The sequence below is a fragment of the Euleptes europaea genome, chromosome 1, assembly GCF_029931775.1.
Source record: "Euleptes europaea isolate rEulEur1 chromosome 1, rEulEur1.hap1, whole genome shotgun sequence".
Lineage (NCBI taxonomy): Eukaryota > Metazoa > Chordata > Lepidosauria > Squamata > Sphaerodactylidae > Euleptes > Euleptes europaea.
The window spans coordinates 2,229,963-2,302,051 of NC_079312.1; the positions used below are offsets into that span (position 1 = coordinate 2,229,963).

At 45.5% G+C, this 72,089-nt stretch overlaps 2 protein-coding genes across 2 annotated transcripts; both read left to right on the plus strand.

The window, feature by feature from the left end:
* Window positions 1–9,243: 9,243 nt before the first annotated feature.
* LOC130492692 (oocyte zinc finger protein XlCOF22-like) lies at window positions 9,244–28,061 on the plus strand (the record flags this gene model as incomplete). Its single annotated transcript, XM_056866458.1, has 6 exons — window positions 9,244–9,666; window positions 9,963–10,077; window positions 17,763–17,833; window positions 24,517–24,643; window positions 26,515–27,109; window positions 27,362–28,061. Coding segments are annotated over exons 1-6 (2,031 nt in total), but the record flags the coding sequence as incomplete, so codon positions are not given.
* Window positions 28,062–29,236: 1,175 nt separating this feature from the next.
* Window positions 29,237–46,880, plus strand: LOC130493357 (oocyte zinc finger protein XlCOF7.1-like; the record flags this gene model as incomplete). Its single annotated transcript, XM_056867072.1, has 3 exons — window positions 29,237–29,291; window positions 29,375–30,949; window positions 46,849–46,880. Coding segments are annotated over 3 exons (1,662 nt in total), but the record flags the coding sequence as incomplete, so codon positions are not given.
* Between the last annotated feature and the right edge of the window lie 25,209 nt (window positions 46,881–72,089).

Here is a 72,089-nt window from a genome sequence, read left to right on the forward strand (position 1 = left end):
GGTCCTTAGCAGGGCTGGTGTTTTACTCGTCCCCCATTTCCCTGCATTCTCAGCTATCTGAGGTGCAATGTCCAGTATTTTTCCCTTATTGAAACATGACCAGGATTTCAATACAGTAGGTCAGAATCTTCCCTCTCGGATCCATGGGGTTGACAGCTTTCCTGTGCTTCAACCTGTCGCTTGCAAATCACAACAGCATTTACTTTCCATCTGTAAAACAGGCAGCTGGGGAAAATTTTGCAGGTCACAAGGGAGAGGAGTAGATTTTTCACACAACAGTTCTTTCAATAATTTTTTCAAAGTCCATAACTTCTTTAACACCCATTAGGGCAATAACAACATGTCCATTTAAAAAAAAGAGAAGAAAAAAATATGATTTCATGAGGATCCATTTAAATGCATCTAGATCCGAATTTTACCCAATCCCCTTTTGCACCCAACTTCAACTGAGGTATGGCATTTCTATAATCTTTTTGGTCCAATTCCTCTTTGAAGGGCACCCAAATACGGGGTGTGTGTGTGTGGGGGGCTTACTAGGTATGCAGAAGACTTTGGGAATTGAAAGAAAAGGATCACCCCGACCTCACACCAGACCTCCCCAGCAGAGGGGCCTGAGCATGCTTTTCACCACCCAGGAGCCATGGAAGATGGAAATTCATTGAACATTATTTCAGGGGGAGAGAAAGGACAAAGTAGGAGGGCGCGTGGAGACAGTGGGAACCCCCTGACACCAACCCCCCAAGCCAGGATGTTATGAGCTTTCCAGAGCTCTGCTCCTTGGTCTCCAAATCAGCTGCACAGATGGATTTTATAGCATCTACTCCTAAAGAGACTGATTCCTCCCTCCACAAACACACAATAAATGCTTTGTGGCAAAAGGGGGGTGTCTCAGAAATTGGGTACTTTATAGAAGGGGGGGAAAAGCATAATTTCCCCAGAGTACTTGGAGGGCCTGAAGCTGCAGGTAGCTTACCTCAGAAGGATCTCAGCTTTTAAAATTTATTTTTATTCATTTATTTGATCTGATTTCTGTTATAAAACTATACGTTAATATTCTAGGTATGAAAATTTCTTATTACTGGAAGGGGGAGTGTGTTAGTTATTAATTGGCTATTAGTCTGTATTGTAAATATTGTCGAAGGCTTTCACGGTCAGAGTTCATTGGTTCTTGTAGGTTATCCGGGCTGTGTAACTGTGGTCTTGGAATTTTCTTTCCTGACGTTTCGCCAGCAACTGTGGCAGGCATCTTCAGAGTAGTAACACTGAAGGACAGTGTCTCTCAGTGTCAAGTGTGTAGGAAGAGTAATATATAGTCAGAAAGGGGTTGGGTTTGACTAACAAAGACAACATTCAACAATAGCCATGCAGATTAGCTTTGGATTACACACATTAACAGATCACTTCAGGATATAATGGTTCCAAATTAACATACCATACCCTCATTAGCACATTATCTTGATACTTACAGGACAATGATTAGCACATTACTTTTGCAGGACAGTACTCAGCTCAAACCCAACCCCTTTCTGACTATATATTACTCTTCCTACACACTTGACACTGAGAGACAGTGTCCTTAAGTGTTACTACTCTGAAGATGCCTGCCACAGTTGCTGGCGAAACGTCAGGAAAGAAAATTCCAAGACCACGGTTACACAGCCCGGATAACCTACAAGAACCAATCTGTATTGTGATGGTGGTTATAAATGTTTGCAATGGATGTCCTTTGAATCTTCCCAGAGCGATTGTAGGGCCTGATGCTGACGGTCGCCCCCCTCGGAAGGACTCCAGCCTTTTTATAAAGCTGCACAGTAATATTCGAGGGCTACAAGAAACTCCTTGGACAGACAACACACCAAGATAGAGCAGAGCTGCAAGTCTATGCATCTTTATGGGACGAGCAACACAGAAATCCAAAAACAGGCCTGAACTGGTACATGTTCATTATTCTTTTACATACTTAACTGCTGTTCTGTGTCTTATAAGAAAGAAGAAATTTGAAATTTGCTTACCTATAGTTTCAAAAATGTCAGCGTCACATGATGGGATCACACTGTCAAATATTTACCGCACAGTATTCAGTGGTCTGTGTTGCTGTTATTGCATCCTGTTATTTTGCTAAATTCCTGACCCCAAGTGGCAATCGGCACTATCCTGGGTATTCAAGAAAGGGCCACTAGAGCAGAAAAGTGATACAACTGTTCCTGCCCTCCCTCTCATGATCTTCCTATGGTCATAGAATTAGCATTGCTGACAAATGGCCATCTTGCCATTGCTTAAAAACCTCCAGGGAAGGAGAGCCCACCACCTCTCGAGGCATCCTGTTCCACTGAGAAACCACTGTAACTGTAAGACCTTCAGGGAACAGAAAACAACACAGCACCATCCTCTATATGACAGTGCTTCACGTTCTTGAAGATGGTTACCATATCCCCTCTCAGTCTTCTCCTCTTCAGGCTAAACATACCCAGCTCCTTCAACCTTTCTTCATAGGACTTCGTCTCTAGACCCCTCACCATCCTTGTTGCCTTCCTCTGGACACATTCCAGCTTCTCTACATCCTTCTTTAATTGCTGTGCCCCAAACTGAACACAATACCCTAGGTGAGGGCTAACCAGAGCAAAGTGATAGCATCACTTTGCATGACCTGGACACTATACTTCTGTTGATACAGCCCAAGATCGCATTTGCCTTTTTAGCTACCACATCACACTGCTTACTCAAGTTCAGTGTATGGTCTACTATGACCCTTAGATCCTTTTGGCACACTACTGCTAAGGAAAGTCTCCCTCATCCTAATAACCTTCCCAGCTCACTTTGTGCAAGTGACTCATCACAGAAGGACAAATTCTCCCTTCTGTGCTGGGGTTTGGGTGGGAGGAGCAGCATCCATTTGCCAGGTAAGAGGTGTTCAGACTCCCAGGCAGAACAACAGAGAAATGCCAGGGCGCAGTCACAGGAGGCATGGGTTCTGGTCCAACTAAGGATTTTGGCTGATGCTCTCCCTTGTCTACCATCTCCCTGATGCAGGTAGAGCCTGTAGATGACCTGGAATGACAATGGGTTAGTTCACATTTAGAAAGGGGCTCCTTTGGGTGGTGGACTCCTTGCCATTATCTTTTTTTTAAAAAAATTTTATTTTCTCATACAATTCCATACATTTAATTAATATTGTCATTTAATCCCTTCTAAACCTTTATTCTACAATATATAATATTACTGCAAAAAAAAAATTCTGACTTCCCCTCTTGCCTCTTCTATGACTAACTTATCTCAGTAATCCTCTTTGCAATTATCTTCCAATTCATTAAAAATATTCTACAGTTATTATAAAATATTAGTTTCCTCTTTCATGTAATTCTAGAACTATTATTACCAATTGAATTAGACTAAATCATAACCTTTAACATTTTTCATAATAAGTTCATTATTGCAATATAAAATCCAAGCCTCCCACTCCTTCACAAATTCATCATTTTCTTTTTTAATTTACTAACGCAGTCAATTTCGCCATTTCTGCTAGTTCGAATATTTTATTTATCCAGTCTGTTTTGTCCGGTGTCTCAGACATTTTCCATTTAGCTGCATAGACCATTCTTGCAGCTGTGGTGGCATAGAGTAAAAATGTTCTTTGTGTTTAAATATATTCTGGTATAATACTTAACAACATCATCTCCGAAGTTTTAGGGATATTTTGTTGTAAAATTAATCTTAGTTCATTGTAGATCATATCCCAAATTTTTTTTGCTTTGTCACAAAGCCACCAAACATGATGGAAAGAGCCGACTTTTTCCTGGCATTTCCAACAATTTGGTGACATTGTACTATACATTTTTGATTTATTTATTTTTTTTGGTGTCAAATACCATCTGTAGATCATCTTGTAAATGTTCTCCTTCATTGACTGGGATAACACCTTTTTCATGTCTCTTGACCAAAGTCTTTCCCAACAGTCCAATGGGATATTATGACCAACTGTCTGTGCCCAAGTTATCATTGTGGGTTTAATTCTTTCTTGTTCTGTATATATTAACAACAGTTTATACATCTTTGAAATTAAATAATCAGTATTATCCAACAATACCTGTTGTAAAATTGATTTTTCTTTAAGAAATCCCATTTTCATATCTTGTACATATACAGACTTTATTTGATGCTATTGAAACCAGTTTAGATAGTCTTTAACATCTTCATGATCTTTTAGGGCACATTTATTCTCTTCCCATTTTAAAAGGCCTTGATATGTTATAAATTGTGATGGTCTTAATGGTCATAAAGTTAACATTTCTTGTGAGGATATCCATAGCGGTGTCTTAGTCTCTAACAGATGTTTATATCTTAGCCAGGTTTTTATCAAAGATGATTTAATATGATGTTGAAAAGCCATATGTATTTTAAGTTTGTCATACCATAAATATCCATGCCACCCAAATCTGTTATCAAAGCCTTCCAAGTCTAATAAACGTGTATTCTTCAATATTATCCAGTCCTTTAGCCATGCCAAAGCTGAAGCTTCCACATAAAGTTTAAAAGTTGGGAGGACAAAACCTCCTCTCTCTTTTGAGTCAACTAAATATTTATATGCAATTCTTGTTTTTTTTCCTTGCCAAATAAAATTCAACAAGTCCTTCTTCCATGTGTCAAAGTATTTTGTTTGCGTGATTATTGGTAAATTCTGAAACAAAAACAACAACCTTGGTAAAACATTCATTTGTAGTATTGAAATACGACCCAGTAAAGAAATGTTTTTATTTGACCACAATACCATATCTTTTTTAACTACTTCCCAAAGTTTAATATAATTGTTTATCAATAAGTCTTTACTTTTATTTGTAATCCAAACTCCCAGATACTGTACTTTTATTTGTTTTCCCCCAGTTTGAAATACTCATAAAATCCTTTAGTGAGATTCTTAAATAGTATCTGAGTCTTGTCTTGATTAATCTTGAATCCTGAAACTTCACTATATTGTTTCAATATAAGCATCACATTATTTATAGATTGATTTGGGTCATCCAAAGTAAACAACAAGTCATCTGCCAAGGCTCTTAATTTATACTCATGTTAGTTTACTTTGAAACCGCGAATTGCCTCCATATCACGTATTTTACTGCAGAGAGTTTCCAAGGTCAAAATGAATAGCAAAGGAGGAAGTGGGCAACCTTGTCTAGTTCCTTTTTGTATCTCACAATTAGCTGATATCATTTACTAATATTTTAGTTTTTTGAACATTGTAAATGGCATCAATCCCTGTTCGAAATTTAGTTCCAAAGTTCATCTTTTCCAAAATCTTTTTCATGAACTCCCATGATACCATATCAAAAGCTTTTTCAGCATCCAAAAAAATGAGAGCCACTTTACGTTGTATATTTTGCTCATAATATTCTATCGCATCTAATAATGTCCTCAAGTTATCCTTTATCTGCCTTCCAGGTATAAAACCCGCTTGGTCTTCATGTATCAAGGTTGTTATAAGTTGCTTTAGTCGATTTGATAATATTGAGGCATATATTTTATAATCTGCGTTTAACAAAGATATTGGCCTATAATTAGTTACTCTCTCTGGATCTTTCCCAGCTTTATGAATAAGTGATATGTAAGCATGCGACCATGTCTCAGGAGCTTGACCCATTTGTAATATTGAGTTGCATACCTTCAAAAAAGGATTCTTCAAGTCTTCTTTAAATAATTTAAAAAACATGGCAGTAATACCATCTGGGCCTGGTGTTTTATCTGTCTTTTGTCTAGATATTGCCTCTTCTAGTTCTGTTGTTGTAATTAAGGCATCAATCGTGTCTCATTGTTCAGAGGTTAACTTGTTGATGTTTACCGTACTTAAAAACTTTTCCATTTTCTTCCCAGAGATCAAATCTTTTTGGTACAGTTTAGTATAGTATAGTTCAAATTCTTTCTGTATATCTGTTGTAGTATGAACCGATCCTTTTGCTGTCTGTATTTTGTCTTATCTTCTTTTGCCTGGAATCCCTCAGTTGACTGGCAAGAAGTTTACCTGGACGATTTGCATGTTCAAAATGTCTCTGATTCGCATATTTCAAATTTTTATTCATTTCTTCCATAACTACTAAATTAAGTTAGTGTTTTACAATCTTTGTTTTCTGAATTATATCAAATCTTTTATCATCATTTTGTTCTGAGACAAGTTGCTGTTCTAGGTTTTGCAATTCCCAAAGTATTTCATTTGTTTGTTGTATCTGTTTTTTCTTCCATGCAGTATTTTTCTATATCATAAATCCTCTCAAAACAGCTTTAAAGGCGTCCCAAACTATATCCAAACTGGTCTCTTCTTTCATATTAATCTCAAAGTAGTCCTTTAGTAGCCTGTGTATTTCTTTTTTAGTATTGTCTCGCAAAAGTCTATCATTTAATCTCCACCGAAATGCTTGTCTATTATTCCATTCAAAGAAAACCGGGTTATGATCAGAAAATGTCCTAGGAAGTATTTGTACCTTATGAAGTTGTGTAAATATTGATTTGCTTGCCCATATCATATCAATCCTAGAGTGGGAATTACGTCTTGCGGAATAAAATGTGTATTCTTTTGCTGTTGTATTAATTGTTCTCCAAATGTCTTGTATTTTAAATTCCTCTGCTAGTTGGAAAAAAGTTTTAAGCAAAGAGCCTTCTTTATCATCTTTGGCCTTCGATTTTTTATCTATCGCACAACCTATAACTCCATTAAGATCACCCATAGGCAATATTTGTTCTTGCGCATGTTGTTGTAAAATTTCATGCAATTGTTGGTAGAATTGTGCTTTACCTTCATTTGGAGCGTAGATCCCTACCACCAATGTTTTTTGGCCTAGGACTTTGAGTCTTATCATCAAAATTCTGCCCTTCCTTGCCATTATCTCATGCCCTCCCCAGGCTCCACCCCTAAACATCTGGTAAATTCCAGACCTGAAGTTGGCATCCTTGTACGTTTGGCAGGGTTCATTGCCTCCCCTAGCTCCTGTTCATCCAAGCAGCCCTTGGGCCCTGACCTGGAGAGTCTTCAGGAAGTCAACTCAGCCCTGTTCCATGCACAAACCACACCCCTGACACAATCCCACTGTGTGCCAATGTAAGATTTCCACTTGCCCTACCCAAGCAGGAGACCACTATGGCTTTGGGTGGGCTTCTCTCCTGACAGGCTTAGTGGCTATCCGAAGCCCCTAGAACAGCCTGAACAGTAATCAGACGCAAGCTTGTAGCATCTTTACAGAGCCGGAGACAGTTAACTTTCCCAAAGAACCCAACAGGCATATCTAAAAAGGCTTGATATATACTATGTGTGTGTGTTAAGTGCTGTCAAGTCACTTCCAACTCATGGCAACCCTATGAATCAATGTCCTCCAAATTGTCCTGTCCTCAACAGCCTTGCATTTTGAGGGCCATGGCTTCCTTTATAGAGTCAATCCATCTCTTGTTGGGTTTTCCTCTTTTCCTTCTGCCTTCAACTTTTCCTAGCGTGATTGTCTTTTCCAGTTACTCTTCTCTTCTCATGATATGACTAAAGTACAACAGCTTCAGTTTAGTCATTTGAACTTCTAGGGCCAGTTCAGGCTTGATTTGATCTATAACCCACTGGTTTGTTTCTTGGCAGTCCACGGTATCCGTAACACTCTCCTCCAACACCACATTTTAAAGGAATCTACTTGCTTTCTATCAGCTTTCTTCATTGTCCAGCTTTCACACCCATACATAGTAATAGAGAATACGATGGCATGAATTAACTTGATCTTGGTTGCCAGTGATGCATCCTTACACTTAATAATCTTTTCTAGCTTCTTCATGGCTGGCCTTCCCAGTCTCAATCTCCTTCTGATTTCTTGGCTGCAGTCTCCCTTTTGGTTGATGATGGAGCCAAGGAATAGAAAGTCTTGAACAATTTCAATTTCCTCTTTGTCAGCCTTAAAGTTGTGTAATTCTCCTGTAGTCATTACTTTTGTCTTGTTCCGCTGCAGTCCTGCTTTGGCACTTTCTCTTTTAACTTTCAGCAGTAGTCGTTTCAAGTCTTCGCTATTCTCTGCCAGTAATGTGGTATCATCGGCATATCTCAAATTGGTAATGTTCCTCCCCCCAATTTTCATTCCACCTTCATCTAAATCTAATCCAGTTTTCCTAATTATACGTTCTGCATACAGACTGAAAAGATAGGGAGATAAAATACATCCTTTAATACCTTTGCCATTTGGAAACCATTCTGTTTCTCCATATTCTATCCTAACTGAAGACCTTTGTCCAGAGTACTGGTTGTGCCTCAAAACGATCAGATGTTGTGGCACACCCATTTGGTTTAAAAACAGCCATTAGCTTTTTGTGATCCACACACTCAAAAGCTTTGCTGTAATCTATGAAACACAAGCTGATATTCTTCTGAAATTCTCCCGTATGCTCCAATCACCAATGTAAGTTTGCAATATGATCTCTACCGCCTCTCCCTTTTTTGAATCTAGCTTGAGCATCAGGTTTTTCTCGTTCCATATATGATAGTCTTTGTTGTAAGATATTGAGCATCACTTTACTTGTCTGAGAAAATAATGCGATGGTCCGATAGTGTCAAATAGGCTCTCCGCCGGCCCCGGATAGAAACAAGATGGTTTCCCCCACGGACAAAATGGGGACCTTTTGCACTCCGTCCCTCTCCGTTTGCACCTGGTCTCCTGCCTAAGATCTGCAGCTCAATGGAGGCCCGCCCCGGTAATGGCTGATCTGATACCAGGTCCCGCAAAACAATACTGGGAGCCCGGGAAGATCATCCACTTAACGCACGCATTTTACTCTGAATACCTTTTGCTCAAGTCTTTACCGGTAGTTTGCTTCGGCATTGTGTCTTTGTTTCCAATAATCCAATCAACCCCATTGTATCCACCCTATATATGTTTCAGTATTCCCTATACCGGTATGCTAGCCTTAAGTCTTTGACCTGCTGAAATCACTGTTCTTTTGAAATAAACTTCTAACTCGCTGCTTCGTCTGGAGGAAAGTTATTGCCTGGAACGCATCGACTTGCTGAGGCCTGACAGATAGTTGCTGTACTCTAGCAAAATGTACTATAGCAAAATAATATTAAAAGCCACAAGTGGCACTTTGTTTCTGATCCACCATGTATCTCCCTTCTCTTGTTTACCTTCAAGCACATTGCTATCTTTCTCCCCCCCCCCTCCGCAGAGAGAAGCCTCTCTTTGTAGCCAAGTGAGTAAAGGCATCTTTTCACAGTCAGAGGTGACCCAAGAGAAGGAGATGGAAGAGCAAGACCCAGAAGGACCTGGATCTGGAAAGAGTGCAAAGAAAGCCCCCCAGCCCATCCAAGCTGGGAGTGGCATTGAATCCTGGGAAACAGCTGTGCCAGAAATCTGGGATCAGGAGCCGCTGAACTCAGAAGTACATTGCCGACGCTTCAGGCAGTTCCGCTACTGTGAGGCTGACGGGCCTCGAGAGGTTTGCAGCCAGCTCCATGGATTTTGCAACCACTGGCTGAAGCCAGAGAGACACACCAAGAAGCAGATCCTGGACCTGGTGATCCTGGAGCAGTTTCTGACCCTCTTGCCCCAGGAAATGCAGCACTGGGTCAGAGGATGCGGGCCGGAGACCAGTTCCCAAGCAGTGGCCCTGGCCGAAGGCTTCCTCCTGAGTCAGGCAGAGGAGAAGAGGCAGGCAGAACAGGTGAGCGCTTTTCATTCCAGGTATTCAAATTCAAATAATGATATCCAACCTTCTACAAAACTCCCCTGTCTGATATTTGCTCAAGTGTTAATTATCCCAATGGGAGGTTTAACGACCTGTTTCAGCAGCCACTTCTTCTAGGGAATATTTTTATCCCTCCAGATAATTGCCCAGGGTTGAAGGAAAACCCTACTAGGTCTGCTGATAGAAAGGTGGGGAGTCTCAGAGTGGGGAACGATCCATTCCTTGGTGTCCTCTGTTCCTTCTCTTACCCGTCTCCCTCGCTGCTGTTTCAGAGTTGGGGTCCATCCATGAAGATGGAAGCTGAGTTCTGTGAGACGGAAAGAGTTTTGTTGGAGGAAGGGCAGCGGGCCCAGGCCCAGGAGCATGCCCAAGATGCCCTCTCATGCGGTAAGGACTATGACAACTGACCCCCAGTTGTGTACCAGTAGAGTAACTGAAATCACTGGGTTAGGTCAGTATACTCAAAAACGATAAAGCCCCTAAAAAGCTTTATTAATAGAGAAGTTCAAAAAAGAGATTAAAATCCAGGTTATATAGTCAGTTAGGCCAAAGGCATATAAAACAATAAATCTAGCTGGCTACATTACACTTACTAAGGTGTTATATAGTTTCTGATCTTAAAAGTTATAAAGATGTTGTTTCGGGCGACAGAGTGACATGCTGAAATTGACACATGGAAGAAGAGTGACCACCATAAGGCATAGCCAAACTTATGGAAAAGTGGACTCAGGTCAGATGACCCACAACTCCCAATCAAGGTGGACTCTTGGGAGAACTGGGTCATCGCTTGATGAAGATGTCAACCCAGTGTGCAGCTGCTATGAAAAAGGCAAATTTCATGCTGGCCATAATTAGACAAGGAATAGAGAATAAAACTGCTGAAATCATACGTCCTTTATACAAATATATGGTGAGAGCACACTTGGAATGTTGTGTACAGTTCTGGTCACCACACTTAAGAAAGGATATTGCAGAGCTTGAGAAGGTGCAGAAAAGAGCAACCAAAATCATCAGGAGACTAGAGCAACTGCCCTATGAGGAGCGGTTAAAACACTTGAGGAGTTTTAGCTTGGAAAGAAGGCGGCGACCGAGGGGAGACATGATAGAGGTCTATAAAATTATGCATGGTTTGGAGAGAGTGGACAGGGAGAAGCTTTTCTCCCTCTCATAATACTAGAACGGGAGGTCATCTGCTGAAGCTGGAGGGTGAGAGTTTAAACTAATAAAAGGAAGTATTTCTTCACACAACGCATAGTTAAATTGTGGAACTCCCTGCCCCAGGATGTGGTGATGGCTGCCACCTTGGAATACTATAAGAGGGGAGTGGACATGTTCGTGGAAGAGAGGAGTATTCATGGTTACTAGTTAAAATGGATACTGGTCATGATGCATGCCTATTCTCTCCAGGATCAGATGAGCATACCTATTATATTAGGTGCATTGGATTACAGGCAGCATGCTGCTGCTGCAGTTGTCTTGTCTGGGGGCTTCCTAGAGGCACCTGGTTGGCCACTGTGTGAACAGACTGCTGGACTTGATGGGCCTTGGTCTGATGGTATGAGCTAGTGACCTTGATGGTTAGCGTAACAAGTTACAGGTGCTGTTTGTGAGAACAGATTGAACTTGGCCTGTGAGAAATTACTGTGTGCTGAATCTTAGACACACAAAATGGAGTATAGTGATGTAGCAAATAACAAAATGGTTATTCAGTCTTCACAAGGACTCATTGTGCCTGGATGGGTTTGGGGCTCCCAGTGAATTTGATGGGTAGAGAGTTCTGGCCGGGGGAGAAAGAAATGCTTCTCCATGCAACTTTTGGCACTCAAAGTGATGCCTATAACGGGATTATATAAATTCATGGAGGAAGTCCCTCACGTTGCTTACAATATTCATATCCCACATTTTTTGCATTCGAGGGGCACAACGTGGCTCAAAGGAAAGACAGACAAATCTGGGCTGAGTTCTTTGGTCTTGCGAATAAATGGAGCCTGCATGTTCTGGGCAGTATAGCTCTGTCAACCAGATGCTAGGGGCCAGCAATAGTGGGAGAGCGTGTTTTGTGCTCATGCTTAGTGGGGCATCTGTCATGACACTACACTACAGGAAATAGGATGACGGACTAGGAAGACCAGGCTTTGGAGTGGCACGGCCTGCAGCTGTGGGGAGGGGCTTTGGGAGGATGTGATATCACATATATTCATATATATTGTTAAGTTTGCACGGGGAGGACACACGAGGTCAAGACAGAGTTCCAACACGTGTTTATTGAAGTATAGAACAGAACTGAGAACTGTGAAAACCGGCCCTGCTTATATTTCCCCGGGCCGCTTGAAGCCACTCCCCCCCTGATCCGTGATGGGGGGGAAGAACCCCAATAGTGCGACCCGGCTTAGGGCCAATGGGGCGCGTTGGCTCCGGCCAATCGTGCGAGCAGGGCTTAGGAGCCTTCGCCTGAGACTCAAGCTCCTAGGTTTCCCCCTGCTTACTATCCTAACTATGTACATACATAACACCCTCCCCCCTAAGTCCGAACATAACTAGCACACAAAGTCTTTGAGGTGGCTAGGTCGTGTTCGTACCCGCTGCGACCTGCGCGCCGGTGGAACTGGCAACAGCTGCTGGCGTGGCGGTCGGCTCGGGCGTGCTCGTGGCGGGAAAGGCGGTGTCTGGCAGTTCCTCTGAGGGGCTGGCCTGCAGACGCTCATCGTTCCGTGAGATCTCTGCAAGCTCTCCTTGCTCCGGAACTCTGGAGAGCGCAGGTGCTTCTGAGGCAGTCGCGAGATCGGGTGCATCAGCCGGGCGGTGGCGCAGCTGGTCGATGTGCCGCTTTAAGACTTGTCCCTCGGGGGTAGCGACCCAGTAGGAGACCGGGCCAGTGGCCTCTTGCATGGTGGCCGGAATCCAGGCCGGCCCTGCCCCGTAGTTATAGGTGTAGACCGGGCTGTCCTGCTCGACAACCCGTGGGATGGCTGTTGAGTCCCTGTGGATTGGCAGTTCTGGAGCCAAGTCTGGGTGCAGCCGGTCGAGTGCGGTCTTGGGCCAGCGGTCCATGAGGAGCTCGGCGGGGCTCTTGCCGGTAGCGGAGTTGGGGGTGGTATGTTGATCCAGGAGGAAGTTTGCCAACTTCCCGTCCCAGTCACCCCGATGATGCGGCCCAATGCGTCCTTGGTCGTCCGCACCATGCACTCTGCCTGGCCATTAGTGGCAGGATGGAACGGTGCGGGTGTGACGTGTCGGATCAGGTTGTTCGCCATGAATTCCCGGAATTCTGCCGACGTGAATTGTGCCCTGTTTTCCGAGACTACTGTGTCCGGTAGCCCGTGCGTCACGAAGAACTGCCTCAGGGCCCAGATGACCACCCGGGGTGTCATGGAGGATACTGCTACGACCTCCAGCCATTTCGAGAAGGAGACCACGACAACTAAGAATGTCTTGCCCTGGAAGGGTCCCACAAAGTCTATGTGGAAGCGGGACCAGGGCGTTCGTGTCGACTCCCAGTGCTGGATCTGCGCGCGCAGCATCTCCGATCGGGACTCCTGGCAGCGGCGGCAGCGCTTGACCCATTCTTCCATGGCGGCGCGGATGCTGGGCCACCAGACATAGCTCCTTGCCAGTGCCTTCATGCGCACGATGCCCTGGTGGGAGGCGTGTAGAGCCTCCAGGACCCTTGTGCGGAGCTTGGTAGGGACGATGACCTGGTTCCCCCAGGCAGCCCTTGTTCAAAGACAGTTCGTGCTGGCGGGCTGTGAAGGGCGTGAACTCCCTGTCCGGGTAGCTGGCCACCCCTTCCCCATCCAGTTCAGAACGCGGGCAAGGGTCCGGTCTTTGGCCGTGTGCGCGGCGATGTCAGCGGCGTGCAGGGGAGGTTCAGGCAGGGTCTCGATCAGGAGTACGTCGTGGGCCGGGTCAGGGTCAGGGTTGGGACTCTTGAGCGGCAGGTGGCTGAGGGCGTCCGCGTTCGTGATGCAGTTCCCGGGGCGATGCAGGAGCCTGAAGTTGTAAGCGTTCAGGAAGATCGACCAGTGGAGCATGCGGGGGGGACAGAATCTGCGGAGCCTGCCGGTCAGGAACGAAGAGGCCCAGGAGCGGCTTGTGGTCGGAGACAATCTCAAAGGGCCGCCCATAAACAAAATCGTGAAACTTCTTCACGCCGGCCACGACAGCGAGGGCCTCCCGGTCAATCTGGGCATAGTTACACTCCGCCGCAGAGGGACCTTCAGTAGAAGGCAATAGACACCTCCTGACCGTCCGGCATCCAGTGGTTGAGGACAGCTCCAACGCCATCGGGCGAGGTGTCGCAGGTCAGTACCATCGGAAGACGCTCATTGAAGTGGATGAGCAGGCTTGAGGACGACAGGAGATCCTTGGCGGCATCGAATGCCCACTGTTGCAGCGAACCCCAGGACCAAGGGGCGGACTTGTCCAGCAGGCAGTATAGAGGCTCCGTTACTGACGCCTTGTTGGGTAGAAAGGCGTGGTAGAAGTTGAGGAGCCTTAGGAACGACTGGACTTGTCTCTTGCTTGCAACGGGGCGGCGGGGCGCTGTGGATGGCCTTGATCTTGTCAGGAGTGGGGTGGATACCATCAGCGTCTATCAAGTAGCCCAGGAACTCCACCTGAGGCAGGCCCAGCTGGCATTTCTCCCGCTTCACCGTGAGGCCGGCGTCCCGGAAACAGCGGAGCACCCGGTGGACGTGCTCCAGGAGCTCTTCTTCGGAGCCAGCGGCGACCAGGACGTTGTCGAAGTATGGCACGACGCCTGGCAAGCCCTTGAGGAGGTCTTCCATAAGGTTCTGGAAAATGCCCGGGTCGGTGCTAATTCCGAACTGCAGGCGAGTCACCCGGAAGGCACCCCGGTGGGTGACGATCGTCTGCGCCTCGCCGACTCCCGAGTCCACAGGCAGCTGCTGGTATGCCTGGGCCAGGTCCAGCTTCGAGAAAACTCGGCCCCCGGCGAGGAAAGCCAGGAGATGACTGACGACCGAAACAGGGTATGCATGGCTCTGTAGTGCTTTGTTCACGGTGCATTTGTAGTCCGCGCAGATGCGGACGTCCCCGTTGGCCTTCAGCGGTGTCACTATCGGGGTCTCCCACTTGGCATTTGGCGCACCAGAACGCCCTGGGCGACGAGTCGGTTGAGCTCTGAGTCAATCCTTGAGTGCGAAGGGAACCCAGCGTGGCTTGAGGCGGATGGGGGTAGTGGCGGGGTCGACGCGCAGGCGAACAGGCGGCCCCTTATAGCAGCCAAGTGGGCCCTTCCAGATGTCCTCGAACTCAGACCAGACGGAGTCGAGGGCGGACTGGGAGATGTGGTGAATGCCCTCAATGTGGAGTCCAAGGGCCTGGAACCACTCAAGGCGCAGGAAGCTGGCACAAGGCCCGTCGACCCCACGACGAGGCGGAGGCGGCTGGAGCGATGCTTGAACTGGACGTTCACATAGGCGACGCCCTGGACCGGCACCCAACGACGTTGGAAATTGGAGATGAGGATGCCGGTGGGTTGCAGCTTGGCCAAGGTGGCATGGTGCCCCAGGGCGCAGAAAGTGTCCCAAGAAACCAGGGAGAGGGCCAAGCCTGAGTCGACCTCCATGTCACAGGGGGCACCCTCGATTCACACGGAGATGGATACTTTCTCTATGCCGTGGACCCGGTGCATGCGGATGCTGTGCAGCTTGGAGTAGCAGGCGGGGAGGTCGGCAGCGGCCATGTCATGGATTGGCTGGGTGATGCCATCTTTCCTGGCCAGGCCCGCCGGCCGTCCCTTCTTCACGGAGCGGCAGACCTTCGCAGTGTGGCTAACCCGGCCACATGTCCGGCAGTTGGCGTCGTGAAAACGGCAGGTACGGGCCACCGCAGCTGGCACACGGGCGAGCCCCAGGGCCCTGCGACCTGCGCGGTCTGGCGGACATCTTGTGGGTGTCCACATCGCAGTCCTCGCTGGCGCTCTCATGGTGGGTGGTCACCAGCGGCGGTGGTGGAGGTACGGCGCCCCGTCAGCTCCCCTGGTCGGGCCTGATGGCTGCATCAGCAGCGGTGGCCTCCTCGACGGCAGCCGCGAGGGTGATGTCCTTCCTCGCGATGAGACGGCGGCGCACCTTCTGCTGTGGAGGCCCAAGATGAACCCGTCGAAGAGGGAGTCGTTGAGATCCGGGAACTCGCAGAAATGGGCCAATTGCCGGAAGGCGGCGGCAGACTCACCTGGTGCCTGGTCCCGGCGGTGGAACGGCAGATGGCGAGCAAGGCGCGTTGGCTGGGGTGTGAAATGGCTCCCCAGCACAGCCAGTATGTCCTTAAATGGCGCCGTGATCACCTTGGAGAGGGCCATCAAGGATTGGGCAAGCTGGAACATCTTCGGCCCGCACATGCTGAGGAAGATCGACCGCTGCTTGCCCTTGTCGTCGATGTCGTTGGCGTCCATGAAGCAAATAACCCAGTCCGCGTAGCTCTCCCACTCGCTGGGGCTGGCGAACTCGAACGGTTCCAGGGAGCCTCAGGTGGCCATCATAGCGAGGTGTTGCGTCTCTGGTGTGTCGTAAGGTTATCAGCAAGGCACCGGGCAGTGAGGTTGCGGAAAATGAAGCGATTTCAGCGAGAGTGATTTCAGTAGCAGACTGCCTACCAGCCTTCGTCGCCACGGTTAAGTCTGCGTGGGGAGGACACACGAGGTCGAGACGGAGTTCCAACACAACGCGTTTATTGAAGTACAGAACAGAACTGAGAACTGTGAAAACCGGCCCCGCTTATATTTCTCCTGGCCGCTTGCGGCCACTCCCCCCTGATCCGTGATAGGGGGAAGAACCCTAAGAATTGGCTTAGGGCCAATGGGCCGCGCTTTTTCGGGCCAATCGCATGAACAGGGCTTGGGAGCCTTCGCCTGGGACTCAAGCTCCTAGGTTTCCCCCTGCTTACTATCCTAACTGTGTACATACATAACATATATCATAAGTGATATTCATTTCCTCAAGCCAGATGTGCCATTAGTTAGGCAGGAGACGCTCTGGGCACTCACTGATATTGCCCTGAGTTTCATTTCTGTGTATCATGGAGGATTTTATCCCTTTATTTGTAAGCATTTGTTCCCGTAGTATTCCCAATAGCCACATCCGCAGACAGGTAGTCCAAAAGAGAGATGGTTTATTGGTAAACATACAGGTGTTCAGAGCTTGCAACAGTAAAAAAGACAGGAATGGGGGGAAGGGGACATACAGCAGAATATATGGAGAAACATTGGTCATACAGGCCATATCAAGATAGCACAGGTTGGCATGGTAACCCCCCCAGTCCAACGGGGCCAAGCTCCCACGAACTTCAAAGGCAGGAAAGGAATGCCACAGTTAGGAAAACAGTCCTTGAGCAGAGCATCTGTGAGAAACCAAAACAATCCCAAACGCAGAGAGCAGGCCTGACATTATTCCAGTTTTGAACCTCCACTGCATTTTTATCTTTTGTATTATCAGTCCATAACTATTTATGTATATATTTATACCCTGGGCCACCCAAAAAACAAATCAGTGGGTTTTAGATCAAATCAAGCCTGAACTGACCCTAGAAGCTAAAATGACTAAACTGAGGCTGTCGTATTTTAGACACATTATGAGAAGACAAGAGTCACTGGAAAAGACAATCATGCTAGGAAAAGTTAAAGGCAGCAGGAAAAGAGGAAGACCCAACAAGAGTTGGATTGACTCTATAAAGGAAGCCACTGCCCTCAGTTTGCAAGATCTGAGCAAGGCTGTTAAGGATAGGACACTTTGGAGGACATTGATTCATAGGGTCGCCATGAGTCGGAAGCGACTTGACGGCACTTAACACACACACACACACACACACACATTCCCAGGACAGATTTAAAGTATCATTGGAGTCTGAAATGTTGCAGCAGCATTTAGAGCCCCTCAAGGTTGATGAGTACTTTGTGCTTCTCTTCCATCTCTTCTTCAACTTACTAGAAAGAGTTACAATTTTTTTTAGCATACGTATGGCAGAGTGCCTTAGCCCTGGGAACTGGTGTGCGTGAAGCGCGATTCAAGTAGCAGCTAATACCCTTTCTTCCACTTTTCTCTCCCTTACAGGCAGTGAAGAGGCAGTGTTGATCCTTTCTCTTTGCGAAGGTGTGGAAACTGCTGTTGCACCTCCAGTCCAGGTAAGCAAGATGGAGAGCCTGGGTCCCCCTGTCAGGAGCGGGCCTGTTCTCGACGGTTCTCGGCTCCTTGGCTCCTCTAAGTTGTTTTGACTTTCTCGCAGCTTCTCGCAGCTGCTTCGCTTCACTCGTCTCGACCAAGGACTGTTGTTCTAACGGACGCTTTATCTCGTACATTCCTCTCCCGTGGGAGACTGAGTTATTATGTCCACCTGCCATATCAGCTCTGCTAATATATATTACTGATTTGTGCCAACCAGCCATTCTTGGCTTAGTTAGTATGCAAGCACTGTTAACCCATTTGATTTCCAATAAAGTCAACTTGCCTTAGGACCACCTGTCTGGGATGTTGCTTTTGGGGATTCTTCGGGCCAAGGGCTTACATTAAGCCAAGAAACTCCTATTCACCAGTGTGGCTGGAGCCCCAGAGGGTTCGCCTAGATCTCGGGTGGAGGTCGCGTCTCCCCGAGTACGGGTTCCACGTCTGGAATCCTGGAGGACTTAACCCGTTGGACCCTTTTAGTGGGATCATCTATCTTTCCTGATGACCCTACTCTACTGCATGATGTGCTAGTGGAAGCTCTACAGACTGATGCGGAAATTAACTGCCTAATGGATCTTCTTCGGCTTCAGTGGCTGGACGTCTGAGGACGCGGACCATGCAGCCCGTCACAACCTCTTAGCCCTGGACGGGTTGTTGGAAGAGGTGCGGGAGGCGAAAGAGGACTTGGTTCTCCTGACTCGTTTGTTAGCGAGATTGACTTTGCAACAGGATCAAGCGGTGGTTCCAGACCTACCAGACTCGCTCCACGACATGGCGGGACAGCAGCCGCAGACCCTGGTTCCTGATCCTAAAGTTTGTGAAGCCGAGGCACACGCCCTCGCTATTCGGACTGCATTGCTATTTGTGGATCTGCCCTTGGCCACAACTATGGTGGCCGATTTAACGCGACTGTTGACTCCGATGTTTGGGGCTGGGGCAGCTGCCTTGGCTGTCCAGGTGCAACCTCTACTTGGACAGGATCAGGCCGGGCAAATGCGAAAGATGTGCGTCCCAAGGGTACTTCAAGGTCAGGGTTCTCTTTTGGGCCCTCTTTCTCCCCAACGTTCGCCCCGTCTCGCACCACGCAACGTGCCTGGCGCCTTGCTGAACGATACCCCGAGTCGGACTTCTCCGACAACGAGGACTTATATGGCGACGGATCCCACTGGGCTTCCGACCTCCAGGTCAGCCAGTCCAGACGTACCGGAGGGATCCGTGATGACACTTATTTCTTGCGGAGCCAGAACCGGGAATTGGCGGATCAGGTAAACCGTCTACAGGAACAGATGGAACAGCTGCTCCGCGAGAACGAACTGTTGCAACTGGCTCAAAACGCCCCTGTTCCACCGGATCCTACCCAGCCTCCGCAACCAGCTCTGCAACACCCACCCCAGGCACCTGGCCCCGGGGAACTCGGTGCGCCCATCGTGCCAGGCCAGCCACTCCCCGGGGAGCCAGTTGTACCGCCGCCCCCTGGAGCACCGGTGTTACCGCTCCCTGTGCAACCAATTCAATGGAAACAACCACGACTAAAGATCACTTATGATGGCTCAGTCGGGGCTTTACCCTGTTTCCTCCATCATGTGGACAGTTACATGAGGGAACAAGGCCAGTTTTTCCCTACCGAGGACAGCCGAGTTTGTTTTGTTGCCTCCCTCTTAACGGGAAAAGCGGCAGACTGGATGATTCTCCAGTTTGACACTCGGGCTCGCTCCATACACTCTCTCAATAATTTCATGAGGGCCCTGCGGAGACGTTTCGAGGACCCGTTTCTGGGAGAAAGGGCTAAAGCCGAACTTTTACAGCTCCGGCAGGGCTCAACCCCAGTTCGGGAATTCGCTGACGAGATTCAACAACTTGCCAGTAAAATAGTGGACTGGCCAGAAGCTACCCACATACACTATTTCCAGGAGGCATTACACCCCGACATTTTGAACTGGGGATATATGTGAGGGGATCCTGACACCTTGGAGGATTGGATCCTGCTGGCAGAAGAAGTGGAAAGCCGCCGCCAGTTCATCTCCCTGGTTCGGCGTCAGACCAAAGAGGGGAGCAGCCAAAAGCCTCCCTCTAAGGCTTCAACCCCCATCCCGCGGAGACCAACGCGACCCTCACAGGACCACGAATCCCGGTTTCAGAGTGGAGCCTGTCTCGTTTGCGGCACCATGGGCCACTTTGCAGCAGCCTGCCTGCGCCGTCCAGACCTCGCTCTTCCTTCTCGTCCGGAAGGACCTCCCCGGGCTCGGGGACGACCTCAACACAGAGGCACCGCTGCCGCACGCAGCACTGCGCCGGGGTGACACTCGCCCTCGGCACTTCATGTCGGAGAAGTCACTGGTGAACCAGCTCCTACCGTCCCATCCAGGACTCGGATTACAAGTGCCCCATTTGGGGACAGCTCTCACTCTTCTGATGAGGATTGCTCCTGGGATCCCCCTGCCCTCAACCTAGAATCTCCTCTTGATCTGTCAAAAAACGGGCAGGGTCTGCGGTGAGCGGAGCGACACCGCAGACCCCTGTAGCTTCTGCAAAACCCAAGGCTCCTGTTATGGTGAGTGAAGTTGAAAATACTGTATATGTGGATGTAGTGTTACAACATTACAAAAGAGGCCCCAAACTACATGTTAAAGCCCTCATAGATTCGGGCTGTGGGCGCTCCTTAATCAATGAGGCCACTTTCAATGCACTTAAGGTTAAGTCAGAGACGCTACCTGACCCTATCCAGTTCGCTCAGATGGATGGCAGCACCTTTAGGGGTGGCCCGGTAGATCGTCGCACTCGCGGCGTCGCGATGGGTATCGGTTCTCATTGGGAGCAAATAGACTTCACTATAGCCCCCATCCGATACGAAGTCATTTTGGGAATAAACTGGCTAAAGGGGCACAGCCCCTCTATAGACTGGAAGGCCGATACCATCACTTTTTCCATCCCGACTGCGCCCAACACCGACATGAAGTCGCAGTAGTTCTTCCGACAGCCATAGCCTTAGTCTCTGACACCCCCCCTCTAGTGCTGCCTGCTGAGTATCAGGATTTCGCGGACGTATTCGATGTCAAAGAATGCGATGCTCTGCCCCCCCACCGTAGAACAGACTGTGCTATCAAAGTAGTAGGGGACGGTAAACTTCCTAAAAGTAAAATATATCCCATGAGCACTGCTGAACGTACTGTATTGCGAGACTTTTTAGATAAAAACCTTGCTCGTGGTTTCATTCGACCGTCTTCTGCTCCTTGCTCAGCTCCTGCCTTTTTTGTCCGCAAAAAAACAAGCGATTTGCGCCTCTGCATTGACTTTCGGAAGCTCAATGCTGTCACTCAGACTAACGCCTATCCCATCCCTCTAATTTCAGATATCTTGGGACAGCTAAAAGAGGGGCACATCTTCACCAAACTGGACTTAGTTGAAGCCTATTACAGAGTCCGCATTCATGACGGGGATGAGCCCCTCACAGCCTTTTCCAGCTGTTTTGGTATGTTTGAGTTCCTTGTCATGCCCTTCGGATTAAAGGGGGCTCCGGGGATCTTCATGCAATTCATAAATGAGATCCTCCATGATTTGTTATACCGGGGCGTGGTGGTTTATCTAGATGACATCCTCATTTATTCTAACTCCATGGAAGAGCATGTAGCTTTGGTGCGAGAAGTGCTACAACGGCTCCGGGACAATCAGCTCTATGCTAAAGTATCCAAATGCGAATTTCACCAAAGTCAATTGACATTTCTGGGTTATATTATCTCACACCAAGGTCTCACCATGGACCCCGCCATGGTCCAGTCGGTTGTTGATTGGGCTCCCCCTTCAACTCGTAAGCAAGTGCAAAAATTTCTTGGCTTTGCAAACTTTTATTGGGGGTTTATTCCCAACTTTGCCCAAATTGCTCTGCCTATCACTGATCTCCTAAAGACTAAAGGCAAGGGGGCTTCCGCCTCTCTACCCACGGCCAAAGTTCTATGGACTTTCCAATGCCAAACTGCTTTTGATACCCTTAAGCGACTGTTCACTTCTGAACCGGTTTTAAAACATCCTGATCGTATGTTTATAGTACAAGTAGATGCTTCGGATGTAGCCATGGGAGGTGCTCTTCTGCAGCAGGGCAATGATGGTCTGCTTTACTTCTGCGCTTATTTTTCTAAAAAGTTTGCGCACTCCCAACTCAACTGGCTCATTTTGGAAAAGGAAGCAGCCACCGTCTACCATGCTTTAACTACATGGCGACAATTCCTTGAGGGTTCCCAGGTCCTTTTTGAAGTCTGGACTGATCACAAAAATCTGGAGGCTCTTACTGGAACCCATAAACTGTCCGCGAAGCAACTTCGTTGGGCTGACTTCTTTTCCCAATTCCATTTTGTACTCAAACATGTCCCTGGTAAGCAGAACGTACTAGCGGATGCTCTCTCCAGACTCCCCCAATATCCTACCAAAGTTGACCGTCCCACGGTCTCCTTATTCACCCCGGCGCAAAGGGGTCTCCTACCCACTCTTGCTGTCCAGACCAGATCACAGACCCAACGGCAGCCCCGCACTGGGGGGGTGTCCAGAACTCAAACTGACTCCCTCGCCCTCCACGGCCACCCCCCCGGCGCCCGTACATTTGGACGAGCCACCCTCTTCTCCGATTTCCCCTCCGGTTCCACAACCAGCCTCGTCCACCTCACCGAGTAAGATGGACCTGTCTAATTTCTTCCTGGACTCACTCCGTGCCCTTTGCCAAGCTGAGCTCTCTGCTCACACTCTCCCTCCCTTCTGGAACGTGGCGGTTTCTGGTACAAAGACTCTAAACTATACGTGCCCAGGGAATTGCGGAGGGAAGTGTTAAAATTAGCCCATGGAGCTAAAACAGCAGGACACTTTGGATTCTTGAAAACTCTGCACTTGTTGCGTAGGCAATTCTGGTGGGCGGGAATGCGCACTGACATGGACTCCTTTGTTCGCGGCTGCCCAACTTGTGCCACTGTCAAACGTTCTCAAGGGAAACCCCCCGGACTCTTGCAACCCTTAGAAATCCCCTCTAGACCCTGGGAGGTTATTGCGATGGATTTTATGACGGACCTCCCTCTTAGTGAGGGTAAAACTGTTTTATGGGTTGTTACAGATCTTTTCTCCAAACAGGTACACCTCATTCTGTGCGCAGGTATTCCCTCCGCCCCGAAACTGGCCCGCCTCTTTGTGTCACATGTCTTCTGTCTACATTCCTTCCCGCGGAAGATAGTGAGCGACCGCGGGGGCACCTATGTGGCTAAATTTTGGAAAGCTTTCCTTAAATTGGTGGGGGTGGAGCAGCGTCTCTCAAGTGCATTCCATCCCCAGACTGATGGGCAAACTGAACGTGCCAATGCTGTGTTAGAATGTTACCTTCGTTGTTATGTCAATTACCACCAAGATAATTGGGTTGAACTGTTACCTTTTGCTGAATATGCCTACAACAATGCTGTTCACCAGTCCACAGGGTTTAGTCCGTTTCAAGCTGTATACGGTCAAGACTTTGGTCGTATCAACCAGCTTAACATTTCCAAGGGAGAGGGCGATGGGGATGTAACTACATGGGTTGAAGCAATTCACACCACCTGGCCCTGGGTGATAAAGAATCTAGAACGAGCTAAACGAAAATACAAAGCTCAAGCTGACAAACATCGGTCTCCTAGCCAGGACTATAAAGTGGGAGATTTGGTCTACTTGTCTACCAAAAACCTTCGATCCACCCGTCCTTGTGACAAACTGAGTGCCAAATTTGTGGGACCTTATCCCATTTATCGTATCATCAACCCCGTGACAGTGGGACTCTCTCTGCCAAAGGCGCTCAGACGTATCCATCCAGTTTTTCATGTTAGCCTTCTAAAACCACACACCCCCAGAGTGGCATCCCGACCCACTTCCAGAGCAACTGGTGATGGTGGGGGGGAAGGAGCATTTCGAAGTTGCTAAAATCCTGGACTCTCGCATTCGCCACTGCTCCCTCCAGTATCTTGTTCGTTGGAAGCACTTCCCCCCTGCCTATGACGAATGGGTACGCGCCTGCGACGTCGCCGCCTCTCGGCTAGTGCGAGCCTTTCACTCCACCTACCCCCAGAAGCCAGCCCCCTTTCGGGTCGGGAGGGGGCCCTAAGTGGAGCAGGATGTCAGGAGCGGGCCTGTTCTCGACGGTTCTCTGCTCCTTGGCTCCTCTGAGTTGTTTTGACTTTCTCGCAGCTGCCTCGCTTCGCTCGTCTCGACCAATGACTGTTGTTCTAACGGATGCTTTATCTCGTACATTCCTCTCCCGTGGGAGACTGAGTTACTATGCCAACCTGCCATATCAGCTCTGCTAATATATATTACTGATTTGCGCCAACCAGCCATTCTTGGCTTAGTTAGTATGCAAGTACTGTTAACCCATTTGATTTCCAATAAAGTCAACTTGCCTTAGGACCACCTGTCTGGGTTGTTGCTTTTGGGGATTCTTCGGGCCAAGGGCTTACACGCCCCTCCTTTCTCAAGGGGACTTTCTCCTGCAGTTGTTTTTAAGGGGCCCAGGCAAGAGGCTCTGAATGCCACTCTTTTTACACATGGCAAGATCTCCAACCTGCACCCTCCCAGAATGCCCCCTTACAAGGAGCCATCTCTGCTTGTCATGATCTCTGACAAGGGAATCTGTTTTTTCTTTCAGTCTTCAGTTTCCTTTGGTGAGGCAGCCATGTATTTCACTAAGGCAGAGTGGGCCCTGTTGGATCCAGACCAAAAAGCTCTCTACAGAGAAGTCATGCTGGAGAACTACAGGAACGTGGTCTCTCTGGGTAAGGTGCCAAAGGTGGAAATTGCTGCCATTAGGATTGTGCCATTGGGCTTATGTGTGAATCAAAATCTTGAACCCCCATACATTGAGGCCTGCCCTGGTATTTGATCCCTTTTGGAAGCCTCAAGGTGGTGGAGTGGCAGTGAAAGTGATATTCAGCATGCCCAGGGAGAATGCCCCAAGCGGCCTGGCTGGGCCAGGGGCAACAGAGGCCAGTGATGTGGCCATCACCCAAGCCTTAGAGGATGTCCTGACACCAACGCAGGACTGAGAGGCCCTCAGGAAGACTCTGGAAGGGGCCCCATCCTAATTTCTCAGTTGCCAACATTTGCAACACACTTGTCCCACTGATGGGATTATTGTCATCCCCTCTGACTGTGATCTGGAATGCAGCCACCCCCCTTACACTGATTGGGATATTGGGCTTTAATCTTGACCAGGTTTCCATTCTTCCATTCCCTTTCTCTCTCTCTCTCTTTCTCCCCCCCCCCTTGAAAGGCTCTAGCTCAATTCACCACTCCTCCTCATGAGGCCAGCTGGGTGAACTTGGGCCACAGTTCACTCAAAACTCTCTCAGCCCCACCTACCTCACAAGGTTTCTGTTGTGGAGAGTGGAATGGAATGTGATTTGTAAGGTGCTCTGAGACTCTTTAGGGTAGAGAAAAGCGGGGCATAAAAGCCTCTTCTATGCCTCTTCTATTTAGCCACACACAGATCAATAGCAGAGACTCAAAAGAGTTGCCTGACAACTCAAATGTGAACAGTGGGGGAATGATTCTTTGCCACTAAGGGAGAAAAGTACACATAGGGAGCATGGACAGGGGAGGGATAGGAAGAATATAACAGCTGGTCACCTGGGGGGGGGCTGTCTGGTGATAAGGTATGACCAGCTGCTCAGTAGGGGGGCGGGGAAAGAAAGTCTGATAAAGGAAATACAGACCCATTAGTGAGGAGTGCCAGATGGGTTGCTTGGCTTCTTGTGTAGGTGCTGACGGAACCTTTTTCTTTATTCCAGTAGCACATATAGAGGAGATGGTAGGGGGATTTCAGGGGTTCTCTTTGGAGAAGGCCAAGAATGGAGACTCTAAAGAAAATGACAGAGATGGAGACAGACCTACCAGGCAAGAGGGAAGAGACACAGACAAGAGGAGAGAAAAGTCCGTTCTGTCCCAAGCAGGAGGCTTACGTGAAATCCCAGTCCAAGATAAAAGATCGACCAAAACAAGAATCACGAAAGGCCTCCATGGTAATCGGAGAAACTGCTCCAGGGAAAATGAAAATGAAAGTGTGGTCGAAGGCTTTCACGGTCAGAGTTCATTGATTCTTGTAGGTTATCTGGGCTGTGTGACCGTGGTCTTGGTATTTTGTTTCCTAACATTTCACCAGCAGTTGTGGCAGGCATCTTCAGAGGAGTAACACTGAAGGACTTCAGTGTTACTCCTCTAAAGATGCCTGCCACAGCTGCTGGCGAAACGTCAGGAAACAAAATACCAAGACCACTGTCACACAGCCTCCATAACCTACAGGAACCAATGAAAGTGTGGTCTTTGGAAAAACCTTCAGTAAGAACCTGCATGTTATGTCTGAGATAAAAATTCCCACAAGAGAAAAATCATATGATTGCATTGAATGCAAAAAGACCTTCAGTTGGAAATCAGCCCTTATTTCACATCAAACTATTCACTCAGGTGAGGAGCTGTATAAAGCTCCTGCAAACCCAGACTTTCTGATGAAGCAGGTGTTCATGATACTTTAAAATGCATATTAATGTGCCCTTCAATATAGAGCAGGAAAAAGCCACTGAATTTTTTTGTGTGTGGATTATCAGACCTCCTTGCATGGATACTAACAGGATCTTTCTTTTCATTCCAGCAGGGGATGATCAGTGGAAGGTGGGTGATGAGGAATTGCATCACCTCTTAACAGATGAAGTGAAAAGTGTAGATTTGAAAGGAAGCTTCAGGATTCAAGGCCAACCTAAGAGGCAAAAAGTATGTCACATGGACGAGAAGAAAGATAAACCCATTTCTGGCCAAGGGCAGGATTTCCATGAACGAAGCCACATGGTGGAGGAAGCATATAAGTGCTTGGAGTGTGGAATGAACTTCTCAGATCAAAACCAATATGATATCCATTTGCAAATGCTCAGTGGAAAGAAGACCCATCAATGCTTGGAGTGTGGCAAGAGCTTCCTTCATAGAGCAGAACTCCTTAGGCATCAAAGAACACACATAGGTGAAAAACCTTATCGCGACTCAGACTGTGGCAAGAGCTTCTCACACATTTCAGACCTTTTTGAACACAAAAGAATTCATTCAGCAGAGAATCCATTTATCTTCACAGAAAGTGGAAGGATGTTCTCTTGGGGAAGAAAAGGAAATGCACTTTTCCCGAAGCATAGGATAATGGGGGCACATAAATGCTTTCGGTGTGGAAAGAACTTCAGATACAGATCAAAGCTCCTTCTGCACCAAAAAATACACACAGGGCAGAAACATTTTCAGTGCTCCGAGTGTGGAAAGAACTTCAGTCACAGTGGCACTCTTCAACAGCATCGAAGAACCCACACTGGGGAGAACCCTTTTGTATGCTCAGAGTGTGGAAAGAGATTCAGTCAAAATGGGCCCCTTCAAAGACATCGAAGAACCCACACAGGGGAGAAACCTTTTGGATGCTCAGAGTGTGGAAAGAGATTTAGTGGCAGTGGCGATCTTCAAAGGCATCAAAGAACCCACACAGGGGAGAAACCTTTTGGATGCTCAGAGTGTGGAAAGAGATTCAGCCAGAATGGCAATCTTCAACAGCATCAAAGAACGCACACTGGGGAGAAACCTTTTGACTGCTCAGAGTGTGGAAAGAGATTTAGTGACAGTGGCCATCTTAAAACGCATCAAAGAACCCACACAGGGGAGAAACCTTTTGGATGCTCAGAGTGTGGAATGAAATTCAGTTACAGTGGCAGTCTTAAAAGGCATCGAAGAACACACACAGGGGAGAAACCTTTTGGATGCTCAGAGTGTGGAAAGAGATTTAGTGAGAGTGGTACTCTTCAAAGCCATCAAAGAACCCACACAGGGGAGAAACCTTTTGGATGCTCAGAGTGTGGAAAGAGATTTAGTGACAGTGGCAGTCTTAAAAGGCATCGAAGAACCCACACAGGGGAGAAACCTTTTGGATGCTCAGAGTGTGAAAAGAGATTTAGTGACAGTGGCCATCTTAAAACGCATCAAAGAACCCACACAGGGGAGAAACCTTTTGGATGCTCAGAGTGTGGAAAGAGATTCAGTCAGAATGGCAATCTTCAACAGCATCAAAAAACCCACACAGGGGAGAAAGCTTTTGCCTGCTCAGAGTGTGAACAGAGATTCAGTCACAGTGGCAGTCTTAAAACGCATCGAAGAACCCACTCAGGGGAGAAACCTTTTGGATGCTCAGAGTGTGGAACTAGATTCAGGCATAATGGCAATCTTCAACAGCATCAAAGAACCCACACAGGGGAGAAACCTTTTGACTGCTCAGAGTGTGGAAAGAGATTTCGTTTTAGTAGCGATCTTCAAAAGCATTTAAGACACCACACAGGGGAGAAACCTTTTGCATGCTCAGAGTGTGGAAGGAGATTCAGTTGCACTGGCACTCTTCAACTGCATCAAAGAACCCACACAGGGGAGAAACCTTTTGCCTGCTCAGAGTGTGAAAAGAGATTCAGTCACAGTGGCAGTCTTCAACAGCATCAAAGAACCCACACAGGGGAGAAACCTTTTGAATGCTCAGAGTGTGGAATGAAATTCAGTCGCAGTGGCCATCTTAAAAGGCATCGAAGAACCCACACAGGGGAGAAACCTTTTGAATGCTCAAAGTGTGGAAAGAGATTCAGCGAGAATGGCAATCTTCAACAGCATCAAAGAACCCACACAGGGGAAAAACCTTTTGCATGCTCAGAGTGTGGAAAGAGATGTCGTTTTAGTGGCGATCTTCAAAAGCATTTAAGACACCACACAGGGGAGAAACCTTTTGACTGCTCAGAGTGTGGAAAGAGATTTCGTTTTAGTGGCAATCTTCAAAGGCATCGAAGAACACACACAGGGGAGAAACCTTTTGGATGCTCAGAGTGTGGAAAGAGATTCAGTGAGAGTGGTACTCTTCAAAGCCATCAAAGAACCCACACAGGGGAGAAACCTTTTGGATGCTCAGAGTGTGGAAAGAGATTTAGTGACAGTGGCAGACTTAAAAGGCATCGAAGAACCCACACAGGGGAGAAACCTTTTGGATGCTCAGAGTGTGGAAAGAGATTTAGTCAGAAAGACAATCTTCAACTTCATCAAAGAACCCACAAGGGGAGAAACCTTTTGACTGCTCAGAGTGTGGAAATAGATTCAGTCTCAGTAGCAATCTTAAACAGCATAAAAGAACCTTTTGAATGCTCAGAGTGTGGAAAGAGATTTAGTAGCAGTAGCGATTTTCAAAAGCATTTAAGAATACACACGGGAGAAATAATTTGAATGCTCAGAATGTGGAAAGAGATTCAGTCTCAGTGGCAATCTTAAACAGCATCAAAGAACCCACACGGGAGAATCCTTTTGAATGCTCAGAGTGTGGAAAGAGATTTAGTTACAGTGGTGATCTTCAAAGCCATCAAAGAACTCACACAGAGGAGAAACCTTTTGAATGCTTTGAGTGTGGAAAGAGATTCAGTCAATGTGACAGTGTTAAAATGCATTTTAGAACCCACACAGGGAGAAACTTTTTGGATGCTCAGAGTGTGGAAAGAGATTTAGTGGCAGTGGCGATCTTCAAAGGCATCGAAGAACCCACACAGGGGAGAAACCTTTTGGATGCTCAGAGTGTGGAAAGAGATTTAGTGGCAGTGGCGATCTTCAAAGGCATCAAAGAACCCACACAGGGGAGAAACCTTTTGGATGCTCAGAGTGTGGAAAGAGATTCAGCCAGAATGGCAATCTTCAACAGCATCAAAGAACGCACACTGGGGAGAAACCTTTTGACTGCTCAGAGTGTGGAAAGAGATTTAGTGACAGTGGCCATCTTAAAACGCATCAAAGAACCCACACAGGGGAGAAACCTTTTGGATGCTCAGAGTGTGGAATGAAATTCAGTTACAGTGGCAGTCTTAAAAGGCATCGAAGAACACACACAGGGGAGAAACCTTTTGGATGCTCAGAGTGTGGAAAGAGATTTAGTGAGAGTGGTACTCTTCAAAGCCATCAAAGAACCCACACAGGGGAGAAACCTTTTGGATGCTCAGAGTGTGGAAAGAGATTTAGTGACAGTGGCAGTCTTAAAAGGCATCGAAGAACCCACACAGGGGAGAAACCTTTTGGATGCTCAGAGTGTGAAAAGAGATTTAGTGACAGTGGCCATCTTAAAACGCATCAAAGAACCCACACAGGGGAGAAACCTTTTGGATGCTCAGAGTGTGGAAAGAGATTCAGTCAGAATGGCAATCTTCAACAGCATCAAAAAACCCACACAGGGGAGAAAGCTTTTGCCTGCTCAGAGTGTGAACAGAGATTCAGTCACAGTGGCAGTCTTAAAACGCATCGAAGAACCCACTCAGGGGAGAAACCTTTTGGATGCTCAGAGTGTGGAACTAGATTCAGGCATAATGGCAATCTTCAACAGCATCAAAGAACCCACACAGGGGAGAAACCTTTTGACTGCTCAGAGTGTGGAAAGAGATTTCGTTTTAGTAGCGATCTTCAAAAGCATTTAAGACACCACACAGGGGAGAAACCTTTTGCATGCTCAGAGTGTGGAAGGAGATTCAGTTGCACTGGCACTCTTCAACTGCATCAAAGAACCCACACAGGGGAGAAACCTTTTGCCTGCTCAGAGTGTGAAAAGAGATTCAGTCACAGTGGCAGTCTTCAACAGCATCAAAGAACCCACACAGGGGAGAAACCTTTTGAATGCTCAGAGTGTGGAATGAAATTCAGTCGCAGTGGCCATCTTAAAAGGCATCGAAGAACCCACACAGGGGAGAAACCTTTTGAATGCTCAAAGTGTGGAAAGAGATTCAGCGAGAATGGCAATCTTCAACAGCATCAAAGAACCCACACAGGGGAAAAACCTTTTGCATGCTCAGAGTGTGGAAAGAGATGTCGTTTTAGTGGCGATCTTCAAAAGCATTTAAGACACCACACAGGGGAGAAACCTTTTGACTGCTCAGAGTGTGGAAAGAGATTTCATTTTAGTGGCAATCTTCAAAGGCATCGAAGAACACACACAGGGGAGAAACCTTTTGGATGCTCAGAGTGTGGAAAGAGATTCAGTGAGAGTGGTACTCTTCAAAGCCATCAAAGAACCCACACAGGGGAGAAACCTTTTGGATGCTCAGAGTGTGGAAAGAGATTTAGTGACAGTGGCAGACTTAAAAGGCATCGAAGAACCCACACAGGGGAGAAACCTTTTGGATGCTCAGAGTGTGGAAAGAGATTTAGTCAGAAAGACAATCTTCAACTTCATCAAAGAACCCACAAGGGGAGAAACCTTTTGACTGCTCAGAGTGTGGAAATAGATTCAGTCTCAGTAGCAATCTTAAACAGCATAAAAGAACCTTTTGAATGCTCAGAGTGTGGAAAGAGATTTAGTAGCAGTAGCGATTTTCAAAAGCATTTAAGAATACACACGGGAGAAATAATTTGAATGCTCAGAATGTGGAAAGAGATTCAGTCTCAGTGGCAATCTTAAACAGCATCAAAGAACCCACACGGGAGAATCCTTTTGAATGCTCAGAGTGTGGAAAGAGATTTAGTTACAGTGGTGATCTTCAAAGCCATCAAAGAACTCACACAGAGGAGAAACCTTTTGAATGCTTTGAGTGTGGAAAGAGATTCAGTCAATGTGACAGTGTTAAAATGCATTTTAGAACCCACACAGGGAGAAACTTTTTGATTACTCAGAGAGTGGAAAGAGATTTAGTTGCTATGGTGATCTTCAAAAGCATTTCAGAACCCACACAGGCGAGAAACCGTTCGAATGCTCGGTGTGGGGAAAGAGATTCCGGCACAGTAGCCATCGTCAGGGGAATCTAAGGACGAACACAAAGGAAACAACTTTTTGAATGTGTAGTGTAAGGCCCCTCTTCCCTCCTCCAGTTTGATCCCCTAACTCCTCTCAGATTTTTTTTTTTTAAATTGTTACAAAATTTAAGGATACAGCAAAAAGGAGGAGGGTAGGGGCAAGGGCAAGATAGAACAAATTATATCTTCCAAGCCTTAATAAAAATGGTATTAGAAAAGGAAAGTAACAAATTTATCAAAAATTCAATTCTTATACTATATCCTAGAACACCTAAAAAACTCAGATAACTTGAACGTATCATACATTCGATATATAATCTCATTACAAATTCCCTCTGCTATAATAAAATATTTACATACTGCTTGAATAGTGATCATAAAAAGACAGTAATTCAGAATTTAATTCTTGTTCAATATCATTAAAACGCCTTAAAACTCTTTCAGGTGACCTAAGCATACCTTCCTCTTAATACTTCAATACATGTTCTCGTAACAAATACCATTTATAAATACTCGTAATAAATACCAACAAATATTTGTGCTCTTTGAATAGTATCAGTCATCATTTTATTTGCAGTCATAGACCATCAAATAAATTGAATGTACATAACTAAATAATATAGAGTAAAACAAGTACAAAATACAATTAAAATTTAAATGCTTAAAAATGGGAAAGTATGCAGAAGTACATAGCTAATAATATCAAATAGTAATAGCTAATTAGTATCAAATTGGAATGCTTAATAATAGCAAAAGCTTGGTGGAATAAGTCTATCAGAAAAAAACATACATTAAGTAAATAGATATATACAGAACACACAATACACATTCTTTGTTTTCTCAGCTATTGTACAGACTTAAGCGATCTTTGCCTAATTTTCATTGCTGACCAAGCAAATCTGGCCATGCTAGCGGATAAGTTAACTATTGAGTCCAATAGGAGGAATGCTAGACAGTGTTTTCTCAGAGATCTGGGGCAGTCCACTAATAATGGAATCAACAAACCTCTGTGGATTTGATGGTAAAATTTACACTCAAATAGCACATGTTTGGTGGTTTCAAGAGCATCCTATTTGTATATGCATCTGCATGCTTCTAATAACCACCTTGAGGTACAAAGTTTCAGTAATGCCTACTAGGTCAAAATCCCCTTCCTGTATTAGGGCTTCGAGTTCCTCCTGCTTGTTTCTCATACTCTGCGCATTAGTGTACAGACATTGGAATCCATGGTTTATGTGCTCTGAGGTTTCCATTTCTGTTCTGGCCCATGAGTTAATGTTTCCTTGCATACGTGACATTCCCTGCAAATCTTTATTGTTCTCATCTCCAGTTATTGTCATCATACTATGCTTTAAGTTTTTGTCTCACTCCCTCATAGGATTTAGTTTTTTTTTTTCCATAAAAATAATACATTTCTTATTCGGTATTCCATATAGCTTATCTTTCCATATATTTATGAATAATATTGCATAGCTTAATGCATACCTTCTAATCAAATACATATAATGATTTGAACTTCCCCCCAACTTCCTCTAACCCATTCTTAATCAGGTTACTCCTTTATATTACTATTTATCTATTCCTTCTGAGCTAGTATATATATTTATTTAAAATTGTCTATTTCTTTCTAGTGTCCATATATACTCCATAACTTAGTAACCCAATCTCTAATATATTTAATTAGCATTAAAGCAATTTAAAAATACTATTAGGATACATAATTACTCCAAAAACAAGGATAGAACTATATATTCTTTAAATTATCAAGAAAGTAAAAAAAAAAAACTCATTGTTATTTCCCTGCACCTCCCCTTACTCCCAACATTTCAATACCCTCCGACCCTCTATCCCTTCTTTTTAAACGACTTTTTCTGTTGGGGGTTTCTGTTGGTGTTTTCTTGCTTTCTTAATGTAGTCTCTTGGCGTCCATGGTGACCAGTTACTGCATCTTGCCCAGATAAATTTTCACCCCATTGTGTTTCTTCTTGGTCTCTTCCTTGGATGGGATCTGTCAGTTCTGTATTTCTTTTTTTTTAATAAATTTTTTTATTGTTTTCTCATTTTATACATCATAAATCATTTTCCCGTAATATTTAACAATATAAGATTAAATCTTTAAAAATTTATAATCTAAAAAATAACAAAGCATAATTGACTTCCCCTTCACTCTCTTCTGTCCATAATTAAATTGTATATACTTTTGCTAACAGTTTAATCCCCCTACTCAATTACTTTATAAGTATCTTATTTAATCTAAGTAATATGCCTGTAATCATCCTTATATTTTCACTATACCAAATAAATGTGAGGAATTAAATCAAAGAGTATCCTTTAAATTGACCCATCAAGAAATATTTTTCACAATAAATTCTCCACACCTCCCCCTCCCCCTCTAGACTATTAAAGACCTATTTCAACAAATACAAATAACAGTAAACATCAGTCCTCCATTTCAAAATATATTTATATAATCTTTTGCATAAACTTTCTAATCCTAATATTTATTTCCATTATTTAACTATCCCTTACTATAACAAGAAAAAACCCAAAAAGAAACAAAAAAGGGTTAGAAATTAATTCTATCTTATGATATAATAAAATCAAAAAGAAAAATAGACTAATAAAAGGATTAGTAGAACAAAGTAACATTAATTACTTACTTCCATTAAGAAATTTAATTTATTTTAAATTCTCCCTTTCTCGCTAACACCAATTCAATGAAATATTACTAGTAAATTTATTATCAAATACAATCCATATCCATAAAGCCTGTCCTTTTAACCAATTCCATTTGTTAATCTTCACCACATAAAACACTAAAGCCAATTAAATTAGTCCCTTCATCCGAGTTTTCCAATGTCTCCTTCTTTTCATCATTTTCATTAAGCACCGAAGATGATCCTTGAAAGTTGTTAGCAGGCTCTCTTCCAAAAATAAGTAGTCCTCAGGGCGTATCTTAGTTGCAGTGTTTTCTAAATCCAGTTCTAAGAGGAAGATTCCAACAGGTCGGGTTTTCCTGTCCAAGTATGTATTGAACCATTCATCAAACTGATAGAGTCCTAGGCACGTTATCTGTTGATTTATCTTAGCAAAAAGGGTAGCAAATGATGAGGGGGAGGCATACGGAGTTCTCAGTAGTTGCTGACAGCCCAGTTAATTTTCTGTTCCCGGTAAGGTCAAAAGAAATCTTGTACTCACATGGACGTCGGAAAATGAGGTATTTTTTCTTTAATTGTTTCTTTAGATGGTAATAGGTGCTGGATGTCCTGGCCAGTAACAAGGAAAACGCTCTCAGCGATGCTTCTCCTCTCAAAGCCTAAGCAGGACACACATCCACAATTCCAAGGGTTTTGAGACTCCCTCGGAAAATATGGGGGTCAGACTGCTATCTTCAGGCAGCAGAGGAATTTCTGCTTCCCCAGTCCACTGTTTAGGACCAGATTGGAGTGTTGAACCACTCCAATTTAGAGCGAATCTTGGAGTCTCCTAGGAGCTTCCCTAGGAGGCTGGTGCCAGGGCAAGCTCAGTCACCGGAAGTCTCGCTAAATCATATCTTATTTACTGAACAAGGTATATGAGTGTGTGTGTGTAAAGTGCCGTCAAGTCGCTTCTGACTCATGGCGACCCTATGAATCAGTGTCCTCCAAAGTGTCCTATCCTCAACAGCCCCCCTCACATCTTGCAAATTGAGGGCCATGGCTTCCTTTGTAGAGTCAACAAGGTACTTATAACCATTTTCCAGATTTCTGTAACTATTGTGTTTTCTAAATGAAAGATCTTTTACTGTTTCATTCTAAGGTTTGAAGCTCTAATATAGAAACTTTAATATAGAGATTGCTTATAACTTGAAATATGTTTAAAACTCATAATGACTGATCTTTTGTAACATTTAAAGACTTTATATCCATCTACGTATGTACATTCTTTATATGTTAAAGACTTTACACGCACACACACACACACAAATATATTATTTGAAGCTATTCAATAAAAAGACTTTCTTCTGTAAGCAAATTAAGATGTTTCCTGCTTATTAGGTGAATAAGATAACGTACTTCTTCTCAGGAAGGGTCAATTCTAAGAGCATAGTCACTGAAAGGCAATGACCTGCTTCAACACTGGCCAATACTAATCCTGATCCAGGATCAGTGGGGAACCCTCGTCCATTGTATGAGCACCGACTTCCTGATTCATCCACAAGGACTATACAAAATCTGGTGGGTGTTACCACACACACCCCCCACAAACACATGAACATGCATTTGGACTGACATGTGGAATTAGCTTGCACATTTGCATAGGGAACAGAAAACAGATCTTTGACCTTAAATGGTGGCTGTCTGTAATGAGTTTCAGCAGGACCTGATTTAAAGGGTTAAAAAGGAATAGGGCATTTATTGATGAATTTGGTAGAATAATGGGAGGGGAAAAACTTTTCCTAAGAAAATGCTAGCAAAAACTAAATCAAAGCACAGACAAATTTCACATTCCTTATCCACACTAACAATATAATATAGCAACTAAAAGTCAACTACAGCTACTCCAATTCAGAGCAGGAGTTACTTTTAAGCTACAGATTGTAAATGTGGGAAGAATTGGGGAGTAGGAGAGGTGGGATCAGCTGGGTCAGAGGTGTCCAATCTTCCAAATGTGAGGCCCTAAAAGAAGAGAGGAGCAAAGTGCCAGCTCTCTGTGTGGTGCAGTGTGGTTTGGAAAGTAAAGGGAGACAGATCAAGATGGGGAACAAAGATATATCTTTCCTAGTCTGCATAGAGGGGTCGAGGATTGGGAGCCTGGGTTAAGTCTGATCCACATACCACATGTACATACTGATACGGCAAACGGGGGTTCGTGGGGGGAGAGAGAGACCTGCAGATCGTTATTCAAGAAAACAGTTTATTCTGGCAGCTGCGACCCAGAGCACTCTACCGAGTAAAAATCTCTGAGCCCCGATCATACTGAGGAAGGGATATTTATCCAAATTCAAGATATGACAACCCTTCAACATTCAGGGTAGGCTGATAACACTCCAGACATCGAGGCGGCAGTGGAGTAATAGTTTCACCCAGTTCTTGTTATGGTTTACTGTAACCCTCCATGACTCTTGCCCCAATTCCTTAGCACACAGACATACAGGGATATTCTGCCCAGCAACAAGCTATTCCCTGGCTGCCCTAATACATTTTACAGAAAGGAAAAGAGATTATTACAAATTGCTAAATCAGTGGATCTTCCATAGTCAGGGGAAGTCTACCTTGCTGTCACAATACTGATGGCTAGGGCTGTCAATTCGGTTCGGCCCGAACTGAAAATCAGCCGAATTTCCCTTGATTCGGCGGTTTTTAGTTCGGACGGATCCGAACTCAAAACTGGCGGGCAACCGGGGGGGGGGCCGAATTCAGCGAGTTCGGGAGTTCGGCGAATAAATTCGGCCAATTCGGCCGTCAGTAAGCAGCATAACCGTCAGTAAGCAGCATTCTCCTCCCCCGGCCAATCGGTGGCCAAGCTGGGTCTTCTTCTGGCCAATCAGTCAGGTTTGAGTGCTGGAGGAATCAGCTGATGTGCGGCCGGCCGGGGAAAGAGAGAGAGAGAGGGAAATCCTCATGTGTGTGTGAGGGGGTGCTTGTGCACATTCGCTCCTTTCCGTGGCTGCAGGGGGCGCATTTTTTGGGGTACCGACCCCAAACTTTCAGGGGATATTCAGACAGGTTTTTTTAAGAGACCACCCAAGTTTTGTAAACATTGGGCCAGGGGGTCCCGAGATATGGGCTCCCCCCCTTTTTTCTTTCCATGGCTGCAGAGGGCGCATTTTTGGGTGTGCCGACCCCAAACTTTCAGCGGAGCATCAGACTAGGCTTCTTAAGATACCCCCCAAGTTTTGTAAACATTGGGTCAGGGCCCCCCGAGATATGGGCTCCACCCCTTTTTCCTCTCCCCCCTTTTCCATTTTCGTGGCTGCAGGGGGCGCTTTTTTGGGGGTTCAGCCCCCAAACTTTTGTCATAGCTTCAGAGAATCCCTCTTAAGAGACCACCCAAGTTTTGTAAAGATGGGTTCAGTGGGGGCTGAAATATTGGCTCCCCCCCTTTTCTCTTTCCATGGCTGCAGGGGGCACATTTTTGGGTGTGCCGATCCCAGACTTTCGGCGGAGCTTCAGTCAAGGCTTTTTAAGAGACCACCCAAGTTTTGTAAACATTGGGTCAGGGCCCCCCGAGATATGGGCTTTCCCCTTTCCCCTATTGGGATGAATGGATCACCCTCGAGAGATGCATACATATGGATCTTATATTGGATACAAATGGAATCATATTGGATTTCCCAGCCTCCCAGCCCCTCCTGCTGGAACAGAAGACAGCCACAGTAAGACCCCTTTGGGGGCTTTAATCTATATTTTTTCTTTTCTGTGTGTGTGTGTGGGGGGGAAGCAGAGTCTGTGTGTGTGTGTGGGGAGGGAGCAGTTTCTGTGGGTGGGGGGGGGAAGCCAAAGGGGGCTTTTGCCGGTTCTGCCTGGGGTGTGTGTTCCCCCTCCAGTCTCTCTCTCCCTGGTTTGAGGGGGGGCTTCATTTTTATTCTTCAGGTTTTTCCTCATTTATAAGATCAGTTAGGTTATTGATGCTTGCTCAAAACTGGTTTTCAAATGGTGACTTAAAGAATGCATCTGCCTGGTCCCAAGTCCAATGCAAAAGGAGACATTCCACCCCCTCCTGCTCATTATGCATAGCTAGCTGCCTCTGTCCCTTTCCATGGTATGCAAACTCCCAGGTGTCAGGTGTTGCTATGCACTGTTGCAAAGGTTTTGCATTGCGTGCTTGTGTTGCTTTGCAGTTGTATTGTTTTGCAAAATTCTTCACACCTGCCCCGCCCTTTGCATATTTGCAAAGGGGTTGCTCTGCAGTTGTGTTGCTTTGCAAAGTTCTTAGCACCTGCCCCGCCCTTGCTCTCATCAGCTGTTTGTCGGGCCGGGAGCTTTGTGCGTGGGCGGCAAGCTCTGCGGAGAGATCCACATTAAGGGTGGGGGGGACCCCTTTCAGGGCCCATATCTCAGCCCCCCCTGACCCAATCTTTACAAAACTTGGGGAGTCTTTCAATATACGTCCTTTGAAGCTCTGCTGAAAGTTTGGGACCTCTAAGCCCAAAAATGCCCCCCCCCAGAGCCGCGGAAAGGCGCGGTTGTGTTTTTAATGGCTTTATTCGGCCGAATTTTTTTCCCGAACTTTGAATTCCCGCCGAATTGAACGGATCCGAAGTGGGGGAGTTCGGACTTCGGCACGTACCGAACCCACAAGGGCCAAATTCGGCCGAATCCGAACTGTACCGAATTTTTTTTTTTTTGACAGCCCTACTGATGGCACATTTCAGAGAATTGTCCCTCATTTCTTTGTACAATCAGGCAAACTGATATTGCTTGAATTGGAGCTGTAATTATGAATTGCAGTAAGGACAAATTGTCCCCCTTTGAGACAACTGAATCAAGCATTTGCACAAGGGGATTGTTTGGCTTTCGTTTGTACCTGATGCAGATGTTCTTTTGCCGCGAGAGTCTGAGCCACCTAAGCTTAACGCTGCTGTCCAGGAAGACCTGATCTTCAGTACGATCACAATGAATTTCCAATGATGCATTCCTGCAATACTTTGCAAGTTCCTTAGGTGGCTGTTAGAGACTCCATCTGGTTTGAGGAAGGACCGCTGCAGGTTGGTATACAGTAAATGATCATTTTAGCATCACTGAATTCTGTAGCATGGGCTAAAGTGTGGGGATTCAGATCACTCGAACACAGAAGAGTTGGTTTTAATATGCCGACCTTCTCTACCGAGGAAGAATCTAATTGGCTTACAATCACCTGCCCTTCCCCACAACAGACACCTTATGAGGCAGGTGGGGCTGAGAGCAAAGAACTGTGACTAGCCCAAGGTCACTCAGCGGGCTTCATGTGGGGGAGTGGGGAAACCAACCCGGTTCACCAGATTAGACCACCACTCGTGGAGGAGTGGGGAATCAAACCTTGTTCTCCTAATTAGAGTCCACCTGTTAACCGCTGCTCTTAACCACTACACCACACTGGTTCACAGACATGGTGATCATCTCCAAGGAATGAAGGCTGAATAAATGGGGTGCCCTTTATAGGAGCAGCCAAACAGAATAAGTGTACAGATGGGAGTGCAACTCTACACGGCAGTCACTTCAGAAAACTAGGTGGCTTTTGAGTACTTCATCTCAGCTTTGGCTGGTGCTCCAGCTGTGGCCTTTCCTGGCTCAGTCTGATCTAGCCTCAGTGATCCATGCTTTAGTTCCGTGTTGGCGAACCTATGGCACGCGTGCCGGAGTGGCCACTCAGAGCCCTCTCTGTGGCCATGCGTGGGTAACTTAAGGAGCCAGAATGCAGTTACATATCATTTTATTCTACGATCATGATGTTTCCAGAGAAAGCATTTCATTGTTTCTATTCAAAGCCCATTTTGTCTGTGAAAGGCCAAGAAAGATGCGCAGAGAGAGAGAATTTGGAGACCCTTTCCCAGGGTTTGATTGAGAAGATCCTCTCTGAAGACAGCCACTCTTCTTTCTTTGCTCTCTGTGCTGTAGCAAGGGCCTTACATGCTGTTTTCTCATCAAGATCCAAGCAGGTGTTGAGCAGGGACGGGTTTGGACCCCACAAAGTACACCCCTGGCAGGTATTCCTTTCTTTACATAAATAACCAAATCAAAATTAATAATGGTTTTAATTTTGTCATCTTGCATTCAGATGTTGTTGTGGCCTCATGTAACTGTCTCCCAGCACAGACCCCTCTCTTAGGGTTGCCAGGTCCCTATTCGCCACCGGTGAGAGGTTTTTGGGGCAGAGCCTGAAGAGGGTGGGTTTGGGGGAGGGAAAGGACTTCAATGCCATAGAGTCCAATTGCCAAAGCGGTCATTTTCTCCAGGTGAACTGATCTCTATCAGCTGGAGATCAGTTGTAATAGCAGGAGATCGCCAGTTAGTACCTGGAAGCCGGCAACCCTCCCCTCCCTCATTTTAAAAACTTCTGGGGGGAATTCTGCACTTGATGCCATTCCAGTATTAATATCTTTTCCTCGCTTAGAAACAGAGGGACTTCCCACGTCACTGGCTGAGACTCCTCTGCCAAGGCCTATTGGTTTGTTCTCCACTGGGGGGAGAACTGGTCAATATGGGAGTTAAGCAGGGGATCTCTCAGTATATGATCTGTTTGCTCCTACCGCTTAGCTTGGAAAGGAAAGTTAAGGGGAAACATGACAGAAATCTATAAAATTATCCCTGATTGTGCAGCTGCCGGGATGACTGGTCTTGACCATGCTACCAAGATTGCCTAGCAAAGCTCCTGCCTTTGCCTTGGGGAGCTAATATGGCAATGGTGTCTGCCAGCTACACATCCCTTCCTGCACAGTAGGGTTGCCAAACTCCAGCTACTATTTGGTAATCTCCTGCTATTACAAGTGATCTCCAGCCGTGGACTCTATGACATTGAAGTCCCTCCCCTCCCTAAACCCCCCCTCCTCAGGCACCGTCCCCAAAACCTCTGGCCAAGCAAGCTGTTCTGCAATAGAGAAACCAGCACAAACTTCCTCTAGCCTAGCAAGCTGTTCTGCAGTAGAGAAACAGAACAGCTTGCTAGGTTAGAGGACGTTTGTGCTGGTTTCTCTACAGCAGAACGGCTTGCTAGGCTAGAGGAGGTTTGTTCTCTCCCCGCCCCGCTTTTTTTTTTTTTTGCTTTTTGAAATGCTTGCAGAAACAATGTTGTTTGGGAGACCATTTGTGGCCTTAAGGGAGGACTGTACCTATAGTGTGTTCTTATTTTTATTTTTCATGTTTTAACTGCATTGGCAGTTGTTAGAATGATCTGGTGGCATTTATTCTACACAGTTTGATTTAAATTTGGTTGCCATCTGCTTCAGCTTTAATGAAGTGAGATAAAAATGTGGAAATAAATACATCAACCTAGAGATGCCACTAAGTTTAAAGAAACCCAATTCCAGTTTTTGAAGTAAATGTTTCACATGAAAATGTGCACTGGAATTTGTAAATTTCTCAGATCAAATAGAGAACAGTGAAATTGTAAACCTGACCCAATTTGTTAGTAGTTGTTTCTGTTCTGCAGATGTAGTGCAATCAGCAAAAAAAGGAGGAAAAATCAACAAAATTCCCTCTTTATTGACCAACTCTTTTCTATGGTTAATAAAGGACACAAGCCAAAGGCTTTTTAAAAATTGCAATTCTTGAGCAAAATGATAGATGTGAATTTGTTGTTAAGCACCCCAGTACCTGGCATTACATTATGGTATTTGTTTGTTTGTTTGATTTGGTACACATAGCCCAGCCTGACCAAGTGACATTTATGACATATCCGGCCCTCCGAACAAACAAGTTTGACAACCCTGATATAGAGCAATAACAAGTGATTGCATGACAAATATGCAATTGTCTAAGCTCCAAATCTCCTCCAGGCAATCTAGTGAAAAGCCAAGGTAAGCCCTCTAAGAGAGCAATTCTAAGGAGGTTTGCCTGGAAGAATGTCCCATGTAATCCAATAGGGCCTACTCCCAGGAAAGCATCCCCAGACTAGCAGTTTCTTCCTCAGTCTAAAGCAGCTGGCATTGCTCCATTTTCCTCCTCTGGACTGCCTAGATGGCATCCTTGGAAGACTTTAAGAGGGTAGTGGACATGTTCATGGAGGAGAGGGGCATTCACGGCTACTAGTAAAAATGGATACTAGTCATGATAATAGAACTAGGAGTACAGAAATCTGAAACAAAGCACAAATATTTGACATGATATGTTAAAACAATACAGAAAATGGTGTTCAATAAGTAGAGAACAATGTGGTAAGAACATAAGAAAGGCCAGGTTGGATCAGACCAAGGTCCATCAAGTCCAGCAGTCAGTTCACACAGTGGCCAACCAGGTGCCTCTAGGAAGCCCACAAACAAGACAACTTCAGCAGCATTATCCTGCCCGTGTTTCAAAGCACCTAATATAATAGGCATGCTCCTCTGATCCTGGAGAGAATAGGGATGCATCATGACTAGTAGCCATTTGTACTAGTAGCCATGAATAGCCTTCGTTCACTCCCCTCTTAAAGCTGGTCAGTACTGTGAAAGTTAACTAGGTTTCTAGATGTTATATTTTACTGGAAAATACATTATCTTACTTAACCAGTTACCAGTTACCCCATAAGTAGTGAAACAAGCATTGAATTGAGAAATTCCTTTTTATTGTAGAAACTTCAGTATAAAAAATATAAGGGTAAAACACAAAAACACATCAGTTACAAATATATGACAGTTACATTGTAGGAAAAAACCTAACAGAATATTACAATGTTTAAGCAGATCTGTTCAGTAAAAATTACAGTGAAAATACCAAGTTCACACATACCTCTGGATAGGCCATGTGCTGCTGGGGAAGATTCTTTAGACCCCTGGTTCCCAACCAGGGGTCCGTGGACCCCCAGGGGTCCGCGAGAACTAAATTAAGGTCCGCAAAACAAAGTTATAAACCCATAATAAATTAATATTTTCAATTAAAAGTTCTCTATTATAAAATATATATTCAAATATTATTCTAAGTTTAATGTTTAACTAACAGTTATGATTAAAGTTTATTTTCAAATTCTCGGAATTTTTATTTTGAACCTGGGGGTCCCTGCACCGAACAAAAAAGTCTTAGTGGTCCCTGGTCAAAAAAAGGTTGGGAACCACTGCTTTAGACAGACGGACAGCACAGTCTGCTAAAGCACTCCCAACTATGGAACAATTTCTAAGCCTTTATATACCTTTTACCATGCGAATCTTAATCTGTGGTTATACATCACAATCTTTACATGACATCTTCTCAAGGGTCTGAAAACTACCCGATAACAAACTTTATCCTTCTAAAACTTTCTCATAACATCATTTAATCTTTCACACCTCACAAGTTTTCTTTACATGGCCCAGGGCAAGGTTTTCTGTTATACATATGTACAGATAGATAATCAGATCTTCAATGTCAAGCCCATTAATTATAATATGGTGAGAAAGTTAAAGGAAGGATGCTTGAAGCATCTTGTAAAGGCAGCAATATTCAAAGGGACCGCTTTCTTGCTTTGTTATCTTTTGTTGACATTATAGCTGAGGCTTTTGGCAGAGAGCCTAGAATCTCTTACTGCTGGTTAGCAATTGAGTTTTTTCTTCCTACTTGCCAGTCTCTGTGGCAGGAAATTCAGATTTACTTAACATACGTTGCATGAATATATATTTTATAAGGCTAAATGTGACTAGTTCCACTACCACTACAAGGTCTTCCAAGTTGGCAGCCATCACTACATCCAGGAGCAGGGAGTTCCACAATTTAACTGTGTGTGTGAAGGAATTCTTCCTTTTATCTGTTTTGAATCTCTCATCCTCCAGCTTCAGCAGATGACCCCACCTTCTAGTATTATGAGAGAGATCTCTATACTATGCATACCAATCTCTCCATACCATGCATAATTTTATAAACCTCTATCATATTTCCCCTTAACCGCCTTCTTTCCAAGCTAAGTGGTAGGAGCAAACAAATCATATGTACTGTACGCAGTAGTGTAGTCCGCATTCCTATTACTATTACCTTAATTAAGGTTGCCAGGTCCCTCTTCGCCACCAGTGGGAGGTTTTTGGGGCAGATCCTGAGGAGGGCAGGGATTGAGAAGGGGAGGGACTTCAATGCCATAGAGTCCAATGGCCAAAGCAGCCATTTTCTCCGGGTGAACTGATCTCTGTCGGCTGGAGATCAGTTGTAATAGCAGGAGATCTCCAGCTATTACCTAGACTAGAGGTTCTCAAAAATAAGAAACAGCACGTGGCTCAAAATGCAAAAGATATATTCTATAATTCTATCAACATACAGCACAGACAAGACAGGCTAATCTAACCCTAATGCTAAATGTCAAGGAGAACGATACATACACACTAACACCAAATACACAATACAAAAGTGACAATAACAACAATGCTCATTCCTTAATAGTCACACCCTTCTCTCAGAGTTCATGACCAAAGCTTATGATGTATAAACCAGCTTAGTTTTGGATGCCATTTCAACAGAATCATCCGTGGTCACCTTGTCACATCGGGAACTCCATCTTGCAACCCTTGCAAACTTGTTCGGTTGGTGCAGAAATCCAACACTACAAACGTTGGTTTCAGTGGGGTTGTGAGCGAGCACAGATATAGGAACGTGTATGCTAGGTACTTTGGCACTCGGGGTTCACCCAGAGGCTGGGACCAGAGGCCATTGTGGTTGACTGTCCCATCAACTGGTATCCTGAACTTTGGCTCCTGGGTATGGCTGGTGTATGGGGCAGATTCACATGTTTTCCTCATCCCTATGGGCTATGTCATGTTTTCCCACAGTGTAGCATTTCAGCAGTGTTGTATGGCATACCTCCAAAAAGCATCAGCTTGGGCTATGTTAGCTTTTTGTGCACTCGGGGCTCCATGCCTTTGGGGTGTGCTGTATGACATGGAAGCAGCAAGAGGAATTCCCGAGTGGATTTAGATCCATTGTCCATTAGCAAAACATTCAGAACTACAGTGAACCTAGAAAACGTGGCCCAGACCATGAGCCACGCAATAAGAGTTTCAGATAAACTGTGCTAAGATATACACCTTCTTCTCCATGTTTCTAAGTGCCTAAGTTATCTCTTCCATTCTAGCTTCATGCTTTCCTGAGGAACATCGCTCTTTACAATGCTTCCAAGTGTGACATGTATTTGGATGACAATAGGGACATTGCAGTGGATTTTGATATTATGCAATGGGTGACATTTCCAAATCAATCCTTTGGTGGATTGAAAGTGGGGAGTATGGAAAGAGAGGCATCCCAAGACCCCAAGATGACAATCAACCAAAACTCCATTATGTGGCCCAAGCGGTTAAACCAGGTGGGGAAATCAATTTCTTTTCCAAATCTATTACTCAGGTGCTTAAAGAAATAAATAAAGGGATAGCAGAATGGGACAATGTACAGAGCTTACTCTTGTGTTCGGGCTGGTCTGGGCGCATTGGCATCCAGTCCTGGAAGATGTGCTTTTTTTAGCTAAGAGCATGCCTGCTAGACTGGGTAAAGGCATAAGTCTGGATTCTTGTTTTTCAGTCCAGTCTGGGCAGATCCAAATCAAATGTTTCGTGCAATGTCCCAAAAAGAGGGACTGATTTTACACAAAGCACCTTTTCCTCTTGCATCTGAAAATCACTCTGAGGCCAATGCAGACACTTGGCAGCTCATTAGACTGGGTCGTGGTTAAATCCAGGTTGTCCCAAACAATAGAAGGGAACTGTGCTTACCACAACCAACTCAGATGCAAGGTTGCCAGCCTCCAGCTGGGGTCTGGAGTCTTCACTAAGCTCCAATACCAAGTCTCTAGCAATTCCCAACTTGGAGTTGGAAGCCCTACCCAGATTCCATATGGAATAATTTCTAGCTGCAATAAGCCTCGAATCATCCTCCAGCACTGATCTTAAATTCTGAGTCATGACTTTGCCATGGTAGATCATGAGTCTTTTGTGTGTGTTTGTGTTAAATGCCATCAAGTTGTTTCTGACTCATGACAACCCCATGAATCAATGTCCTCCAAAATGTCCTATCTTTAACAGCCTTGCTCAGGTCTCGAAAACCGAGGGCCATGGAGTCCTTGTCAGAGTTACAAGTTGATCATAATAATCTGACAGAGACAGCTGACAGATAGCTGTCAGTTCTGGGACATCTAAGCTGATGCAAGGGGCAGCAATAGCCTTGCAGGTCCCAGAGTGCACCAGAGCATACCAGATTGAAGCAGTAAGCTGATGCAATACTGTGGCCAGGTCTACAGGTGGCCTAATTGGTTTCAGGTGCTGGTGTATATTCAGGTGTATATAAGTCTGTGTGATTATAACTCTGTGTTGGGAAGTTTGGTGGAGAGAAGTGTACGTGACAGTTTGTCTTTTGTATCTGTGCACTGTAAATTAAACAACACTGTTTTCTATAAAGCAAGGAGTTCTGGTGGTGTGTCCTGGATAACTGCTAATCCACTTACTCCCACGTCAGTCTTTTATAGAGTCAATCCATCTCTTGTTGGGTCTTCCACTTTTCCTGCTGCCTTCAACTTTTCTTAGCATGACTGTCTTCTCCAGTGACTCTTGTCTTCTCATAATGGACAGAACCATTTCCGGCCAAGATGGCGCTGAGTTAAGACGTGCCTTCTGCAGCGCTCCGCAAGATAAGTTTTATTTTGCTTTGGCAGTCTTTTTTTTTTTTTACCTTTTTCTTTTTAACTGGCTTACTCTCTGAGCTGTGAAGTGGCTCTAATTCAAGACAATACAAGCTGGTGAATAATGAGCGAAAACATGGGAGTTCGGAAACGCCCACGCGACATGGAGGAGATATCGTCACCGCCTGCAAGTAAGCAGTCTAAAATAATTGACTATTTTGCCTCCGACAGCTCCACTGTATTTAATATCCCGGTTACTAACCGTTTTGATATACTGGCCGACGACAACAACTCTGCTAGCGAGCCGGGAGATAAGGCTGAGAAGGGAGGAATGTTAATTAATTTTGACCAGGAAGCCAACGAGGAGGACGACGCCAAGACCTTGAGCAAACTCTCCAAATTAACTGCTCAAACAGTCCAGTTTATTTTTGAGTCTTTAAAGGATATAAACTCTCATCTTGAGAAATTAACTCAAACTGTCTTAAGTCTAACGCATAAGCCACAGGAGAATACATTTCCATTGAGACAATCTGCGCGTGATGGGCTTTCGACCTTGGAACCCACAAATAACATTGATAAAAGCTTAAGGCTGTTGAGATACCCAAACTTGAAGCAGAGAAGTAATAGTTGCAGGGCACAGAAACTGTGTTTACAACCTAACAAAGTTTGCTTGACGGTGTGCCAATACAGAGGATGCACACCCGCATGGAATTACAAACACCTGGCAATCAAACACCTGAGAAACCTACTCCCGAGAAATCTTTTTCCAATTGATCTTATTTCAACGGAAACCCTTAATAATGCACACCAGACACAGAGAGTTGTACTTACTTTCAATACTCAAAGAATACCATCGCTGCTCCTTGCACAGAGATACAGGCTGAAAGATAAAGGGATCTTCCCGGCACGTGTCTTCAAAAATACTGTAATTTCCTCCCTGCTTCCTATGCACCGTAAAAAGGACTGTGCTGACAAAACAGCCAGTGGGGATGTTTTAAAAGAGGCAACTCGCAAGGACCTGATTGACCTAACTGATGATGCAGACCACCCTGTGCCGCGGCATACAGCCCCAGATTGCCATCTCCTTGAAAACATAATGGGGGAGACTCTTCTTACTGCCCTTCCAGTTTTTATTGCACAAGAGCAACCAGTAAATACAGTCAGGCTGGAAGAACCACAGAATAATTTCATGGATATTACTCACCAGCAACAGGCACCCTTGCAATCCTTGGATTCCTACCAAACGTCTACATCTACTCCCAGCATAAAGGGAACTACAATCACTAAAAGTTTTCTTGCCGAGGTCCACACCAATCAAGAAAGCACATCCGTTCCCCAGCTCATAGAGTGTGTACGGGATGCGCCAAGCCTTAAGCATGGAACACTGCCCGTCAAGGACAATCTGACTATGGTCACTAATGGTTGTATTCAACGGGATACCCAGGGACTCCTGGAAAAGATAACCCCAGATTGACTATCAAAGTTATCCTTACATCGCTGTGACCCTAAAAGACAGGCGTATTCTCTGATATCGTGGAATGTTATGGGCTGGCGTAGTAAGTTAAGGGATGGTACTACTTTGAATTATATATCTAACTTCGATATAATTCTCATACAGGAAACATGGTGCCTGGAGGCTCCCAACCTGAATGGGTATAGAGTCTTTGCCCTGGCAGCTGAGGCCGCCACCCACGGTAGAGCTATGGGTGGTCTTGGTATTATGATTGCCACAACATTAAAGGTTAAGGTTACAGAGCTTCCCCCCTTTAATCATTTGGCTATGGCAGTGTTAATGGAATATGGGCGAACTATGTGTCTGATTATAAATGTGTATTTGCCTCCATCAAAGACCAAAATCCAAAGGGAAAAGAATTTGCTAGGGCTTGAATCATATCTATGCCAATTAATGTTAACCCATCCCTGGGCTTATGTTATTGTAGGTGGAGATTTTAACGCCAGGCTGGGCCCAGATGACACTAGTTTGTTTGCTAAATATAAATCCTGCCCCGCAGACGATGACAACATAGTTCTCCCATATCCTAGACAATCTAAAGACCGCAAAGCCAATCATGCTGGGTTTCTTTTGGCCCAGATAGCCCGTCGTACCAATCTAGCTATATTAAATGGGTCTTATCCAAATGATCATCCGGCTGAATTCACCTAATGGTCAGCCCAGAGAATGAGTGTTATTGACTATATTATAGTTTCTGAAAATTTTGCCCAATTTGTGGAATCATTCGAGGTTTCCTCTTATAATGACAGTGATCATTTGCCTCTTAATGTGTTCTTTAATATTCCAACTTTTAATCGACGCATTGAAACTCGCCATGGAGTGGTATTGGAAACAGAGGCAAATGCAACGCGGGTTAGGTGGAGCCCTCGACTAGATAAGATCATGTCTGATTTCCTTGCCTCTGGTGCCTTGGATGAAATTTTACAGGGTTTTCTAACAGCAGAAGGCATAGATAGTTGTTTAGGGCAATATGAACAAATGATTAGGGCCATACAGTCAATCATGAGTACCACTAACACTAATCCTAAGAGAGCCTTAACTCATCATTCCAAACACTGGTTTGACAAGGAGTGCCGGAGTCTTAAAAGAGCCCTTAGAGTGACATATGCTAGATATAGATGTAATTCTGAGGCAGTTTTGCTGGCAGACTTGAAAAACTTAAAATCACAATACAAGCTGCTCATTAAACACAAAAAGAGGGCAGCCACCGTCTTAGCCTGGGAACAGATTAGACAGGCGGCTAAACTTAAAAATTCCACCCTATTCTGGCGCCTGATCTCAGCAGGTACAAAGCCCACCTCACCACCTGATTGCACTATTTTACCAGTTACGTGGGAAAATTATTTTAAGGCTCTATATAAGAATAATGACCATAATGACAATCATGCTGAGAGCATTAGAAATCTTCCAGAATGGCCAGCGGTGGAGACCTCAGAGATAAGGAAGCTCATTGAATCCCTGAAACTAGGGAAAGCCCCAGGTATTGATCAGATCCCCGCAGATTTACTGAAAAGGAATCTGGAATGGTGGGCCCCGGTGTTGGCATCCCTCTTCACTGCAATTGACAAAACTGGCAGAATTCCAAATGATTGGGGGGTGGCAATTATCGTCCCTATTTATAAAAAGGGTAACAGGGAAGACCCTTCCAACTACAGACCAATCAGCTTACTTAGTACCATAAGCAAGCTCTATGCCAAGCATCTCCAGTGGAAACTTAGAGATTGGCTGGAGCAAGGGAATTACCTAGCACAAGAGCAGGCGGGTTTCAGAGAAGGCCACTCTACGATAGATCATTGTGTGTTGCTAGACCATCTTATTGCAAAGTATGCGGCCAAATCTGCTGTCTCACTGTATGCAGCTTTTATTGATTTGAAATCGGCGTTTGACTCAATCCCAAGATCCATTCTCTGGGAAAAGCTAAGCGCTTCTACGATAGACAGACGGCTTCTGTTTCTGATTCGAGCCCTATATGAAAGAACCACAATACGGGTAAGATGTAACCATCAAGGGCAGCTAACTGATCCCATTGTAACAAGGAAGGGGGTCAAACAGGGCTGCATACTAGCGCCATTATTGTTCAATTTTTACATCAATGATATGGCAGCATATTTAAACAAGCAAGAGCTGCACCCCCCAAAACTGGTGGATAGGCACATTCCCCTGTTACTATATGCAGACGATGCCGTTCTTCTTTCTAGAACATCTATTGGCATCAGGAGGGGATTGCGCCTGCTTGCGATCTATTGCACTGACAATCAACTAGTGGTTAATTACTCAAAAACTAAAGTAATGGTCTTTGCCAATAAACCAAAACTGCACTCCTGGAGTCTGAATGGGATTAAGATAGAGCAGGTACACTGCTATAAATACCTGGGTGTGGTCTTTCAGGCAACAGGATAAAGGAATTCTCACATAGCCCATGTCTCCGCCAATGCCCAAAAAAGTGCCGCAGCTATATTAAAATTTTTCTGGACAAAGGGAGGACGCTCGGTAACAGCTGCTGTCAAGTTATATAAAGCCAAAACCCTTTCCCAAATGTTATATGGGGGGCCACTTATTAACACAGCAAATTACTCCAGGTTGGAGAAAATCCAATCCAAATTCCTGAGGGCTGTACTACAAGTCCCCCCCAGTGTATCTAATGCTGCAATTCGAATGGAGTCAGGGGAAGTAACGATTGAAGCAAGGATGTGGATTGTCTCGATCTCCTATTGGCTCAAAATAGCTTCACGTCCCAAAGGACTTGGTAACTTAATTTTATATGACACTTTTGTTTCCCCCTGGTTGAAAAATCTGATGAAAAAACTAGGCTACTATGGTCTCTCACAATATCTGCTCCTATCAATGGACTATCCACAGGCCAGAGCCCTGATCAGGCAAAGAGTTCTGGACGTGGAAAGGCAGCATGACCTAAGTAGAATCAAAGTATCAAGATACTTACAGGAAAATGATTAGCACATTACTTTTTGCAGGACAATGACTCAGCCCAAACCCAACCCCTTTCTGACTATATATTACTCTTCCTACACACTTGACACTGAGAGACACTGTCCTTCAGTGTTACTCCTCTGAAGATGCCTGCCACAGCTGCTGGCGAAACGTCGGGAAAGAAAATTCCAAGACCACGGTTACACAGCCCGGATAACCTACAAGCACCAATGAACTCTGACCATGAAAGCCTTCGACAAAGCAACTGATATTTCTCCCTTTCTTCTACTTGATTTTCCATTTAGTCCATACCCAGTTCTAGGTGTACCAAGAGATGTCAGCCTGGAAACGCCAAGGTGACCCAGGAAGGAAAGCTGTTTTGCTGCTATGACTGTTTTCCATGCCCGAAAGGAACCATCTCCACACAGGAAGGTGGGTGTCTCCAAATAAATTACCTTGCAGGGCGGGGGGGGGGGGGGACGGTTTAGGAGGCAACATCCCAATTCATTAGTTCCCTGGGTCCAAAACCATGTCCATGGACTCAGAGATGAAAGAAGAGTATACAGAGGTCAAGAAATGCCAAAACGCAATAAACATGTTGTACTGCTCCATGGCTCTGTCTGTATAAGAGATGGAAAGTAAGCCCCTTCCAAACCTGTTCTGTTCACATACTGGTGATACTCCCAGCTCATTTGCATAATTTCTGTCCGTGATCTCTTTCCCTTAAGAACGTAAGAGCCCCTCTGGGTAAGATCAAAGCCATTCCACACCTTCTTTCACATCCCCAGCTCAGACTAACCCCAACATTCCTTGTGGCCCTACAGCAACTGGGATTCAGAGGGATGCTATCTGAATGTGGCAGTATACCCATCCATACACTTCTGACCACTAGATGTATGGGCATCATCAAAAATATCCTTGAGTGATCTGGAAACTTCAAATCATCCAGAATGCATCAACATGGGTCCTAACAGGGACCCCTTGGAGGGCACACATCCCACCAGTGCTCCATCGGCTGTACTGGCTCCAGGTTAAGAAAATGCCAATGGGAGCTTGTGGAAAGAACAGTATATTGTGCATAGATAGAAAACTTGAAGTGCCAGCAGATCTATCGGACGTCCATTGTTTGGGAACATCACAAGGACACGTTCAGAATGGCACCCAGAAGATACACAAAATGTTTACCATCAAAACTGTGATGTCAATCATGTACTGTTCATTTCAAAGAGAATCCATGCATTTCAAACATGGGTGTGTATTTCAAAAGACTCCCTTAGATGCAATTAATCAGCTACACTTATTATTGTACTAATATTTTATCATTACATTAGTCATTTTATCATTACATTAGTCAACCATGATCATACTTGATGTCAGTCAACACTGCAAAAAGGGTATATAAGATGGTCTCTTTGGTTATGCTCATCGCTCATGGTTATTAGCATCTTTTGCTTTTGCTAGGCCTGAGTCTTATTGTGCACAATAAATCTTTTTCATTTCACTAGTTTGTGTGTCTGGCTTTTGACTTGGGGCCTGAACCTTAGCGTAACCTGTGGGTGGCGCTGACGTTTTTCTAAGAGGAAAAGCAGGATTCAGGCTTTGTCTCCCCCCCTATCCATTGGAAAAAGGAAAGTGAATTCCGGAGAGTCAGCCGCCTCCCTTAGGATTCACTGCTCCTGGGTCGGCCGCCCCTGGATTTTTGTCTAAAGAAGCATTTTCTTAGTTCTGTGTTCAAAACTTTCTTTCCAGGCATTTGGAGGCCTGATTTGGACTGGGACCATGGCACACGAGGAGCCTTAAGCCTCCCACCACATGGTTTGCCTGGTCCAGTGTGGCTCAGCGTAAGCCAGTGCGATGTAGTGGTAAAGAAGGATGGACTAGTAGTATGTGAAGGCCCCAGATTCGAATCCCCACTCAGGCCATGGAATGCTCACTGGGTGACCTTGGGCCGGTCGCACTCTCAGCCTCACCTAGTTCACAAGGTTCTTGTGAGGATAAAATGGAGGAGAATGATTTAACCTGCTTTGGGTCCCCACTGGGGAGAAAGGCAGGGTTTAAATGAGTTAAGCAAATAAATACCTGAAATGGGCCCAAGTGACTCTTTTGCAACGCCTGATGGGGCCAACACAAGTCTGGCAATCAGGTGGCTCCAAGCACACAACTCCCAGAACAAATCTAGGGCAGGTCTTGGGACAGCCCTGGAAATTAGGCATTGTGAAGTGAGCCTTGCAGGGTTTCCTTCATGGATCCCAAGATCTTGCCAGTGTTAACAGTGGGAGCTGGATTTAAATGATCCCTAAAGGGACCAGGCGTCCTCCTTGCGTTTCCTCCTGCCTTGGCTCTATTTTCAGCAGCCTCCAAATGAGACCGTCTCTGGGTGGGTCTAATGTCGAGGGACTTCCCATTTCTAGGAGAAAACAAAGTCCAGAAGCAGAAAGGGGCCTCTGGTGCCAGCCAGCCCCCCCCCTCCTCCTCCTCCTCCTCCTCCTCCTCCTCCTCCTCCTCCTCCTCCTCCTCCTTTGGGGCTCCAAGAAAGCAGCCTGTTGAATCTGCTCAGGGGAACCGGTGGGCTGGATCCTGCTTGGGGAGGGGCTTCAAAGGCGTGGGGGGGGGAGAGAGAAGGGGCCACAGCTCCTCTTGCCAGAGGTCATTCAAGGCTGAGGGGTGGTCTGCCCCTCCCCCCCAATGTCCAGCAATTCCTCCTCGGTCTTTCATGGATCTCCCCTCCCCTCCCCAAGCAAACGCAAAGCCCGTTCTGAGAGGGGGAGGCGGGGGGGGGGCGCCACAGACACGCCCCACAGACAATTCGGCCAGCGAGTCTAGCACCCTAGAGAGGCCACTTCCGTCTTACCCCGCGAGGGCATCTGGGAAGGCGGGCTCTGTGGTTGCCAGGCAGGCTGCGGCTCCTTCCCAGTGAGTCCAGGGGGGGGGCGGTGGGGGGGTGCCAGGGGGGTCCGAGGCCGGGCGAGATCCGGGAGGGGTGGGGGTGGGGTGGGGGGAGATGCAGCCCCTTCCCTGCAGGGCGGAGGCCTCGCCAGGGACCCAGGTGTGCAGCGGTGGGGGGGGGGGAGAGGAAGGGGGCCTGGAGGGGTCATCGTGGGGGGGGGCAGGTGTTGTGATTCCTGGCGGAGGAGTGGGTTGGCGATCCAGGAAAGGCAGGGGGGGAAGAGGGGGCTGGATGGTGGGGGGAGGAAGTGGTTGGGGGTCAGACCCCCCCCCCATCCCGGCAGCTCCTCTCCAGACTGGCTGTTTCGAGGGAGGGAATCTGGGCGCGAGGGGGGGGAGATAAACGACACCCGGCATGACACGTGTTTGGGAATGAGGGGCACTCAGACGGGGCCGAGTCTGCCATCCCCTTTCCTTCCGGAGGGCAAAAGCCCCGAGCAGAGAGCAGAGGGGTCCGAGGGGGCCGGAGGAGGGAGGCGATGCCCAAGGACAGCAAAAAAAAAAACCCCACCTCCCTCCCTGCTGGAGGGCAGGAGAGAGAGACGAGGCCCCCACCCGGCACGGCTAGCAGACATCACTCTCTGACCTGGTTCGCACAAGCAGAGGCAGTGGGCACCACCTTTCTCCTTGCAGATCTAGCTTTCTGTGTGCAGGGAGTTTCCCGTGATGCAACGGAACGTTTGCAGTCGCCAAGTTCCGGGATGGAATCTCCCACCTGCCCCCTAGAGCCAGACGGTCCAGTTTTAGCTCCTGGTGTGTGGCTGTGGACATGATATGCATCATGATAGTAAATCTGGAGTGGTTCAACAAAAGAATACTGAGGATCCGTGAGTCGTTTCAAGTCTTCGCTATTCTCTGCCAGTAATGTGGTATCAACGGCATATCTCAAATTGGTAATGTTCCTCCCCCCCATTTTCATTCCACCTTCATCTAAATCTAATCCAGTTTTCCTAATTAAATGTTCTGCATACAGATTGAAGAGATGGGGAGATAAAATAAATCCTTTAACACCTTTGCCATTTGGAAACCATTCTGTTTCTCCATATTCTATCCTAACTGAGGACCTTTCTCCAGAGTACTAGTTGTGCATCAAAACGATCAGATGTTGTGGCACACCCATTTCCTTTAAAAACAGCCATTAGCTTTTTGTGATCCACACACTCAAAAGCTTTGCTGTAATCTACGAAACACAAGCTGATGTTCTTCTGAAATTCTCCCGTATGCTCCAATCACAAATGTAAGTTTGCAATATGATCTCTACTGCCTCTCCCTTCTTTGAATCTAGCTTGAGCATCAGGCATTTCTAGTTCCATATATGATAACAGTCTTTGTTGTAAGACATTGAGCATCATTTTACTTGTCTGAGAAATGAATGCGATGGTCCAATAGTTGCTGTATTCTAGCAAAATGTACTATAGCATAATAATATTACAAGCCACAAGTGGCACTTTAGTTCTGATCCACCATGTATCTCCCTTCTCTTTTGTTTACCTTCTAGCACGTTGTTATCTTTCTCTCCCCCCCTCCTCCGCAGAGAGAAGCCCCTCTTTGTAGCCAAGTGAGTAAAGGCATCTTTTCACAGTCAGAGGTGACCCAAGAGAAGGAGATGGAAGAGCAAGATCCAGAAGGACCTGGACTTGGCAAGAGAGCAAAGAAAGGCCCCCAGCCCATCCAAGCTGGAAGTGGCATTGAATCCTGGGAAACAGCTGTGCCAGAAATCTGGGATCAGGAGCCCCTGAACTCAGAAATACAGTGCCGACGCTTCAGGCAGTTCCGCTACTGTGAGGCTGACGGGCCCCGAGAGGTTTGCAGCCAGCTCCATGGACTTTGCAACCACTGGCTGAAGCCAGAGAGACACACCAAGAAGCAGATCCTGGACCTGGTGATCCTGGAGCAGTTCCTGACCATCCTGCCCCAGGAAATGCAGCACTGGGTCAGAGGATGCAGGCCGGAGACCAGTTCCCAAGTGGTGGCCCTGGCTGAAGGCTTCCTCCTGAGTCAGGCAGAGGAGAAGAGGCAGGCAGAACAGGTGAGGGCTTTTCATTCCAGGTATTCCAATTCAAACAATGATATCCAACCTACTCCAAAAACTCCCCTGTCTGATATTTGCGCAAGTGTTAATTATTATATTATTATATTTGCGCAAGTATTAATTGTTTAATTATTAAACAACCTGTTTCAGCAGCCACTTCTTCTAGGGAATATTTTTATCCCTCCAGATAATTCCCCAGGGTTGAAGGAAAACCCTACTAGGTCTGCTGATAGAAAGGTGGGGAGTCTGGGAGTGGGGCACGCTGTATACCTTGGTGTCCTCCATTCCTTCTCTTACCCGTCTCCCTTGCTGCTGTTTCAGAGTTGGGGTCCATCCATGAAGATGGAAGCTGAGTTCTGTGAGACGGAAAGAGTTTTGTTGGAGGAAGGGCAGCGGGCCCAGGCCCAGGAGCATGCCCAAGATGCCCTCTCATGCGGTAAGGACTATGACAACTGACCCCCAGTTGTGTACCAAAATCACTGGGTTAGGTCAGAATACTCAAAGACGATAAAGCTCCTAAAAAGCTTTATTAATAGAGAAGTTCAAAAAAGAGATTAAAATACAGGTTGTATAATCAGTTTGGCCAAAGGCATATAAAACAATCAATCTAGTTGGCTTCATTACACTTACTAAGATGTTACACAGTTGCTGATCTTAAAAGTTATAAAGATGTTGGTTCAGGCGATAGAGTGACATGCTGAAATTGACACACGGAAGAAGAGTGACCACCATAAGGCATAGCCAAACTTATGGAAAAGTGGACTCAGGTCAGATGACCCACCACTCCCAATCAAGGTGGACTCTTGGGAGAACTGGGTCATCTCTCGATGAAGAAGTCAACCCAGTGTGCAGCTGCTATGAAAAAGCCAAATTCCATGCTGGCCAAAATTAGACAAGGAACAGAGAATAAAACTGCTGATATCATACTGCCTTTATACAAATCTATGGTGAGAGCACCCTTGGAATGTTGTGTACAGTTCTGGTCACCACACCTAAGAAAGGATATTGCAGAGCTTGAGAAGGTGCAGAAAAGAGCAACCAAAATGATCAGGAGACTAGAGCAACTGCCCTATGAGGGGCGGTTAAAACACTTAGGGAGTTTTAGCTTGGAAAGAAGGCGGCGGCCGAGGGGAGACATGATAGAGGTCTATAAAATTATGCATGGTATGGAGAGAGTGGACAGGGAGAAGCTTTTCTCCCTCTCATAATACTAGAATGTGAGGTCATCTGCTGAAGCTGGAGGGTGAGAGATTAAACTAATAAAAGGAAGTATTTCTTCACACAACGCATAGTTAAATTGTGGAACTCCCTGCCCCAGGATGTGGTGATGGCTGCCACCTTGGAATACTATAAGAGGGGAGTGGACATGTTCGTGGAAGAGAGGAGTATTCATGGTTACTAGTTAAAATGGATACTGGTCATGATGCATGCCTATTCTCTCCAGGATCAGATGAGCATACCTATTATATTAGGTGCATTGGATTACAGGCAGCATGCTGCTGCTGCAGTTGTCTTGTCTGGGGGCTTCCTAGAGGCACCTGGTTGGCCACTGTGTGAACAGACTGCTGGACTTGATGGGCCTTGGTCTGATGGTATGAGCTAGTGACCTTGATAGTTAGCGTAACAAGTTACAGGTGCTGTTTGTGAGAACAGATTGAACTCGGCCTGTGAGAAATTACTGTGTGCTGAATCTTAGACACACAAAATGGAGTATAGTGATGTAGCAAATAACAAAATGGTTATTCTGTCTTCACAAGGACTCATTGTGCCTGGATGGGTTTGGGGCTCCCAGTGAATTTGATGGGTAGAGAGTTCTGGCCGGGGGAGAAAGAAATGCTTCTCCATGCAACTTTTGGCACTCAAAGTGATGCCTATAACGGGATTATATAAATTCATGGAGGAAGTCCCTCACGTTGCTTACAATATTCATATCCCACCATTTTTGCATTCGAGGGGCACAACATGGCTCAAAGGAAAGACAGACAAATCTGGGCTGAGTTCTTCCGTCTTGCGAATAAATGGAGCCTGCATGTTCTGGGCAGTATAGCTCTGTCAACCAGATGCTAGGGGCCAGCAATAGTGGGAGAGCGTGTTTTGTGCTCATGCTTAGTGGGGCATGTGTCATGACACTACACTACAGGAAATAGGATGACGGACTAGGAATACCAGGCTTTGGAGTGGCACGGCCTGCAGCTGTGGGGAGGGGCTTTGGGAGGATGTGATATCACACATATATTCATATATATTGTTTAGTTTGCGTGGGGAGGACACACGAGGTCAAGACGGAGTTCCAACACGTGTTTATTGAAGTACAGAACAGAACTGAGAACTGTGAAAACCGGCCCCGCTTATATTTCCCCTGGCCGCTTGAAGCCACTCCCCCCTGATCCGTGATGGGGGGGAAGAAACCCCGGATCGCCAATAGTGCGACCCGGCTTAGGGCCAATGGGGTGGGTTGGCTCCGGCCAATTGTGTGAGCAGGGCTTAGGAGCCTTCGCCTGGGACTCAAGCTCCTAGGTTTCCTTCTGCTTACTATCCTAACTATGTACATACATAACACCCCTCCCCCCTAAGTCCGAACATAACTAGCACACAAAGTCTTTGAGGTGGCTAGGCCGTGTTCGTACCCGCTGCGCCTGCTCGGCGGTGGGACTGGCAACAGTTGCTGGCGTGGCGGTCGGCTCGGGCGTGCTCGCGGCGGGAAAGGCGTTGTTTGGCAGTTTCTCTGAGGGGCTGGCCTGCAGACGCTCATCGTTCTGTGAGATCTCTGCAAGCTCTCCTTGCTCCGGAACTCTGTCTTGTCTGGGGGCTTCCTAGAGGCACCTGGTTGGCCACTGTGTGAACAGACTGCTGGACTTGATGGGCCTTGGTCTGATGGTATGAGCTCGTGACTCTGATGGTTCTGCCCATTAGCGTAACAAGTTACTGGTGCTGTTTGTGAGAACAGATTGAACTCGGCCTGTGAGAAATTACTGTGTGCTGAACCTTAGACACACAAAATGGAGTATAGTGATGTAGCAAATAACAAAATGGTTATTCTGTCTTCACAAGGACTCATTGTGCCTGGATGGGATTGGGGCTCTCAGTGAATTTGATGGGTAGAGAGTTCTGCCTTTATACCTTTATACAAATCTATGGGGGGGGGGAGAAATGCTTCTCCATGCAACTTTTGGCACTCAAAGTGATGCGTATAATGGGGATTATATAAATTCATGGAGGAAGTCCCTCACATTGCTTACAATATTCATATCCCACATTTTTTGCATTCGAAGGGCACACTGTGGCTCAAAGGAAAGACAGATAAATCTGGGCTGAGTTCTTCAATTTTGCAAATAAATGGAGCCTGCATGTTCCGGGCAGTATAGCTCTGTCAATCAGATGCTAGGGGCCAGTAATAGTGGGAGAGCGTGTTTTGTGCTCATGCTTAGTGGGGCATCTGTCATCCCACTACAGGAAACAGGATGACGGACTAGGAATGCCAGGCTTTGGAGTGGCATGGCCAGTAGCTTTGGGAGGATGTGCTATCACACATATATTCATTCTTATATATCATAAGTGATATTCATTACCTCAACCCAGATGTGACATTAGTTGGGCAGTAGACGCTCTGGGCACTCACTGATATTGCCCTGAGTTTCATTTTTGTGTATCATGGAGGATTTTATCCCTTTATTCCAGTTTTGAACCTCCACTGCATTTTTATCTTTTGTATTATCAGTCCATAACTATTTATGTATATATTTAATTTCAATTTTTAAGGATATTTGATGGACTGTGACTGCAAATAAAGTCTGTTCTGCCCTGAGTTTCAAGATTCATTCAATTCACATCTGGTTCTTCAGCCGGATGTGGCAGCAAGGTGCCGTGAGACTTCATTTTTACCTCCCTCTTTTTCTCCCACCAGCCTAGACTCAAGGGCGTTTCGAGGGTCCAGCTGGTGGGAGAATAGCCTTCCTGGTCCTTTTCTCTGATCCAGCGGAAATGCTGCCACGTATTTGGGCTCCAGCATTCACAGCACTCCCTATTACTATCTATGGGTGTTAGAGCTGGACAATGAAGAAAGCCGATAGGAAGAAAGTATATTCCTTTGAAATGTGGTGTTGGGGGAGAGTGTTACGTATACCCTGGGCCACCCAAAAAACAAATCAGTGGGTTTTAGATCAAATCAAGCCTGAACTGACCCTAGAAGCTAAAATGACTAAACTGAGGCTGTCATATTTTAGACACATTATGAGAAGACAAGAGTCACAGGAAAAGACAATAACGCTAGGAAAAGTTAAAGGCAGCAGGAAAAGAGGAAGACCCAACAAGAGATGGATTGACTCTATAAAGGAAGCCACGGCCTTCAGTTTGGGAGATCTGAGCAAAGCTGTTAAGACACTTTGGAGGACATTGATTCATAGGGTCGCCATGAGTCGGAAGCGACTTGACAGCACTTAACACACACACACTCACAGGACAGATTTAAAGTATCATTGGAGTCTGAAATGTTGCAGCAGCATTTAGAGCCCCTTAAGGTTGATGGGTACTTTGTGCTTCTCTTCCACCTCTTCTTCATCTTACTACAAAGAGTTACAATTTTTTTAGCGTACATACCGCAGAGTGCCTCAGCCCTGGGAATGGGTGTGCTTGAAGCACGATTCAAGTCGCTGCTAATACACTTTCTTCCACTTTTCTCTCCCTCACAGGCAGTGAAGAGGCAGTGTTGATCCATTCTCTTTGCGAAGGTGTGGAAACTGCTGTTGCACCTCCAGTCCACGTAAGCAAGATGAGCAGGGGAGAGCCTGGGTCCCCCCTCCTTTCTCAAGGGGACTTTCTCCTGCAGTTGTTGTTAAGGGGCCCAGGCAAGAGGCTCTGAATGCCACTCTTTTTACACACGGCAAGATCTCCATCCTGCACCCTCCCAGAACGCCCCTTTACAAGGAGCCGTCTCTGCTTGTCATGATCTCTGACAAGGGAATCTGTTTTTTTCTTTCAGTCTTCAGTTTCCTTTGGTGAGGTAGCCATGTATTTCACTAAGGCAGAGTGGGCCCTGTTGGATCCAGACCAAAAAGCTCTCTACAGGGAAGTCATGCTGGAGAACTACAGGAGCGTGGTCTCTCTGGGTAAGGGGCCAAAGGTGCAAATTGCTGCCATTAGGATTGTGCCATTGGGCTTATGTGTGAATCAAAATCTTGAACACCAATACATTGAGGCTTTCCTTGTTATTTGATCCCTTTTGGAAGCCTCAAGGTGGTGGGGTGGCAATGAAAGTGATATTCAGCATGTCCAGGTAGAATGACCCAAACAGCCTGGCTGGCCCAGGGGCAACAGAGGCCAGTGCTGTGGCCATCGCCCAAGCCATAGCGGATGTCCTGGCTGAGGCCAATGTGGGACTGAGAGGCCCTCAGGAAGACTCTCGAAGGGGCCCCATCCTAATTTCTCAGTTGCCAACGTTTGCAACACACCTGTCCCACTGATGGGATTATTGTCATCCCCTCTGACTGATCTGGAATGCAGCCATCCCCCTTACACTGATTGGGATATTGGGCTTTAATCTTGACCAGGTTTCCATTCTTCCATTACCTTTCTCTCTCTTTTTTTTCTCCCCCCTCCTCGAAAGGCTCTAGATTGGAGAGTTGCTCAATTCACCACTCCGCCACATGAGGCCAGCTGGGTGGACTTGGGCCACAGTTCACTCAAAACTCTCTCAGCCCCACCTACCTCACAAGGTGTCTGTTGTGGAGAGTGGAAAGGAATGTGATTTGTAAGGTGCTCTGAGACTCTTTGGGGTAGAGAAAAGCGGGGCATAAAAGCCTCTTCTATGTCTCTTCTATTTAGCCACACACAGATCAATAGCAGAGACTCAAAAGAGTTGCCTGACAACTCAAATGTGAACAATGGGGGAATGATTCTTTGCCATTGTAAGGGAGAAAAATACACATGGGGAGAATGGACAGAGGAGGGATAGGAAGAATATAAAAGATGGTCACCTGAAGGGGTTGGCTGGTGATAAGGTGTGACCAGCTGCTCAGTAGTGGGGCAGGGAAAGAAAGTCTGATAACGGAAATACAGACCCATTAGTGAGCAGTGCCAGATGGGTTGCTTGGCTTCTTGTGTAGGTGCTGACTGAACCTTTTTCTTTATTCCAGCAGCACGTATAGAGGAGATGGTAGAGGGGTTTCAGGGGTTCTCTTTGGAGAAATCCAAGAATGGAGACTCTAAAGAAAATGACAGAGATGGAGACAGACCTACCAGGCAGGAGGGAAGACACACAGACAAGAGGAGAGAGAAGTCCGTTCTGTGCCAAGGAGGAGGCTTACGTGAAATCCCAGTCCAAGATAAAAGATCGACCAATACAAGAATCAAGAAAGGCCTCCATGTTAATCGGAGAAACTGCTCCAGAGAAAATGAAAATGAAAGTGTGGTCTTTGGAAAAACCTTCAGTAAGAACCTGCATGTTATTTCTGAGAGAAAAATTCCCACAAGAGAAAAATCATATGATTGCGTGGAATGCAACAAGACCTTCAGTTGGAAATCAGCCCTTACTTCACATCAAACGATTCACTCAGGTGAGGAGCTGTATAAATCATTAGACTGCAAACCCAGCCTATCTGATGCAGCAGGTGTTCATGATACTTTAAAATGCCTATTAATGTGCCCTTCAATATAGAGCAGGAAAAAGCCACTGAAATGTGTTTTCTGTGGATGATCAGACCTCCTTGCGTGGGTGCTAACAGGATCTTTCTTTTCATTCCAGCAGGGGATGATCAGTGGAAGGTGGGTGATGAGGAATTGCATCACCTCTTAACAGATGAGGTGAAGAGTGAAGATTTGAAAGGAAGCTTGAGGAATCAAGGCCAACCTAAGAGGCAAAAAGTATGTCACATGGACGAAAAGAAAGATAAACCCATTTCTGGCCAAGGGCAGGATTTCCATGAACGAAGCCACATGGTGGAGGAAGCATATAAGTGCTTGGAGTGTGGAATGAACTTCTCAGATCAAAACCAATATGATATCCATTTGCAAATGCACAGTGGAAAGAACACCCATCAATGCTTGGAGTGTGGCAAGAGCTTCCTTCATAGAGCAGAACTCCTTAGGCATCAAAGAACACACAAAGGTGAGAAACTTTATAGCGACTCAGACTGTGGCAAGAGCTTCTCACACATTTCAGACCTTTTTGAACACAAAAGAATTCATTCAGCACAGAATCCATTTATCTTCACAGAAAGTGGAAGGATGTTCTCTTGTGGAAGAAAAGGAAATGCACTTTCCCCGAAGCATAGGATAATGGGGGCACATAAATGCTTTCGGTGTGGAAAGAACTTCAGATACAGATCAAAGCTCCTTGTGCACCAAAAAATACACACAGGGGAGAAACATTTTCAGTGCTCCGAGTGTGGAAAGAACTTCAGTCACAGTGGCACTCTTCAACAGCATCAAAGAACCCACACTGGGGAGAACCCTTTTGTATGCTCTGAGTGTGGAAAGAGATTCACTCAAAATGGGCCCCTTCAAAGACATCGAAGAACCCACACAGGGGAGAAACCTTTTGAATGCTCTGAGTGTGGAAAGAGATTCAGTCAGAGTAGCAATCTTCAAAGACATCGAAGAACCCACACACGGGAGAAACCTTTTGCATGCTCAGAGTGTGGAAAGAGATTCAGTCAGAGTGGCAAGCTTCAAAGTCATCGAAGAACCCACACAGGGGAGAAACCTTTTGCATGCTCAGAGTGTGGAAAGAGATTCAGTCAGAGTGGCAAGCTTCAAATGCATCAAAGATCCCACACAGGGGAGAAACCTTTTGAATGCTCAGAGTGTGGAAAGAGATTCAGTCAAAATGGGGCCCTTCAAAGACATCAAAGAACCCACACACGGGAGAAACCTTTTGCATGCTCAGAGTGTGGAAAGAGATTCAGTCTCAGTGGCAATCTTAAACATCATCAAAGAACCCACACAGGGGAGAAACCTTTTGCATGCTCAGAGTGTGGAAAGAGATTCAGTCAGAGTGGCAGTCTTAAACAGCATCAAAGAACCCACACAGGGGAGAAATCTTTTGCATGCTCAGAGTGTGGAAAGAGATTCAGTCAGAGTAGCAATCTTCAAAGCCATCGAAGAACCCACACAGGGGAGAAACCTTTTGCATGCTCAGAGTGTGGAAAGAGATTCAGTCAGAGTGGCAGTCTTAAACAGCATCAAAGAACCCACACAGGGGAGAAAGCTTTTGCATGCTCAGAGTGTGGAAAGAGATTCAGTCAAAATGGGCCCCTTCAAAGACATCGAAGAACCCACACAGGGGAGAAAGCTTTTGAATGCTCAAAGAATGGAAAGAGATTATGTCACAGTGGCATTCTTCAACAGCATCAAAGAACCCACATAGGGGAGAAACCTTTTGCCTGCTCAGAGTGTGGAAAGACATTCCATTTCAATGGCAAACTTCTACAGCATTTAAGAACCCACACAGGGGAGAAACCTTTTGAATGCTCAGAGTGTGGAAAGAGATTCAGTCTCAGTGGCAATCTTAAAAAGCATCAAAGAACCCACATAGGGGAGAAACCATTTGCCTGCTCAGAGTGTGGAAAGAAATTCCATTTCAATGGCAAACTTCTACAGCATTTAACAACCAACACAGGGGAGAAACCTTTTGACTGCTCAGAGTGTGGAAAGAGATTTCGTTTTAGTGGTGATCTTCGAAAGCATTTAAGAACTCACACAGGGGAGAAACCTTTTGCATGCTCAGAGTGTGGAAAGAGATTCAGTCAAAATGGGGCCCTTCAAAGACATCGAAGAACCCACACAGGGGAGAAACCTTTTGCATGCTCAGAGTGTGGAAAGAGATTCAGTGAGAGTAGCAATCTTCAAAGCCATCAAAGAACCCACACAGGGGAGAAACCTTTTGCATGCTCAGAGTGTGGAAAGAGATTCAGTCAGAGTAGCAATCTTCAAAGCCATCGAAGAACCCACACAGGGGAGAAACCTTTTGAATGCTCAGAGTGTGGAAAGAGGTTTCATTTTAGTGGTGATCTTCGAAAGAATTTAAGAATCCACACAGGGGAGAATCCTTTTGAATGCTCAGAGTGTGGAAAGAGATTCAGTCACAGTGGCAGTCTTCATACCCATCAAAGAACCCACAAGGAGAGAAACCTTTTGAATGCTCAGAGTGTGGAAAGAGATTCAGTCTCAGTAGCAATCTTAAACAGCATCAAAGAACCTTTTGAATGCTCAGAGTGTGGAAAGAGATTTAGTGGTTGTAGCGATTTTCAAAGGCATTTAAGAATACACATGGGAGAAATATTTTGAATGCTCAGAATGTGGGAAGAGGGGAGGGAAGGGGAGGGGAGCATCAAAGAACCCACACGGGATAAACCTTTTGAATGCTCAAGAGTGTGGAAAGAGATTTAGTGGCAGTAGCGATCTTCAAAAGCATATAAGAACCAACACAGGGGAGATACCTTTTAAATGATCAGAATGTGGAAAGAGATTCAATGTGACAGTGTTAAAATACATTTTAGAACCCACACAGGGAGAAACGTTTTGATTACTCAGAGAGAGGAAAGAGATTTAGTTGCTATGGTGATCTTCAAAAGCATTTAAGAACCCACACGGGGAGAAACACCCACACAGGCGAGAAACCGTTTGAATGCTCAGTGTGGGGAAAGAGATTCCGACACAGTAGCTGTCGTCAGGGGAATCTAAGAACGAACACAAAGGAAAAACCTTTTTGAATGCATAGTGTAGGGCCCCTCTTCCCTCCTCCAGTTTGATCCCCCAACTCCTCTCAGATTTTTCAAAAAAAATTGTTATAAAATTTAAGGATACAGCAAAAAGGCGTTGGGTAGGGGAAAGGGCAAGATAGAACAAATTATATCTTCCAAGTCTTAACAAAAATGGTATTAGAAAAGGAAAGTAACAAATTTATCAAAAATTCAGTCTTATACCATATCCTAGAACACCTAAAAAACTCTTTCAGATAATTTGAACATATCATATATTCGATATATAATCTCATTACAAATTCCCCCTGCTATAATAAAATATTTACATACTGCTTGAATAGTAATCATAAAAAGACAGAAATTCAGAATTCAATTCTTGTTCAGTATCATTAGAACGCCTTAAAACTCTTTCAGGTGACCTAAACATACCTTACTCTTAATACTTCAATACATGTTCTCGTAACAAATACCATTTGTAAATACTCCTAATAAATACCAACAAATGTTTGTGCGGTTTGAATAGTATCAGTCATCATTTTATTTGCAGTCATAGACCATCAAATCAATTGAATGTACATAACTAAATAATATAGAGTAAAACAAGTACAAAATACAATTAAAATGGGAAAGTATGCAGAAGTACATAGCTAATTCTCTAAAGCAATCTATCTTCAATCTATATTAGAGTCAAACCTTGCACAGCAACAGGAATTAACAAAAAAGACAGGTTTTATTATTGAATCAAAAATAAAATATTTGGGTACATGGTAAACCTCAAATAATCTTAACTTATTCCAAAATAATTATATTAAACAATGGCAACAAATTGCTATAGATCTTAAAAATTGGGAAAATATACCGATATCATTATGGGGAAGAATCTCTGTGGTTAAAATGATGGTATTACCTAAGATGCTTTTTTTGTTTCAAAATTTACCAATTTTAAAAGGAGCACAAATTTTTAAAAGTTGGAAGAAGGATATTTTAAATTTTTTATGGGGTAAAGAGACACATAGAATAGCATATAATAATTTAATTGAATTAAAAGAGACAGGAGGTCTGGCGTTACCTGATTTGAGAATGTATTATGAAGCATCTTGTTTTTTTTGGTAAAAAATTGGATTTTATTAGAGAATCCCAAATTACTTGAATTAGAAGGGTCTAATTTACGTTTTGGCTGGCATGCATATTTATGGTATGAAAAAAATAAAGTAAACAAATAATTTAATTATCATATTATTAGATTTAGTTTATTTCCTACTTGGAAAAAATATAGAAGGTTTTTGGAAACTAAAACTCCAGGGTGGATTAACCCAGAAGAAGCATTTATGAAGAGAGGTAATCAACTTAATTTGGATATCGGCATCTATAGAGCAGGGGTGGGGAACCTCAGGCCCAGGGGCCGTATGTGGCCCCCGAGGAAATTTTTTGTGGCCCTTGGGAGCTCCGGGGCCCTGCTGCAGAGGCGGGGCGCAGGGCGGCCCTCCCAGAGGGTGTTCCTGGCACCACGGCTTACAGCGGCGCTGCGGTGCCCTTTGGACCTCTCGCCGGTTGTTGAGCAGCAAGAGGGAGGGGGAAAGAGGCTGGCAGCTCCCGGCAGCAGAGCTTGCATGCAGGAGCCGATTGGGCTTCAGGGGGGCCCTTTTGTGGACTCTGGGGAGGAGAGGGCATGGAGACTGGGGCCCGGTTGCATGGGGCTGTGCTCTGTGCGCCGCCGTGTGTGTGTGTGTGTGTGTGTGGGCAGGGGAGGCGGGGGCCCGGTCACACTGGGCCAGCGTGCGCAGGTGTGTGTGTGTAGGAAGGCTTTTCTCTCTTCCTCTTTTTCTGTCACTCTCTCCTTTTTCCCCTCTCTTTCTCCCTTTCTTTGTCTCCCTCTGTCCTTTTCTTTCTCCCTCTCTCTTCATTTCTTTTTCCCTTTCCATTTCTCCCTCCCTCCCTCCCTTTTCCTCTTTCTCTGTTTTCCTTCCTCCCTTGCCGATCAACTGTGGGCTGCGCCCCCCTGGCACCTCGTTTGCTCGGGCCCACTGCTGGCTGCCCTTCCGCCTGGGAGAGGGGAGTGGGGGCACCCTGCAGGCCTTCTCTGTGTGGCCTCCCCTGGGTTGCCAACCTCCAGGTGGTGGCTGGAGACCTGGCAACCCTAGCCTCTTTCCCCCCACTGGGAGAGCTACACCTGGTATGGCCCCTGAATGATGTCATAAATGTGCAAATGGCCCTTGGCAGGAAAAAGGTTCCCCACCCCTGCTATAGAGAAATCACAGAATATAAGGAGGGGGGGTTGTTTCTTAAACGAAGGGAAGAGCTTAACATTAAAGATTGTTTTATGTATTATAAATTAATAGATATATTTAACTAAGATAAATTGATGGGATTTAGTAAAAATAAATCTACATTAGAAATTATATTAAATAAGGGAAATACAGGTTTGATAGCAAGGATATATAAATTATTAATTGAAGTAAATATAGAGCAGGAAAAGATTAAACCAGTGATGGTGAAATGGATGAGGGAGTTAGGATATAATATTGATTTGGAAATTTGGGGGGAAAAGAATATCAATTTACTATTACTAATGAAATAAGAGAAAATCTTTATAAAATGTTTTATAGATGGTATATCACTCCAGTAATGATAGGTAAAATGAAAAAAGGTGATATGGATTTATGTTGGAAATGTGGAACCGAAAAAGGAACATTTATGTATGCCTGGTGGATATGTAACAAAATTAAAAAAATTTGGAGAAAGGTATTAAATGCAACTAACAATCTGATTAATATTAAAGTAAAAAGGGATCCTGCTTTTTGTTTATTGGGAATCCCTAAAGACAATATGAATAGAAGTGACAGAGTCATATGTCAATAAAGTTTTGCAGCTGCAAGGATTATAATAGCTAAATCCTGGAAGCAAGTAAATAAACCTCTAATTAAAGACTGGAGAGAGAAATTATGAATGTATTTGCGGATGGCCAAACTAACAGATTCCTTACATGGGAAGGATATGGAATAATTTAAAAAAACATGGTCAAAGGCCGCCGCATATTGGGACAAACTGGTGAAAATGAATTTTATTAATTTAGTGAATGAGTTATAGATGCAATTTCAGTACTTTCCATATTTTGTTTATTCTGAATAATTTAAAACTGTTAAGACGCTTCTCTGGAAGTCCATTAGTGTGGTGGTGGGACACTGTTTTAAGGTGGGTGGTGGGTTTTAAGGGTACTTTGAATATTGTAATTTTATTGTATTATGAAGTTTTAATAACCTGTATGTACCCATTTGTATTGTTTATTTTTTTTGTTTTATGATATAAAAATAAAAAAATGTATATTAAAAAAACCTTAAAACAGTAATAATATTACATTTAGAAAATAAAACAGTTACAGAAATCTTTAAAAATAGTTAAAGAGACCATAAGGACTAGAGAGAGCTGAGAGTCTTCAGTCTATGCAAAGACTGGGTAGACCTCTAAGACCATGTATTAGAGAAATCTCTGAGAATCCCTAGTATATGCAAAGACTAGAGCAGGGGTGGGGAACGTCAGGCTCGGGCCCTTTAAGGCCCACGAAATCACTTGGTCTAGCCCTTCATGGGTCTTGGCAGATCTTTAGCTCAGAAGGATCTAAGACTCGTGACCATCCTCTGCCATCAGGTGGGTGAGTGCACCACCTGTGAGGTTCTTCAGCTGCCCTCGGCAATCCCAATAAGTCACTTACTCAGACAGGCAAATCAGAAGCAGGTAAACGTTTATTGAGGAGCACGTAGGAACGCAACATGAGCAATCCACAAGTTCAAAGCTGCTAATGGCGAACCAAACTACAAAACATAACTTTAAGCACAGAGTCATCCCAGGTGCAGAAGCAGGCTGCCTGGGAATTAGGTGATAACGGAGCCTAGCAGGAAGGAGGGAGGGAATTAGGTGATAACGGAGCCTAGCAGGAAGAAGGGAGGGAGTAAGCCATAATACTGTAAGTGCCTACATGAAGCTCAAGGCCAGAGCAGAGGGAGGGGGAAGGAGTGGGGCAGCTTGACTCGTTCAGAGAAACAAAACGAAAGAATAACACTTGCACAGGAATTGGTCTAACTCATGTCAAGAGCCTGCCTGGACTCCTGGCAGGCTGAACAGCATAACGAATAGACACACTTGAACAGAAATAAGTATGACTCTGAAATAGAAATAAGCATGACTCTGACATTCTGCCCCCCTCTCCCAGGTCAGAGACAGATCGAGGCTTTTGGGGGTAGGCATCATGGAAATGTACCAGACGGGGGGCTGCTACATGTGGGGCTGCTACCCAGTCATCATGTGCTGGTCCCAAATGCTTCCATCGTACCAAATAGAACAGTTTTCCTTCAGTTTGGAATCAAGGATTTTTGAAACTTCCAGATGCACCTCCCCTCCCACCACAGTTGGTACCTCGGGCTTAGGTTCTGGGTGGAATTGGGGAGCTGTTACATAAGGCTTGAGAAGACTGATATGAAACACTGGGTGGATTCCCCTGAGGGCTTTGGGTAGCGCCAGCTCTACCGCCACCTCGTTGATCACCCTTGTAATGGGCTAGGGACCCAAATACTTATCACTGAGCTTTTTACATGGTCATAGGGTTCGGAGGTTTTTGGTGAAGAGGTAGACCTGATCCCCCACCTTAAAGTCCCACCCCGGGGAATGATGTTTGTCTGCATGCTCTTTGTACTTGCGTTTAGCTCGCTCCAGGTTTTTCTGGAGCCAAGGCCATGTGTTTTGAACCACCTGCACCCAATCTCCCACTTCACCTTTTACCCCCTCCTGGAGCAGTTCTACGTTCCCAAAGGATCCAAAATCCCTGCCGTACACCACCTGGAAGGGACTGTACCCCGTGGACGAATGAGGAGCATTATTGTAAGCATATTCAGCAAATGGCAGGAGATCCACCCAATCATCCTGGTGATAATTCACATAACAGTGTAAATAGCATTCCAACACAGAATTAACATGTTCCGCCTGTCCATCCGTCTGAGGATGGTGTGCCAAAGACAAACCTTGTTCCACTCCCATGAGCTCTAAAAACGCTTTCCAGAACTTAGCCACAAACTGTGGGCCCCTGTCAGATATTATTTTGCGTGGGAACGAGTGATATTTCATCACATGTGTAACAAACATATGTGCCAGCTTTTGGGCCGTCGGCAAGCACGAACAAGGAACAAAATGCACTTGCTTAGAAAACAAGTCCGTCACCACCTACAATACCGTCTTCCCTTGGCTGGGGGGAAGATTTGTAATAAAGTCCATGGCAATGATTTCCCAGGGAACGGACGGGACTTCCAAAGGCTTGAGGAGTCCTGGGGTTTTCCCCATAAGTCCTTTAGAGGTTGCGCAGGTGGGGCAACTGTGCACGAAAAGGTCTACATCAGCTCTCATGCCTGGCCACCAAAACTGACACCTCAACAAATGTAAAGACTTGACAAACCCAAAATGTCCTGCGGTTTTTGCCCCATAAGCCATTTCTAAAATCTCCCTCCGAACAGTTTCTGGAACATATAGTTTCACCCCATGATACCACAACTCCCCCCGGCGAGTAAGAGTTTGAGGAAGCTTTTGGACCCCTTCCTCCTGGCACGCGGCTTCGGCCACCTTAGCACGGAAAGCTTCCGAGAGTCCGCTTGCAGGGTCTGAATTCCCTGCTCGGCTCTGAGCCCGAGTGATCACGGCCAATCCCGACACCTCCCCGCATTGCTCTGGGGTGAATAAAGAATCCACCGGGCGGTCGATTTGACTGCGGTACTGGGGAAGTTGGGACAGTGCATCAGCTAAACAATTTTCTTTCCCTGGAACGTGTTTTAACACAAATCAGAACTTGCCCAACGAACCTGTTTGGCGGACAGTTTTCTAGACCCTTTTAGTGCCTCTAGGTTCTTGTGGTCGGTCCAAACCTCAAAAGGAACATTAACCCCTTCCAAAAAATGTCTCCAAACCGAGAGGGCATGTTTTACAGCTGCTGCCTCCTTTCCCCACATAGCCCAGTTAAGTTCAGTTTGAGAGAACATCTTAGAAAAATACGCGCACGGTTGTAACTGGCCACCCTCGTCTCTCTGGAGGAGTGC